Raw genomic sequence first — 72,089 nt, forward strand, 5'->3', positions numbered from 1 at the left:
ATCCAAGATCAAGGTTCTGACAAATTGGGTGCAAGAGGGCAGACTTCCTAATTGGTGACATATCCTCACCAATGTCATGTTGCAGAAGGTGAGAAATATCTCTCTAGAGCCTCTTTTACGAGGACAGTAGTCTCATTCATGAGATTCTGCTCATGACCTGATCACCTTGAAAAGGACCCACCTCCTAATCCCATCACCTTGGACACAAACATTCAGACCATAGCATTTACTTAATAGTAATGATGACTGTTTCTTTAAGACCATGAGTCTGATCTGTACTTTGGGAGATTGACAGGCACACATGTCCAAATCTTTACAGACCCACCTGATTGACTACCAATTTTCTTGGGGTGAAGCTGTCAGTGCCCTCCCATAGTAGGTCTCCTGGTGATATAGTCACCTCCACACTTTTAAACACACCCACAGTCGACATTTTTCTTGCTTTCATGAGGATGTTCTCTTTGCATACACCTTTAGTTGATGCAAAGCTGTGTATTTTTTCTCATCACTTCCTGGTAAAGTTTCTGAACCAATTCTGCTCTTTTGAAAAAGTTTTTCATTCCCAATACAAATATTTTGTGCTGATTTTGCAATATATCTGATCTGTTTGTTCTTAGAAGATATTCTGCCATCAGCCTACAAAAAAACTGATCAGATTATGGGATCAGTGGTCAGCCACTCCTCAAAATATTTTTCTCCTTGATGTCCAGTTAGAGAATACACTTGCATGAAATGTAGCCTTTGGAAAGTTGTTCTGGAAGCTGATTGATGACAAAGGTGAACACTTTGACTCTCACATCATCAGATTTTTCTACCACGTCCTTCTTTGCTGTTGTCCTCCACAAACCGACCCTCCTTCCATGGGAAGGTTAGTGCATCTGCTTCTGTCCTTCTCCAACCATCTTATCTGAACAGTTGGTGACTTGATGCTTACGGAGCCTCCCCTGGCCTTTCCTTCCTTCAAGGTTCACAATTATCTGGCCCTTCACTCACCTCCACTGTCCTCCTGGTGGTCATGTCTCACTTGGTGGCTTTGGGATTACCCCCAGCTGTGCCCTCCACCATCCTCAGTTTCCAACATTTCCAACAATACTGTTCGTAGCTCACTCCTCTGAACATGCTGTCTTCCCACCTCCCACTTGCCCTCTCTTCCCTCCTTGTCCAGGCTCAATTCCATGGACAATCTTAAGAAAACACCTTCCTGTGCTCTTAATGCTCTTGGTCACTGCTCTCTTCATCACACCCTCTTGGTACAACCTTAATACTGGTCAGAAACCATTTTTCACCCTCCCTGTTCCTGCATGCAGTGGTGCTGGAGAAAACACGCAACCCTGTTGGCCTTAGGCTCCTGACCGTTAACTTCACACGGGCCCTCCATGCTTCCTGCTTTCCCAAGTCCGTGGCTCTCTCTGTCTTTTAAAACTGCCTCCATCCTAATCCTGATTCTCAGCTTCCTATTTCCCTGAGAAATCCATAGGGAAGCCTCACAGAGAGTCCATGCAGACCTCGCATCGCTCCCCCTCCCACCTTCTGCACTCCTGTCCTCGGCGTCCCTCCTGAATGAACTCCCTGGTTCTTCTGGAAGCTCTCTCTCTCCTTCTGCTTCACAGTTTGTTCCCCGATTCCTACTCAAGGATTTAACTGCAGTGATCTCCGCTTTTGCAGCATCAGATTTTCTCTCCTTAATAATTTGTGGCTTCATACACACCTGCTATTACTTCCATTTGTTTTTGAAGTCTGATTTCTTGTGAGTGTGTGGCATCATGGCTTAAATATTATTTTAAGAGTAATAGAGGCAGACTGTACAAAATGCTGTAGTAACTCTGCTGCAAGCCCAGGACCTGGGCTCAGCTGCTCTAGGGGACACGGGTCACCTCTCAAATCATTCAAGAGCAGGCATGTCCTCCCTCCTACCCCTTCTGCCCCTTCTGCCTCTGTGGCCCTTTAAATCCTGTCCAGTTAGGCGGTTCCATTTATTCTTTTCCTTAGGTTGATGCCTCTAGGTCTTCTGAGAGTTCCCTGTGTTCTCAGTAAGCAGCTGCCAGCTAGGCTCAGCTTTCCAAGTCCATGTTCCTGTGCTTTATCCCTATTGTGTGCTGTCATCAGGGAGCCAACGCAGGACAAAGCAGGCCAGGAGAGCAGCGTCCTTCTGGGAAAGTTTCCTGGCTTCCCTGGGCTGCCCTTTTTCTGTCAGAACACGTGGTTCCAGAGCTCCAGGGAAAGGCAGTTTTGTGAGAAGCATGTATAGAAGGGGTAGATTTTCGACATTTCCATAAAGACAGAAAGGCCCATTTTGTTCAGAGTCAAGGTCAGAGGCGTGCCTTCCCCCCTCCCCAGTAGCTGATGGGTGAGAGCTGATGGACAGACGTGCATGAGGTCATCAGCGTGATGAAACCAGTACCATGCCGATGTCAGGCTGGGAGCTCAATCTGACGCCCTGCCAGTCACCCTCTGGCCCTGGCAATCCGCACTCAGTAAACACTGACCTGGCACAGCTCAAGGATTACAGGAATGCCCAGGGCATTGTCAGAATCTGCATGCCCCATCCAGGTAATATGGTGGCTGAAGCCTCCTGACCTCCTTCCATCACCTCCTCTACCACCATTCTACCTCCCTGGTCTCCCTTCAGCTGTGACCTAGAGGTGATGCTGATGGATGGTGTTGTGACCTCTGAGGGCTGGTTTCACATTTCTATGTCCTAATCCTTTAGTGGCCAACTGGAGCTTTTAGAATTTTTCTTCCTTAAAAAAATAAAAGTCCCCCCCCCAGTCACTAATTCATTGGGGGTGGGGGGCACAAAACAGAGTCAGAGGTGAGGCAATCTGAAGTTCTCTTTTTGATTGGTTTTGTGGCTTTAGCCAAGTGTGCTGTCTTTTCTTCTGCCAAATGGAGGTAAGAATAGCTCTCTCCCTGGAGATCTATTAGGACAACATAAAGCTCCTCCAGTCGGCTTTGTGTGTCAACTTGGCAAGCTACAGTATGCTGCTATCCAATGAAACACTCATCTCAGTGGGGGGCTGTGAGGGTGTTTTATAGATGTGCCTAAAGCGTCCCATCAATTGACTTTAAATTAAAGAGATTGCCCTGGATCGCATAGGTGGGACTCACCCAATTAGCTGAAGGCCCTAGACCAGAACTGCAAATTTTAGAAGAAATTGTGCCTGATGACTTCAGCATCAACCCCTGCCTGCTGGCCTTCCATACAGATCTGACTCACAGTCCCCATAGCTGTGAGAACCAGATCCTTTAAGAGAATCTGTTGGCCTCTCTACATAGTCTGCTGGTCTGTTTATGGGCAGAACCCTGAGCCAGACAGCATTGATGCAGAAAGGGAACAGGCAGGTACAGGAAGATACATGCCAGCTGTGGGAAGAGTCCTTGGAGGGGAGGAAAGGGAAATGAGTACCAGGTGATGGGGTTTATGCACAAAATACATCCTGGTCTGCACCCATCCCAATAAGGCCTGCAGGAGAGAGGGAGGGAAGCAGAGGGCTGTTGGGGCTGAGGACTGGGGCGGGGACATCACCCAGCTCATGGCTGTGAGAGAAGGGATACTCCACATTCTGCTAAGGTCCACCATGCCCAGGGGCCTCTGGCGCATTCTGTTTCAGGACTCCATCACAACCTTGGGCTAAACAAAGTCAGGGCTGGGCCTAGTTGTATGAGGTGGTCTGAAGGCCGACGGCACAGGCACCAGTGAAGACTCACTTCTTTTCCATGCACTCCCAGGAGGCTTGCTGAGTGGGTAGCTGACCTAAGAGCCGCCTGTCCTTTTTTTCCAAAGCAAGTTCAGACCACTTCTGAGCACAAAGGCCTGCTGAGGAGCTGCCTGGAAAGCCCCATGTGCCCGCCTCATTTTGTCATCTGTAAACTGAAGTGCAAGGCAAAGCTACACCCCTGCATATCCTCAGTAGGAGTCTCTGAAGGTCAGCTCATGCTTCACAGGATGGCACCTTAAGAGCTGGGCCCTGATGTCAGATAGGACAGAGCTGAGATCCTCAGACTTAACCTGCACGACAGCTCTCATGAGGAAATACAGCAGAAGCACTGGGAGGCCTTCTGTGGAGGGGAGTTGCTGTTATCAGGACTTATCAACCGTAGAGAGCCAGTGAAACCATTTCTCTGCACACCTAGTATGCTAGTCAGGGTGTGCCAGAGAAACAGAACCAATAGGATATACCACGGAAAGAGGAGGGAAAGTTATTTTAAGGAATGGGCCATGCTATGGTGGAGGTGTAAATGCCAAATCTGCAAGCTGGGCTGTCAGTAGGGAAGAGCCTCAGGTGATGCAGAGGTCTGCTAGCAGATTTCCCTCTTCTTCTGGGGAGGTTAGTCTTTTTCTATTAAGACCTTGTATTGGGTGAATTATGGAGGGTTATCAACTTTATTAAAAATCTACTGATCTAAATGTTAATCTCATCTTCAAGAAAATACCTGCACAGACTCAAAAATCTTAACACCAAAAAAGAAAAAGTTACCCAATCAATAAATGGGCCAAGGAACTGAACAGACACTTCTCAGAAGATGATATACAATCAATCATCAAATATATGAAAAAATGTTCAACATCTCTGGCAATTAGAGAAATGCAAACCAAAGGTACTCTAAGATTTTATTTCACTCCAGTCAGAATGGCAGCTATTATGAAGACAAACTACAATAAGTGTTGGTGAGGATTCGGGGGAAAGGCACACTCATACACTGCTGGTGGGACTGCAAATTGGTGCAGTCATTATGGAAAGCAGTATGGAGATTCCTTGGAAAACTGGAAGTGGAACCACCATTTGACTCAGCTATCCCTCTCCTTGATTTATACCCAAGGGACTTAAAAACAGTATACTACAGGGACACAGCCACATCAATGTTTATAGCAGCACAATTCACAATAGCTATATTGTGGAGGCAACCTAGATGCCCTTCAGTAGATGAATGGATAAAGAAAATGTGGTATATGTACACAGTGGAATATTACTCAGCATTAGAAGAGAATAAAATCATGGCATTTGCAGATAAATGGATAGAGTTAGAGAATATAATGCTAAGTGAAGTAAGCCTGTCACAAAGAACTAAATGCCAAATGTTTTCTCTGATATAAGGAGGCTAATTCATAATTGGGATAGGGGGTGGAGTATGAGAGGAATAGACAGACTTTGGATAGGGCAAAAGGGAGGGATGGGAAGGGAGGGGGTATGGGAGTAGGAAAGATGGACATCATTACCCTAAGTACATGTATGAAGTCAACCAGAGACATGAAAAATTGTGCTCTATATGTGTCCTATGAATTGAAATGCATTCTTCTGTCATATATAACAAATTACAATAAATTAAAAAAAATAAAAAACAAAACAAAAATACCTTCACAGAAACATCTAAAATAATGGTTTACCTTATGTATGGGTACCATGGCCTAATCAGTTTGACACAAAATTCACTCTTATCCTAAGTATATAAGCCCAGGGATGTTCATATATCCTCTGCCCAGGACTTTCACTAGAAAGTGTTCAGAACTCTGGAATTTCACTACAGCACCCATTCAGGTATACATTCTTGAAAAAGCAGATGTATCTGGGTCTACCTGATGTTGTATAGTACAGGGTTGAGGTTGAGGTGGGCACTGTTACTGGGTTCCAAGATCATGCAAGATGAATAGGTGGGCTCCAGAATTCCAGAACCCATCAGAGCAATGCCCTGAGTCCAGGGCCTGGTGCTATGCCACTCCCAGGGACAGATCTTGCCTGTTTTCTTTGTGAAAGCCCCAAGGACTGTACCTGGTACAGTCTGTACCTGGTACCTCCTGAGTAGGGACAGAGTGGATTGCCCTGGAGAAGACCAGCCCCTTATACCAAACAACCCCGAAAGACTAACACAAGGCCTTGCTTATCTTGTACTTTATACTAATCAGAAACTAAAACCATCAGAACGCTTCTGGGACAGTGCCCTCCAAAGAGCCATGGAAGTCCAAGGCAGGTATAACTGGATCATTCAAACTCAGAAATTCCCGCTCTCCTTCAGTCCCCTCCCCTTCCAGTCCTTCTGTATTACAAATCTTCATCGTCAAAAGTCTCCAGGCACCTCAACAGTATCATCTCATCGTCATTGGGAAGGGCTGGTTCCTGCGAAACAGGTGGAAGAGGTTGAAATTTTGATCTAAGAGTTCCAGGCAGATAGGAAGGTCCCATCATTTTGGGTGTGCCCAACTCTCCCAGTCTCCAGGCTATCACCTTCAGCCCCCAGCCAGGGAAGAAGGTGGGTGGTCTTACTTCCATTTCACTCAACTCACACACCTCCAGAAAGGAAGCGGAACTGGCTACTCTCCTATCCTGGGGATTTCCAGGATCCCATAAGAGAAATGGGAAAGCTGTAAATCTTTATCCACAGGCCCATCAATAGAAGACATGGGTTACATATGATGTGATCAGTTTTTAAGAATCAGTGCTATATGTTTTTATCAAGTTTCTCATTCCCTTTACAATGACCCAGCCAACATTTTGGGCCTGCCCATTACTTCTTCCACTAAAAGTATGTTCCCAGGTGTTTTCTCTTCCTGTGTCTCTCCACCCAGCTGAGAAATGACCCTTGTCATTTATTGTCCCTACAGATCAGGGTTGCTCTCCAGGGGTCCTGGGCAGTATCCACAGTCAGCCACCTAATGAAAGTAGGATGGTCCCAAGGTGGACACCTAGATGCGGGGATGACATCTGCTAGTTTCCCTTCCACATGCTCTCCTGGTGGGGGAAGGGAAAAGAACATCAAGAGGATCAGAGAGGCTGGGATGGCTCAGTATTGCCTAGCACATCCCAGGCCCAGGCTCTAGCTCCAGTATTGAAAATGAGAGAGAAAGAGAGAGAATCAGAGAAGTTGGATCTGGTAATCTCCAGGGGAATATCATGTGCCCCTTGTTCAGAATGAAGACAACTGCCAAACTTGAGATGAGCTAGTCAGAGAGCACAGGGGGTCCCAAGGGGCCAAGTGTCCTGGGAGGGAACAAAACAACTAAATGTCACACACAGTGCCCAAATGTTGTTCAAAATGTCCTATTTCCTTAAGGAAATAATGGAGTCTGAGTCACTTTTAAGCTGCATATTTTTAAGCTGACAGCAGCAGGTTGTGAGAGATATTTGCTGTTACTGGTTGCTGAAATTCTCCCCAAAATACATGGCCCCCTTGGAAATTCATTTGAAACAGGGTCTTGGCAGATGTAATTAGTTAAGGATCTCAAGATGAAGCCATCCTGAATTTAGTGTGGGCTCTAGATCCAAGTGACTGGTTTCCATAAACGATGAGAGGGGCAGAGGGACAGAGAAGAAGGACCTGTGAAAACAGAGGCAGTGCCTGGGGGCATGGAGCCATACAGGGCAAGAATGCTGAGGGGTACCAGAAGCCACTGGGAGCCAGGCAGTGGCCAAGAAGGACCCTTTCCTGAAGCCTTTGGAGGCAGTATGACTCTGCCAGCACCTTGATCTCAAGCTTCTGGCCTCCAAAACATTGAAATAAGCCTGTTGTTTCAAGCCACAGGTTTAGGGTCACTTGTTAAAGCAGCCCTAGGAACCCAGTTCAGGTGCTAAAGATGCCTGATCCAGCCACCTCCCATAAAACTGATAGGGGTAGCAGTGAGTTGGAGGTGAAAGTGAAGGAGAATGAAATTTCCCTTTTTGCACCAGAGTCTACCAAAATAAGGCCTCCTGCCTAGAACCCCTTGGACAGCTTGCTCAAAACCCAAATCCCAGCACCCCATTCTCATAACACTGAATGAGAACCTTGAGAATAAGCTCCTAAGGTGAGTCTAGGGAACACTGAAGTTCAAGAGCCTGTGCTTTTTGGGGACACTCTGACCTCTGCTCCTGGCTTTTCTGCCACATGTGAAGAAAGGAGGTCAGGAAGGCAAAGACTGTCCCCTTTATTTGTCCCCAAATCCGTGATGAAGTGGACTAATTTAACTGTGTTGGACAGAAAGCTGGGACAGTTGCTATGAGACAGTTACCCAAGCAATTGGTGGGAAGTGGAGACAACTACAGGAATGGGCTCTGGACTCCAAGTGGGGATTGGAAGTGGTGCCAGCATGGGGAAATGAATGAATGGGAAAGGGGCAAATTACACTTAGCCTATGGAAAAGGTGGCCTAATTATTTTTAGGCAAACGTGAGCCATTGTTAAGCTTTCCCTTTTAAATAAACAGTTGTATTTTTGCCAAATTAGCAGAGAAAAATCGATAGCTACGAATCTCAAAGGGCCTGTCTCCTGGTAGGTCAGACAGCCCTTCCCCTTGTGACAGCCTCATGAATGGACACCCTAACCAAGCCCCCCATGATTTATTGCTGAGAGCCATAGCCAAGTAGAAATGAGGCATGGCATTTTTGGTTGAAAGGTGACCCCAGCAAGCCATTGAGATGATAATGATTAAGTTAATATGTGCATTCAATTGGAGATTAGACCCCTGCTGTCTGCCTAGGCCTCCTACTTTGGAGCTCTCACGGGACTCCCGGAGAGTTCCCATTGGTTGGGGATGTGCGGTAGGAGGGAATTCTGGAGGAGGGATTTCCTGTTGGTGTAGTGTGTCCCATGAGAACGCCATGTGTGTGGTTCGCAGTAGAATTCCCAGGGAGCGTGTGGAGTGTGCTGTTGGAATTCAGAGATAAAGTTTGTTCCTGCTTCAGTGGCTCGTGATTTGTGCTCAGCCAGACTGTGGCATTTGGTGGCCCGTATGGGGAACGCCTGAAGCTTGGAGGTAAGTGAAATTGCTCGCCCTTGCGGGACGGCTAGAGAATGGATGACCATTTCAAAAAACAATGTGTTCTTGTTTTGATTTATTTTGTTTTTGTTTCAAATTGCCTATCCCTAGAACTTTCTCAGGCAAACTGGGAAAAATGGATGGCTCAAGGTTTGAAGTTGTTCGGCCCTGAGGAAGAGAAAATTGATACAAAGATTTTTTGTTCCGTTTTTGTTTCATTCTGTTTCAGTTTTGTTTTGTGTTATCTTATTGGGTTGCGTTATCTTTAAAGTAGATTAGAAATCAGTAAAAAACAAACCAAAAGAGTGTTAAGTAAATTGTTAGAGGTTCAGAAAGACATTTTAGATCAAGCAAAATAGAAGGTCTCTATAGCTAGTTAGACAGAGGAAGAAAATTTAAAGGAAAAGGGGCTATTAGGGAAAAAGCTACAACAAGAGGCTGCTACTAACACCGTTCTATCACCAGAGGGCATAATTCAACCAACAGCTCCAGAGACAGCTGAGTGGCCCTCAACCCTGTAGTTGATAGATGGGATCCTGAGACAGGACCTTAAAGATTAGCATGCCCTGTACTTGAGCAGGCAGGAGGGCAGCAAATTCACCGTGCTCTAGATTTCAACACAGTGAAGCAGTTAAAGGAGGCCATAACAACCTATGGTCCCCAAGCACCCTTCACTGTAAGCATGGTCAAATCCATTACCAACTTGGACGTGACACCAGCAGATTGGGCTAGACTGTGAAAATCTGTGCTAAATGGAGGACAATATTTGTTATGGAAGGTTGCCAATGAGGAATTTTGCATGGAGACCGCTAGGCGAAATGCAGCAACCTGTTACCCTCAAAGAAATCTAGATATGTTGTTAGGAAAAGGACCTTCTGAGGGTCAATGGCAACAAATTGAATATGATCCTGCTATATATGCACAAATTGCTGCAGATGCAGTTAGGGCATGGAAGACTTTACAAGGACATAGAGATTTACAAGGTCAACTATTTAAGGTAATACAGAGAGCTAATGAATCTTATGCTGAATTTGTAGATAGGCTTATTCAAAGAGCTGTCAGAGTTTTTGGGGATACAGAACAAGCAATGCCATTAATAAAACAACTGGCTTATGACCAAGCAAATTGTTGCTGCAGAGAGGTAATTAGACCATGGAAACATGAAGATTTAAGCACATATATTAAATTATGTAGAGATATTAATGAACAAGGGCAAGTCTTGGCAGCTACAGTACAACATGCTTTAGATGCCAGGCCCAAAACATGCTACAATTGTGGACAAACAAGACATTTTAAAAGGAATTGCCCCATAGGAGGAGGGTTTAAAAAAAATAGGTATCAAAGGAATAGAATACTGGCTATTTGCCCATGATGCTGTAGAGGGAGACATTGGGCTAATGAATGCAGTTCTCAAATCACCATAGAGTGTATTCTGTTATCAAAAAACGGAAAATGACCACGTGTTTACCCACGATATCATGGAGAAAGGCATCAGGCTCCATTGCCAAAAAACGTACTGGGGGGCCCAATGCTCCAGGGCCCACAAGCACAAATATACGGGGCAAATGAGGAACCCAGCAACCCCATCAGGGTAGTGCCCAGGACACATTGTCCATTAAATCCCTCACTAGACAAACCAGAGGGAGCACAGGATTGGACATCTGCGCCTCCACCAGAGCAGTACTGACTCCAGAGATGGGAGTTCAAATCATTCTCACAGGAGTAAAAGGACCTCTTCCCAAAGGAACAGTAGGCTTATTATTGGGACACAGTTCTTCTACACTAAAAGGACTTATGATAAGTCCTGGGGTAATTGATCCGGATTATGTAGGTGAAATAAAAATTATAGCTAGTACTCCAGGAGTTAGAATAGCACAGTTATTAATAATACCCAGCCTGTATGATAAATTTTCCAGTAGTACTATAGAAAGAGGTTCCAGGAGATTAGGCTCCACAGGTGTAGATTGGGCTATGATGTCTTTAAATTTAGATTCTCACCCAATGCTAAAACGAAATATTCAAGGACATGAATTTAATGGGCTACTGGACACAGGTGCAGACCTTAGCATCACATCTCGTCAAGAATGGCCAAAACATTGGCCATTACAACAAGCCACTCAAATGCTTCGAGGCCTAGGAGTGGCAACTAATCCCCATAGAAGTGGAATGGTATTAGAAAGGAAGGATCCTGAAGGATGTGAAGGAACTATATAGCCATATGTATTGGATAATCTTCTGATAAATTTATGGGGACGAGGTGTCCTAGATCAATTAGGTTTGACATTAACAAATTACATCAATCCTAATGCGCCCACTACTAGGGCTAGACAAGGTTTTAGGAAAGAAAAAAGATTAGGAGAACAAGAACAAGGTATAGCAGCACCAATTCAAATAGATGAAGGAATAAATAGACATGGATTGGGTTTTCAGAAGGGGCCACTGAGACAATCAAAATTACTTGGAAATCAGAAAGACCAGTATGGGTTCCTCAGTGGCCCCTGACTAAAGAAAAGATACAAATAGCCCATGACCTGGTCAAACAAAAATTAGCGGAGGTACATATACAACCTTTTGTATCTCCCCGTACGGGCCATCAATGCGCAGTCTGGCTGGGCACAAATCACGAGATACTGAAGCAGGAACAAACTTTATTTCTGAACTCCAACAGCACATTCCACACACGCTCCCTGGGAATTCTCCTGCGAACCACGCACGTGGCGTTCTCTTGGGACACACTACACCAACAGGAAATCCCTCCTCCGGAATTCCCTCCTTCCGCACTTCCCCAACCAATGGGAGCTCTCCGGGAGTCCCGTGAGAGCTCCAAAGTAGCAGGCTGAGACAGACAGCAGGGGTCTAATCTCCAATTGAATGCACATCTTAACATAATTACATAATCTCAATGGCTTGCTGGGGTCACCTTTCAACCAAAAATGCCATGCCTCATTCCTACTTGGCTATGGCTCTCAGCAATTTATGTCACCATAAGCTGCAGAGAAAATTTTTTAGGAGTAGAAATTATCCCTTGAACACTGTGAGATTTCAGAGGATGAAATGGTTTAGCCTTTTGTAAAGATGTTGCATAACATGTAAAAAGGCCTGCTAAGAGCTGCCCTGGGATCTGTTCCCTGCTTCCAGGGGTTGGTCACCAGTACAGATCTGCCCAGAGGACACTCTGCTGCTCTTTTCTCAGTTTCCCTGATGTCTTCCATTTCATAGGAGGCTTTAGGCTGAAGTTGACCATCCATGGAATAGGCTGGAGACATTGAAAGAATGTCTGCCGATTGCCTTCTTGGGGTAACCAGGGTGAAGGTGGGCCAGGCCCCCTCAAGAGCTCTTTTTGCGAACCTAACAAGGATGGGTAAGTATCTAGCTGTCCTACCTGTTTTAACTGAGTGTTAATGCAGAAAAGGCCTTTAAAAAAGTCAATGATCTGCATATAGAGCTGAAACTTCCCCTCTGGGTTTTCTGGGTTGCCGATGGCAAACAATGAACTGTCAACAGAAAGAAAGAAGAAACAGCAGATGTTTAGAATCCTGATTTTTCACCTCTGCTTGACTACCCTTCCCCCTGCCAAGCATTTGGATTGTGGTGTAAATGCAACACTTTCATACACCCAGTCGAATTCTTGGACAGCCCACAGCTTTTCTTGAAAGGTTTGTATTAATTTTGTTAAGTTTCATGTCTGAAATCCTCCAGAAAAACAAGACTCTGATAGGACTGGATCTTGCGCCCTAATTTAATGTTTTGAGCTGTGGCCTTTAGAATGAAGGAGCAAGGTTTCTTTTACCTCTGAGTCAACCTGCTGGAGCAAAGCCCAGGGTTTGGGTCCCACCTGTGGTTGCTAAGGCACATTTTGAGTTCAGTCCCAGGAAATACCCCCTCTCAGTGTGTCTAGCCTGGAGCTCAGGCCCTGCAGAAAGGAGGCTGGTCTTCCAGCTCTCCTTTCTTCCAAGGGGAGCAGCCCGGTGCAACTGGAGCCTTGAGGTACATGGCTGTGCGTCCTGTAAGCCAGATGATATTTTCCCTTCACTCTTCCTCCTGGGATGAGGACCCACAGCCAGGCTAGGAACCCCACTGGCAGTAATCCCTGCCTTTTCTAGAGAAAGCAGGGAAAGCCTTTTTAATGGGTTGGTTTTTGTTCCATTAGAATGTCAGATACTGCTTGGCAAGTGTGCTTTGGCGGCTTTTCGACCAAGTTGTCTTTGCAGCCTGAGCCCAGTGCGGAAATAGGAATGTCAGCTTCCGGCCAGCTGCAGCAGTATGACACTCGGCACACAGCAGAGGAGAGCTCATGTCACCACATGAAGTGGCTTTGGAGAGGGAAGAGTCTCCTCCATCAATCCCTGTCTCCTCGGATCTGAATGGGCCTGCAGGGGCAGGTGGGGTGGTGGAACCATACCTCAGATCTGGACTGGGGTTCTACTTGAAGCTGTCCTGGACCCTTGCACAGCTCTCGTGCCTGACCAAAGGCCTGAGCGGGAGGCCAGGTTTCCACTGAGAGGACAATGAAGACACTCATTCGGATCCCCAGGTGTAGATGGCCCTCATTCCCAAGGTAGAAAAGCTCAAGGTCCAAGATTCTTTTGAGCCTTGGCACTAGCTCTGTCCCTGCAGGCCATAGGCCCAGCCTTACACGCAGCAGCCAGGGAATTTCAGTGCCAGACTGACTTCCTCTGAGAAAATTCCCTTGCTACAGACTGAGTCCAAGTCCTCCTTGTTTTAAATATTCCCAGACCCCGTTTTATGTCCTCTTGCTCCTTGGGTGAGCCACACCCTTCTCTGCTTCTTCCATAGCTGTTCTCATCAGCACTGTGAAACGCAGCTCAGAGAAGCCCCTAAGGTCAGGGCACAGGGCTGCCTCCATGTTGGCCCAGGTCCTCTGTGCCCCAGACCCCCTGCCCACTCTCTTTCCCATGGGCTGCCTGACCCTGGGTGCTATGGACTGAAGGTCTGTGTCTCACGCCCAATTCATATGCTGAAACCTAACCCCCAAGGCAATGGTATTAGGAAGTGGGACCCTTGGCAGGTGATTAGGACCTTTATAGGAGAGGCCTGGGAGACATCCTGGGCATTGAGCCCAGGAGAGCTTTACCACTGATAACACTGAGCTACATATCCCCATCCCGGCCCTTTTTATTTTTTATTTCACTAATTTGCTTAAGGCCTCCCTGATTTGCTGAGGCTGGCCTTAAACTTGCAATCCTCAGTGCCTCAGCCTCCAAAGTCACTGAGATTACCAGCATGCATCACCTTGCCCACCAAGATACGGTGACATTGAGAAGATGCCTCCTACGAGAAATGGCCTTCACTAGACTGAATCTGCTAGCATCTTGACTTTGGACTTCCGGCTCCCTATAACTGTGAGCAATAAATGCTGTTGTTTATAAACCAGCTGGTTTTTGGTATTTTGTATAACAATGATCTTTTAGCAAGGCGAGATCAGCCTGAAGCGGGACTAAGACATACTGGGAAACCCACCAAAGGAAACAGGTGCATTTACACAACCTGGGGCTGATAACCTGGTGTGTTCTAGCCCTGGGCCAGGACAGAAGATTCTCTCCTCTGAGGATGCCCCAGACAATGTCATCCCCAAAGCAACAGGACAAACCTAGGATCAGTCCACTTCAATCACAAGGAAAAAGTGGGTCCCTGAGAACTTGCACCCATCTGGGAGCTGCAGGGGAAAGGCAGGGAACACCCAGCAGAGGTGCACGTGCACAGACATACACACATGCGTGCACACTCATTCATATAACACACACACACACACACCCACATGCTCCACAATCTCATACTCACTCACACAGTTGCCCACCGACTCACACTTGCTCATGCTGTCTCACACCATCTTCTCACCTAGGGCTGGAGGTACTGGGAGCCTCACTTTTGTCCAGGAAGCTTGCCACATCAAAGGCATCTTCAAAAGGATCTGAAAGAAAACACAGAATTCCTTAAGTCAGAAATAACTTCGCAGCTTGACATTGGCGAGGCTGTTGGGCGGAGAGTAGAAAGGCTTTCTTTGTATACTCATCCCCAAAATGCACAAGTGTCAAAGCTGGGGTCCAAACTCAGGGTCTCTGCTTCATAATCTTCCCCAGAGCTGAACATTAAGCTCTTGACTGCCGAGGACAAACTGCCAGCCCTGGAGATGGCTGAGAGAGAGGAAGTACTGGGATTGTCTCATCTTTCTAAGGAAGAGAGTGGCTCAGGCACGGGAGGTGACAGCAGAGCTGATCCTGTTTACAGGCTGGAAAGTCTCATCTGAACCTCCCAAGGTGGAGATTCTGTTTAAGCCATGATGCATAATCCAGCACTTTCACATCAGGGCAGCTGAAGGCAGGGTTCGCCTTCAGGAGGGACAGCTCCAGCCTTGCCAGCACTAGCTGTGACCTCCGGCAAGTTACTTCATCTCCCCATCAGTCCTCAAGAAAACAGGAGTCACAGCTGCTATGGTTTGAATGCTGCGGTTCCCTCCAAAACTCTCGTAGAAATTTAAACTGCCAAATTAATGCCACTGGGAGGGGAGGCCTTGAAGAGGAGGTGAGGAAGTGAAGACTCTGACCTTGTAAGTGGATTTAATGCCTTTACAAAAGGGCTTTCTGGAATGGGCTCTCTCTCTCTCTCCCTCTCTGTCTCTCCCCACCTCCCTTATCCAGTATGTGTGGTGCAGTAGGCTGGTCCTTGCTAGATGTCGGCACACTGATACTAGATTGCTGGCCTCCAGAACTATAAGCCAACAAATTTCTGGTCATTATATATTACCCAGTCTAAACGGATTCTGCTACAGTAGCGCAAAATAGACTGAGCTAACAATGTGGCCTACTCAGGTTTGTTGCAAGAATTCAGATCATACACGGGACACATAATAATGGCTCAATTTGTTGGCTGTATTGAATATTATCTGCTTTATAAACAAAACAGTGTTGTTGAAATTATAGAAAATATAAACAGATATGGAAAATAAGAATCACTAAGAATCCATCAGAGATACTTGTTGTTGCTATATCAATCCACTTCTCTTCAGTTATTTCCCCAGGCATATTATATAATGATAATGAGAAGGACTGCTTGTAGCAATATAAGAATAACGACAATATGCTTCCAAATTTAGAATTTGGTTATTTAGAGAGTTTTTGGTCCTTTAATCTGTAAATATTCTGTAAAAACATGATTTACACTTAAGATTGATGAATGTAGCAAATAGAAATGCAAGACGCCTAGTTAAATTTGATTTTCAGATAAAGAAGTATTTTTTTTTTGTCATAAGAATGTCCCCCCAAATTGCACAGGATATTTATTGAAAACAAATATTTTAAAATTTAGCTGGACATGTTTCATTTTCTTTGGCACCTTATTTACTCTGGTGATCACCCTGTGGGGAGCAGGGGGTGTCCTCTGGCCCTCTGTGGGCAGGTACCTGCAGGTCCTGCCAGAGTCCCTCCTCACTCCTGCCCGGGACACTGCTCTTGCCCAGCTCTTCATGTCTTCACTCAATTCACTTCCCTGTAACTGAATCCCTTGGAATTCTGGTTATGTGGGTGGTCTCTTCCAGTTGTCTGAATATTTTCTGGTGTCCTACTTATATTTCTTTTGTTACTTCAAAGAAGCTCTGAAGAGGCCATAGAAAGGCCTGTGCTCTCTCCTCCCCACAGGTCTGAGACAGGGACCCAAGCCCTAAATTCCTCTCCATAACCAATCAGCCCACAGAGTTGCAGGCCACACGTTGTCTCCATATATGCAAAGCCCCCTCATGATCCAACCTGGAAAGGACTCAGATCAGGCTACATTTCGAGTTCCCACCACACTTAGGGACCACATGTCTCAGACCTGAAGCAGAATGTTCTAGGGCCTCCTGGATGCAGAGAACCCTGAGAACAGGGGCTGGCAGCAACCCAATTGTTAAACCTTTCCAGAAGGACCAGGAGCTGCAGTAAAGCTGAAGTAGCAGAGCACAGAGCTGACCTAGAAGCCACAGGAGCATCTGTGGTTGGCCCTGTCTTGAGCATGAGTGTGCTCTGTTCCACTCACCTTCTTACCTGCCTGGCTTGACCAAACCCTGGGCAGGAAGCTCCTATTCTTGGGCATGGCTGGGGGAATCTGCTGCCTGTTTCCCTCAGCACCAATAAAGCACCTGCCTTCTCTGAGAAAGGCCAGGCAAATCATTCCCATGATTTGGGACATTAGAGTCTGGTTTCTGTTTGGAGCTGTTCTTCCTTGAGGAAATGTTCATGTTGGCAAATGCACAGGTGCTTGTATACACCACACACATACACACACACACACACACACACACACACGCACACACACACACACACATAAACGTTCAGTTACTCAGGATGTTGATATATTCTGTGTGTGTGTGTGTGTGTGTGTATGCAAGACTCAAGGGCTAGGTACCTTAGGGTTACAAAGACATCTACCCTGGCTCCCCTCTCCTGTGTGCCTCAGGTATGAAATCTTGGGCTGCTGGTTGCCTTGGTTCTCCTTAAACCATTATAGAGGACTCACATCCTCTCATGGTGGACCCAACATTAGGGGAAAAACAGATGGGAAGCTGGCGTATTTGAGATTGGGGGTGGTCTAAGGCAGTAGCCACGGACACTTGCACATGTGCTATATTATTATGCCAATAATGCCTGGTGCATCAATCACCTGGAGTGCTTGTTTAAAATGTGGATCCCAGAACCCTACCCTCAGGAATTCTGATTCAGTGGATCTGGGGTGGGAGCCAGGAACCTGCCTGCTTACTGTGCTCCATGGGTGATTCAGGAAGATAATGAAAGGCTGACTATCCACACATAGGCCAAGGACAGAGAGATTTGAGCAAATGAAAGGAATACAATCCCTGAAGTAGGAGGTGCATGTTTGGACAAATCACACCTCCAAGTAGGACTGCCAAATGGAGGGTAGGACTAGGTGACAGCTCTGTTGTTCTCTAGACTTGGACATGACTGTGGAAGTTTCCAGAAGGATTGGGGTATTACATGGCTCTAACTGTAGGGTCAGAAGCACATAGAAATTCTCTGATTCTAAGACTCCCCAGAGGGAGAGACAGGAGACGAGTATGGGGGTCTCCTCAAAGGGACCACCCACCGAGGGGCATTTGGATAGTCAACGCAAGGGGGAAGGGGGTCATAGCCATGGATGTTAAATGTCCTACAAAGCACTGGACAGGTGCAGGGAGCAAAGAACTTCCTGTCCCTGGGCTAACAGATTGAGGGCAGCCTGGGCCCATGTGGGAGCAGCAGGCTTTTGAAGAGCTCCTAACTCTGGAGGAGCTGCTGTTGGCCTGCTTTTATCTCAGCACAGGATGACGGCTAACACCACCTGGTGCCCGCTCTGTGGACTGTGGCACCCTAACTACTGGAAAGCCGAGAAAGGCATTTAGAGTGGAAGCCGTGGCTGCCCCTTTTCACCCAGTGGTTGCAGTGTTCTCTGGGAACTGGTCACCTCTCTGGGTCTGTGCCTGATGGGTGCTTGTGTCATCCTTTATCATCGGCTCAGTAAGCTGGACAATTTGGACCAATGAGAGGGGAGGAGAGGTATGGTAGAAGGTTCTGGAAAAGTTCCTCCTTAACTAAGAGCTTTCACAGGGATTCTTTCTCTACCTGGTGTACAGGAGGAAGAATGACCACTGGGGGTGAGAGAAGTGGAGAGGGGAGGGAAGGATGAGAAGCCAGAGAGTGTTGAAAACCACGGCTGGAGGGGCCCCAGCAAACTTCCAGCTGCCAGCAACCAGCTGCCAGCAGATGATTGGCTCACAGCAGCCCCAGCAAACTTCTAGCTGCCAACTGATTGGCTCCTCTGCGGTGATGCTCATTGGGCTGTTTCCCCACCCTTTCAGACCATGGGGCTGCTCACTGGGGGACATTTTTTTTGCTCTGCCCTTGCAACCCTGCGGATCGGCCTCAAGAGTTGGAGGAGTGGGGGAGGTTGAGAGGCTTGTGGGAAGCCTGTGGTGGCAGTTGGACTCTGAGGGAATTCTTGAAGAGCTGTTGTGCAGTGTGTGTGTTCTAAAAATAAAGTTCATTTCTTTTGACAAGAGGCTCCTGAATTGTGCCAGCTAGACTGCGGCATTTGGTGGCCTGTACAGGGAATGACTGAGGGTAAGTGATAAGGTAAACTGCTCGCCCCTGAGGGCAGGGCGAGAGGATGTGTAGTCATTTTAAGATTCTTCTTTTGTTTTGCTTCACATTTGTTTTAAGTTGCCTGTCCCTGGAGATGTGTAAGGTGGAAGAAAAACAGCTCACATCTGAGGAACAGATAGGGAGGAAGGACGGATGGACATTTCAGGAGGCTAGTATAATGATTTTTTGTTGTTCTAATTTTGTTTTACTCTGTTTCAGTTTTGTTTGGCATTATCTTATTGGGTTGTATTATAGTTATAGTAGAAATATTCAAGTAAAAGAGAAGGTCTCTCGAGCTAGTCAGAGAAAAAAATTCAAGTAAAAAAGAAGGTCTCTCAAACTAGTCAGAGAGAGGAAAAAATTCAAGTAATAAAGAAGGTCTCTCAAACTAGTCAGACAGAGGAAGAAAGTTTAGAGCAGAAAAAGCCATCAGGGGAAAGTTACAACAGGAGACTGCTACTAACACCTTTCTATCACCAGAGGGCATAAGTGTCCAACCAACAGCGCCACCTCTATATGCTGCGTGGTCCCCAACCCCCTCAGTTGATAGATGGGATCCTGAGACAAGACCTCAAATATTAACATGCCCTGTATTTGAGCTGGCAGGAGCGCAGCGAATTCACCATGCTTTAGATTTCAAAACAGTGAAGCAGCTAAAAGAGGATGTAACAACCTATGGTCCTCAAGCACCCTTCACTGTAAGCATAGTCGAATCCATTACCAACTTGAACATGATGCCAGCAGATTGGACTAGTATGTGTAAAGCTGTGCTAAATGGAGGACAATACCTGTTATGGAAGGTTCCCAATGAAGAATTTTGCAAGGAGACCACTAGGCAAAATGCAGCAGCTGGTTATCCTCAGAGAAATCTAGATATGTTGTTAGGAAAGGGACCTTATGAGGATCAGCAGCAACAAATTTCATATGATCCTGGTGTATATGCACAAATTGCTGCAGAGGTGGTTAGGGCATGGAAGAATTTACAAGGACATGGAGGTTTACAAGGTCAAGTATCTAAGGTAATACAAGGAGCTAAATTTGTAGATAGGCTTATTCAAACAGCTACCAGAGTTTTTGGGAATACAGAACAAGCAATGCCATTAATAACACAACTGGCTTATGAGCAAGCGAATCATTGGTGCAGGGAAGTCATTAGACCATGGAAACATGAAGATTTAAACACATATGTTAAATTATGTAGAGACATTAATGAACAAGGGCAAGTCTTGGCAGCTGCAGTACAACAGGTTTTAGATCCCAGGCCAAAAACATGGTACAATTGTGAACAAACAGGACATTTTATAAGGAATTGCCCCATAGGAGGAGGGTTTCACAAAACTAAGTATCAAAGGAGTAGAATACCGGGTATTTGCCCATGATGCCATAGAGGGAGACTTTGGGCTAATGAATGCCATTCTCAAACCACCATAGAGGGTACTCCATTATCAAAAAACAAACAAGGACCAGGTGTTTATCCATGATATCGTGGAGAAAGGCATCAGGCTCCATTGCCAAAAAATGGACAGGGGGGTCCAATGCTCCAGGGCCCATGACCACAAATAAATGGGGCACTGGAAGAAATCCCATCAGGGTAGTGCCCAGGATACATTGTCCATTAGATCCCTCACTAGACAAACCAGAGGAAGCACAGGACTGGACATTTGCGCCTCTGCCAGAACAGTACTAACTCCAGAGATGGGAGTTCAAATCATTCCCACAGGGGTAAAAGGACCTCTTTTCAAAGGAAAAGTAGGCTTATTATTGGGATGCATTTCTTCTACTCTAAAAGGACTTATGATAAGTCCTGGGGTAATTGATCCCAATTATGAAGGTAAAATAAAAATTATAGCCAGTTCTCCAAAGGGTATATCAGTAATTTCACAAAGAGATAGAATAGCATAGTTACTAATATTACCTAGCCTACATGATAAATTTTTACAGTCATACTATAGAAAGAGGGTCCAGGGGATTAGACTCCAAGGTGTAGATTGAGCTATGCTGTCTTTAAATTTAGATTCTCGCCCCATTCTAAAACTAAATATTCAAGGACATGAATTTAATGGGCTACTGGATACAGGTGCAGACCTTAGCAACATCTCTCTTCAACAATAGCCAAAAATTGGCCATTACAACAAGCCACTCAAACACTTCGAGGCATAGGAGTGGTGACTATTCCCCACAGAAGTGCAATGGTATTAGATTGGAAGGATCCTGAAGGATGTGAAGGAACTATACAGCCATATGTATTGGATCATCGTCCCGTAAATTTATGGGGACGAGATGTCCTAGATCAATTAGGTTTGACATTAACAAATAACATCAATCCAAATGTGCCCACTATTATGGCTAGACAAGGTTTCAGGAAAGAAAAAAGATTAGGAGAACAAGAACAATGTAATAGCACCACCAATACAAATAAATCAAGGAACAGACAGATATGGATTCGATATTCAGGAGGGGTCACTGAGACAATAAAAATAACTTGGAAATCAGAAAGACCAGTATGGGTTCCTCAGTGACCCCTGGCTAAAGAAAAGATACAAATAGCCCATGACGTGGTCAAACAACAATTAGCGGAAGGACATATACAACCTTCTGTATCTCCCCATAATACTCCCATTTTTGTCATCAAAAAGAAATCTGGTAAATGGAGATTATTGCAAGATTTATGAGCCATTAATAATGAGATAGTTATTATGGGACCTGCTCAATCGGGGATTCCTCAATTGTCTGCTTTGCCAAAAATCTTGTATATTTTAGTTATAGATATTAAAGTTTGTTTTTTTTTCAATTCCAATTCATCCTGAGGATAGTCCACGTTTTGCATTTACTATCCCTGCACTGAATCATGAATGTCCTGATCAGAGATATGAATGGAAAGTACTCCTTCAAGGGATGGCTAACAGCCCAAGTATGTGTCAAATTTATGTTAACAAAGTAATCCAGCCACTTAGAAATCAAAATACTGAACTACAAATATTTCACTATATGGATGATGTATTATTAGCACACAAAGTTAAAGCCACATTGCTAGAATGTTATGCCACACTTACAAACTCATTAAAAATTATAATATCAACAGATAAAGTACAATTAAATTTTCCAATTAATTATTTAGGAGTTCTATTATCCTCAACCATGGTCCATCCACCAACAATTCAAATACGAGTAGATCAACTCAAATTACTTAATGACTTTCAAAAGTTATTAGGACACATTGATTGGATAAGGCCTTATATAGGTATACCAACAGGAGAGTTGGGCCCTTTATTTGATATCCTAAAAGGTCCATCAGATCCAAACTCACCCCAAATGTTAATGCCTAAAGCAAGAAAGGCATTAAAAATCATTGAAACATATATGGAAAATATGCATTTGGATAGAATTGATATAAGTTTGCCTTTATTAATTATTGTACTACCAACAAAAATATTCATACAGGAGTATTTTGGCAAGAAGGTCCATTATTATGGATAGATTTATCTTATTCTCCTAACACTATTCTTACTAGATATCCTGAAGCTGTAGGACAATTAATACTCAAAGGAGGCCCCACGTGCCTACAAGGTAGGTGGACCTGCGACCCACCAGCAAAACAGGCCTAGGGGCCTGCTGAGGGGCAGAGCTGCCCCCTCCCCCCGTGCCAGCAAGGGAGGCAGAACTGTGACCACCAACATAACAGGCTCAGTGGCCTGCGGAGGGGCAGAGCTGCCAACCACACCTGCAAATAGGTGGACCTGCGACCCACCATCAGAGTAGGCCCAGCAACCTGCGGAGTGGCAGAGCTGCCTCCCGCGCCTGCAAGGTAGGCGCACCTGCTACCAACCGGCAGAACAGGCCCAGCGGCCTGCCGGTGTGGTAGGCACATTGCCCCAATTGGAGGAGGAGCAGAGCCAATGCCCGCAACTTTACAACTATACAAGAGTAATACAAATATATAGGGGGAAAATTCAATAACAAAACAGTTTCAGCAAGCAGAAAGAAACACGAACAGTATGAAGAGACAAGTAAAGAAAGGACCACAAGCAATGCAGGTCAACTCAACATTAGAAGAGGTAATATCTGCAGCAGATGGTATGTCAGATAAAGAATTCAGGATATACATGCTTCAGATGATCTGGAGTCTCAAGGAAGACATTAGACAGCAAAATCAGACAATGAAAGATCACTTCAACAATGAATTACATAAACAAATCCAGGAAGCAAAAGATCAACTATACAGGGCGATAGAGGTTATAAAAAACAAACAAACAGAAATCCTAGAAATGCAGGAAGCAATAAACCAACTTAAAACCTCAATTGAGAATACTACCAGCAGAGTAGATCACTTAGAAGATAGAACATCAGAAAATGAAGACAAAGTATTTCAACTTGAAAAGAACATAGACAGCTCAGCAAGACTGTTAAGAAACCATGAGCAGAACATCCAAGAATTATGGGATAACATAAAGAGACCAAACTTAAGAGTCATTGGGATACAGGAAGGCATAGAGCTCCAAACCAAAGTAATAAACAATCTATTCAATGAAATAATTTGAAAAAACTTCCCAGACTTGAAGAACGAGACAGAATCCCAAATCCTAGAAGCCTACAGGACTCCGAATGTGCAAAATCATAAGAGATCCACACCTAGACACATTATAATGAAGATGCCCAACATTCAGAATAAGGAGAGAATTTGAAAAGCTAAAAGAGAAAGGAAGCAGATTACATTTAGGGGTAAACCAATCAGGATAAAAGCTGATCTCTCAACACAGACTTTGAAAGTTAGAAGATCCTGGAATGACATATTTCAAACACTGAAAGAAAATGCGTTCCAACCAAGAATTGTGTATCCAGCAAAATTAAGCTTCAGGATGGAAGATGAAATTAAAACCTTCCATGATAAACAAAAGTTAAAAGAATTTGCAGCTAGAAAACCATCTCTTCAAAACATCCTCAGCAAATAATTACAGGAAGAGGAAATGGAAAATAACAATGAAAACCAACAGTGGGAGGTAGGACAGTAAAGGGGGGAAAATAATCAAAGAGGAAAATAAACCATGTTCAGTAACATAAATAAACAAATATGGCTGGAAGAACAACCCATATCTCAATAATAACCCTAAATGATAATGGCTTAAACTCACCAATTAAGAGACACAGGCTAGTAGAATGGATCACAAAACATGACCCAACAATATGCTGCCTAGAGGAGACGCATTTGATAGGAAAAGATATACATAGACTGAAGGTGAAAGGTTGGGAAAAATCATATCACTCATATGGACTGTGGAAACAAGCAGAAGTGTCTATACTCATATCAAATAAAATATATTTCAAGCCAAAATTAATCAAAAGGGATAAAGAGGGACACTACATACTGCTCAAGGGAACCATACACCAACAAGAAATAACAATCATAAATATATATGCCCCAAACAATGGTGTAGCTATGTTCATCAAGCAAACTCTTCTCAAGTTTAAGAGTCTAATAGACCACCATACAATAATCACGGGAGAGTTCAATACACCTCTCTGACCACTGGACAGATCTTCCAAACAAAAGTTGAATAAGGAAACTATAGAAGTCAATAACATAATTAATAACCTAGACTTAATTGACATATATAGAATATACCACCCAACATCAAGCAGTTACACTTTTTTCTCATCAGCACATGGATCCTTCTCAAAAATAGATCATATATTATGTCACAGGGCAACTCTTAGACAATATAAAGGAGTAGAGATAATACCATGCATCTTATCTGATCATAATGGAATGAAACTGAAAATCAACGATAAAAGAAGGAAGGAAAAATCATGCATCACTTGGAGAATGAACAATAGGTTACTGAATGATCAATGGGTTATAGAAGACATCAAGGAGGAAATTAAAAAAATCTTAGAGATAAATGAAAACACAGACACAACATATAGGAATCTATGGGACACATTGAAAGCAGTTCTAAGAGGAAAATTCATTGCTTGGAGTTCATTCCTTAAAAAAAGAAAAAGCCAACAAATATATGATCTCATACTTCATCTCAAAATCCTAGAAAAAGAAGAGCAAAACAACAGCAAAAGAAGTAGAAGGCAAGAAATAATTAAAATCAGAGCTGAAATTAATGAAATCGAAACAAAAGAAACAATTGAAAAAATTGATAAAACTAAAAGTTGGTTCTTGAAAAAAAAATAAGATCAACAGACCCTTAGCCATGCTAACGAAGAGGAGAGATAACTCAAATTACTAGCATACAGGATGAAAAAGGCAATATCACAACAGACACTTCAGAAATACAGAATATAATCAGAAATTATTTTGAATCCCTATACTCCAATGAAATAGAAGATAGTGAAGGCATCCATAAATTTCTTAAGTCATATATATGATCTGCCCAGATTGAGTCAGGAGGATATAGACAACCTAAACAGACCAATATCAATGGAGGAAACAGAAGAAACCATCAAAAGATTACCAACTAAGAAAAGCCCAGGACCGGATGGGTATACAGCAGAGTTTTACAAAACCTTTAAAGAGGAACTAATACCAATACTTTTCAAGCTATTTCAGGAAATAGAAAAAGAGGGAGAACTTCCAAATTCGTTCTACGAGGCCAACCTCACCCTGATTCCTAAACTAGACAAAGACACTTCAAAGAAAGAAAACTACAGACCTATATCTCTAATGAACCTAGATGCAAAAATCCTCAATAAAATTCTGGCGAATCGGATACAAAAACATATCAAAAAAATTGTGCACCATGATCAAGTAGGATTCATCGCTGGGATGCAAGGCTGGTTCAATATACGGAAATCAATAAATGTTATTCACCACATTAATAGACTTAAAAATAAGAACCATATGATCATCTCGATAGATGTGGAAAAAGAATTCGAAAAAGTACAGCATCCCTTTATGTTCAAAACTCTCGAAGAACTAGGGATAACAGGAACATACCTCAACATTGTAAAAGCAATCTATGCTAAGCCTCAGGCTAGCATCATTCTGAATGGAGAAAAACTGAAGGCATTCCCTCTAAAATCTGGAACAAGGCAGGGATGCCCTCTCTCACCACTTCTGTTCAACATAGTTCTCGAAACACTGGCCAGAGCAATTAGACACACGAAAGAAATTAAAGGCATAAAAATAGGAAAAGAAGAACTTAAATTATCACTATTTGCAGATGACATGATTCTATACCTAGCAGACCCAAAAGGGTCTACAAAGAAACTATTAGAGCTAATAAATGAGTTCAGTAAAGTGGCAGAATATAAAATCAACACGCATAAATCAAAGGCATTCCTGTATATCAGCGACAAATCCTCTGAAATGGAAATGAGGACAACCACTCCATTCACAATATCCTCCAAAATAATAAAATACTTGGGAATCAACCTAACAAAAGAGGTGAAAGACTTATACAATGAAAACTACAGAACCCTAAAGAGAGAAATTGAAGAAGATCTTAGAAGATGGAAAAATATACCCTGTTCATGGATAGGCAGAATTAACAGCATCAAAATGGCGATATTACCAAAAGTTCTCTATAGATTTAATGCAATGCCAATCAAAATCCCAACGGCATTTCTTGTAGAAATAGAGAAAGCAATCATGAAATTCATATGGAAAAATAAAAGACCCAGAATAGCAAAAACAATGCTAAGCAGGAAGTGTGAATCAGGCGGTATAGCGATACCATACTTCAAACTATACTACAGAGCAATAGTAACAAAACCAACATGGTACTGGTATCAAAACAGGCAGGTGGACCAATGGTACAGAATAGAGGACACAGAAACCAACACACAAAACTAGAACTTTCTTATATTTGATAAAGGGGCTAAAAGCATGCAATGGAGGAAGGATAGCATCTTCAACAAATGGTGCTGGGAAAACTGGAAATCCATATGCAACAAAATGAAACTGAATCCCTTTCTCTCGCCATGCACAAAAGTTAACTCAAAATGGATCAAGGAGCTTGATATCAAATCAGAGACTCTGTGTCTGATAGAAGAAAAAGTTGGCTATGATCTACATACTGTGGGGTCAGGCTCCAAATTCCTCAATAGGACACCCATAGCACAAGAGTTAATATCTAGAATCAACAAATGTGACTTACTCAAACTAAATTTTTTTTTCTCAGCAACAGAAACAATAAGGGAGGTAAATAGGGAGCCTACATCATGGGTACAAATCTTTACTCCTCAGACTTCAGATAGAGCCCTAATATCCAGAGTATATAAAGAACTCAAAAAATTAGACAATAAGATAAAAAATAACCCAATTACAAATGGGCCAAAGATCTGAACAGACACTTCTCAGAGGAGGACATACAATCAATCAATAAGTACATGAAAAAATGCTCACCATCTCTAGCAGTCAGAGAAATGCAAATCAAAACCACACTAAGATACCATCTCACTCCAGTAAGATTGGCAGGCATTATGAAGTCAAACAACAACAAGTGCTGGCGAGGATGTGGGGATAAGGGTACACTTGTACATTGTTGGTGGGACTGCAAATTGGTGCAGCCTATTTGGAAAGCAGTATGGAGATTTCTTGGAAAGCTGGGAATGGAACCATCATTTGATCCAGCTATTCCCCTTCTGGGTGTATTCCCTAAAGACCTAAAAAGAGCATGCTACAGGGACAGTGCTATATCGATGTTCATAGCAGCACAATTCACAATAGCAAGACTGTGGAAGCAACCTAGATGCCCTTCAATAGATGAATGGATAAAAAAATGTGGCATTTATACACAATGGAGTATTACTCTGCATTAAAAAATGACAAAATCATAGAATTTGGAGGGAAATGGATGGCATTAGAGCACTTTATGCTAAGTGAAGCTAGCCAATCCCTAAAAAACAAATGCCAAATGTCTTCTTTGATATAAGGAGAGTAACTAAGAACAGAGTAGGGAAGAAGAGCATGAGAAGAAGACTAACATTAAACAGGGATGAGAGGTGGGAGGGAAAGGGAGAAAGAAGGGAAATTGCATGGAAATGGAAGGAGACCCTCAGGGTTATACAAAATTACATACAAGAGGAAGTGAGGGGAAAGGGAAAAATAATACAAGGGGGAGAAATGAATTACAGTAGAGGGGGTAGAGAGAGAAGAGGGGAGGGGACGGGAGGGGAGGGGGGATAGTAGAGGATAGGAAAGGCAGCAGAATACAACAGACATGAGTATTCAATATGTAAATCAATGGAAGTATAACTGATGTGATTCTGCAATCTGTATACTGGGTAAAAATGGGAGTTCATAACCCACTTGAACCAAAGTGTGAAATATGATATATTAAGAACTATGTAATGTTTTGAACAACCAATAAAAAAATAAAATATTAAATTAAAAAAAAATACTCAAAGGAATAAAAGCAACAAAGGGAGTGTTTGGAAATTCTCCCAATAAAATTATTACTCCATATACTATGGATCAAATTGATGAGTTAGCTAATGAGTTAAATACTTGGGCAATAATCATGTGCAAATCTAATGTTTCATTTGATAATCACTTACCATCTAATCCTTTGTTGTCTTTTTGGTCTTCACATCCTGTAGTTTTTCCAAAAATGACAAGAAAAACACCTATCATGAATGCTCCAAAAATATTCACTGATGGGTCAAATAATGGTACAGCAGCAATAGTTACTCCTGATCAAACTTTTACATTTTTATTACCCAAACAATCAGCTCAAAAGGTAGAGCTTAATGCAGTATTACAAGCTTCTGTGATGATTAAAGATTCTGTATTTAATTTATTTTCTGATAGTCAGTATAAAGTTAATGATATAGTATCCCTTGAAGATGCTGGTAGGATTTCCCATTCCTCTACTGTTTTCTCTTTGTTTTCCACTATACAAAGTCTAATCTGGACAGAAAAGATCCATTCTTTACAGGATATATCAGGGCACATACAGGATTGCCTGGAGCCCTTAGTTTGGGCAATGATTTAGCAGATAAAACTATACGTGACATACATATTTTCTCTACACTAGAAGAAGCTACAAATTTTCATAAAAAGTTCCATGTCAATGCTAATACTTTACAAAAGCATTTTAAAATAACTAAGGAACAAGCTAGACAAATAATAAAACAATGTCAAGATTGTGTGATCGTTTTACCTCAAGTTAATCTTGGAGTCAATCCTAGAGGACTGATACCTAACCATATTTGGCAGATGGACATCACACACTTGCCAGAATTTGGAAAATTAAAATATTTGCATGTTACAGATGATACTTCTTCCGGATTTTTGATGGGTTCCCTTCATGCCGGAGAAAAAACTAAAGATATTATAGCTCATTGCTTACAAAATTTTGCCACTGTGGGTGTTCCTAAACAGTTAAAAACTGATTATGCCTCTGGTTATACTTCTACCTCTTTTAAACAATTTTGCTCAACATTTGGCATTACTCACATAACAGGAATCCCATACAATCCACAGGGACAAGGCATAGTTGAAAGAGCTCATCAAACTATTAAAATGTACTTATTAAAGCAAAAAGAGGGAATTGGGCAGGGGTATATATTCCCCAAAGATAAACTTAAAATAACCCTTTTTACTCTAAATTTTTAAAATTTGGATTCATCAGGACTTAGTGCTGTGGAAAGGCATATGTGTCCAAAAAATGTACATAAGCCCAAGGTATAATGGAAGGATATTCTAACAGGACAATGGAAAGGTCCTGACCCAGTAATTTTCTGGATTTGGTGGTCTGTTTGTGTGTTTCCACATGGAGAAGAGTGTTAGGAGCCACAGCAAAAATATTAATACAGGCACCTTTGGATTTAATGACTGCCAGCCAGCAATTCACATTCATATGGTAATCGGACTCATGCTGTTTAGCTGGGCCCATTTCAGGACTCAGGTTACTCATGTCACTCTTGTATTGGGAGAGTTCCCATTGGTTGGGAAAGGATGGTAGGAGGGTGTTCCGGGGGAAAGGGAGCCCCCCCGGCTCAGGTAGAACACTCACGTGGTGGACCCACTTGTTAGGGGACGCACACGGCCTCTCTCTAAATAAAACTTTGTCTCAGTTTGACTGGCTTGTGTTTTTGTGCCCAACCGGGTTGCAAGATTGCAAGCCCGCGTGCACTGACAGCTTAGCAGGGAATCGCTCAGCAGGGGTGCGGCAGGCAGTGCTCAGCGATAGCGGCGGCAGGAGCGGAACTCAGCCGGCCCGGGGCCGGGCAGCCTGCGGCATTTTGGTGGCCCTGTACTGGGAACACCCAAAATTTAAAGGTGAGTAATATCGCTCGCCCCTAAGGAAAGGCGACAGAATGGGTATTTCTGTTTTGATTTATTCTGCTTTTATTTCAGGCTCTCTAGCCTTACAATTTTTTCAGGCGAATTGGGAAAAATGGTTGACTCAAGGTTTGAAGTTATTCGGCCCTGAGAGAGAGAAAATTGACATAATCATTTTCCTCCTCTCCGTTTCTGTTTCATTCTGTTTTGGCTTTCTTCTATCCTATCTTATTGGGTTACGTTACCTTTATAGTAGATTAGAATCTAGTAAAAAACAAACCGAAAAACTGTTAAGTAAATTGTTAGAGGTCCAGGCCATGGCAGAAAACATATTAGGTCAAGCAAAACAAAAGGTCTCTCAAGCTAGTCAGATAGAAGAAAATTTGAACAAGGCAAGCTCAGGGAAAAAACGGTCGTCAGATAGGGAGGCTGCTACTAACTCCGTTCCACCACCAGAGGGCATAATTCAACCAACAGCTTTACCTGCCTCCATAGATGATGAACGGAATCCTGAGGCGGGACCCCAAAATTAGCATGCCCTGTAGTTGAGCGGGGAGAAGAAAGAGAACGAGTTTACCGTGCCTTAGATTTCAAAATAGTAAAGCAATTAAAGGAAGCTGTAGCAACCTACGGCCCGGCCGCTCCCTTCACAGTCAGTATGGTCGAATCTATTACCAGCTGGAATTTAACACCAACAGATTGGGCTAACGTGTGTAATTCTGTGCTAAATAGAGGACAATATTTATTATGGAAAATTGCCAATGAGGAATTTTGCAAGGAGACAGCTAGGCGAAATGCAGAAGCAGGTTACCCTGAACGAGACCTGAAAATGTTACTGGGGAAAGAAGAGTTTGAAGGGCAGATGCAACAGGTCAGATATGATCCTGGCGTATACGCTCAGTTCGCTATAAATGCAATTAAGGCATGGAAAACTTTGAAGGGACAAGGGGATTTTCAAGGTCAACTATCTAAGATAATACAAGGAGTTAATGAGCCCTACGCTGACTTTGTAGCTAGACTTATTGAAGCAGCCTCTGAGACATTTGAAAATACAGAACAGGCAATGCCATTTATAAAACAACTGGCTTATGATCAAGCAAATCGTTGCTGCAAAGAGGTCATTAGACCGTGGAAACAGGAAGATTTAAACACATATATTAAATTATGTAGAGACATTAATGAACAAGGACAAGTCATGGCAGCTGAAGTAAAACAGGCTTTAAGTACCAAGCCAAAAACATGCTATAATTGCAATCAAGAAGGGCATTTTAAAAGAAATTGCCCCATAGGAGGAGGGTTTAACAAAGCTAAGTATCAAAAGAGTATAATCCCGGGTATTTGCCCACGATGCCATAGAGGGAGACATTGGGCTAATGAATGCCGTTCTCAAACCACCATAGAGGGTATTCCGTTATCAAAAAATGGACAAAGACCAAGTGTCTACCCACGATATCGTGGAGAAAGGTATCAGGCCCCATTGTCAAAAAACGAATTGGAGGGCCCAATGCCCCGGGGCCCAAAACCACAAATATACGGGGCAATGGAGGAACCCAACAGCATCATCAAGGTGGTGCCCAGGACGCATTATCCATTAGATCCCTCATCAGACAGACTAGAGGGAGCGCAGGGTTGGACATCTGTGCCTCTGCCAGAGCAGTATTAACTCCAGAGATGGGAGTTCAAATCATTCCCACAGGAGTAAAAGGACCTCTTCCCCAGGGAACAGTAGGCTTATTATGAGGACGCAGTTCTTCTACACTTAAAGGACTTATGATAAGTCCTGGGGTAATTGATCCCGATTATGAGGGTGAAATAAAAATTATAGCTAGTTCTCCAAGAGGTATATCAGTAATTTCATCAGGAGATAATTATTAATAATACCAAGCCTACATGATAAATTTTCCAGTTCTAATGTAGAAAGAGGTTCCAAGGGATTAGGCTCCACAGGTGTAGATTGGGCTATGCTATCTTTAAATTTAGATTCTCGCCCTATGCTAAAATTAAATATTCAAGGGCATGATTTTAATGGACTGCTGGACACAGGCGCTGACCTCAGCATCATATCTCGCCAGGAATGGCCTAAACATTGGCCATTACAGCAAGCCACACAAACGCTTAGAGGCCTAGGAGTGGCGACTAATCCCCATAGAAGTGCAATGGTATTAGATTGGAAGGATCCTGAAGGATGTGAAGGAACTATACAGCCCTATGTATTGGACCATCTCCCCATAAATTTATGGGGACGAGACGTCCTAGATCAATTAGGATTGACATTAACAAATAACGTCAATCCTAACGCGCCCACTACTAGGGCAAAACAAGGCTTTAGAAAAGAAAAGAGATTGAGAGATCAAGAACAAGATATAACAGCACCAATTCAAATAGATCAAGAGATAAATAAACATGGATTGGGTTTTCAAAAAGGGCCACTGAGACAATCAAAATTACTTGGAAATCAGAAAGACCAGTGTGGGTTCCTCAGTGGCCCCTAACTAAAGAAAAAATACAAGTAGCCCATGATCTGGTCAAACAGCAATTAGCGGAAGGACATATACAACCTTCCGTATCTCCCCATAATACTCCCATTTTTGTTATTAAAAAGAAATCTGGTAAATGGAGATTATTATAAGATTTGAGAGCCATTAATAATGAGATGGTTATTATGGGACCTGCTCAATCAAGGATTCCCCAATTGTCTGCTCTACCAAAAACCTGGCATGTTCTAGCTATAGATATTAAAGATTGTTTCTTCTCAATTCCAATTCATCCCGAGGATAGTCCACATTTTGCATTTACTATCCCTGCACTGAATCATGAAGGTCCTGATCAGAGATATGAATGGAAAGTACTCCCTCAAGGGATGGCTAACAGCCCAACTTTGTGCCAAATTTATGTTGATAAAGCAATCCAGCCACTTAGAAATCAAAACCCTGAACTACAGATATTTCACTATATGGATGATGTGTTAATGGCACATAAAGATAAAAACACATTGCTAGAATGTTATGCCACGCTTACAAACTTATTAAAAAATTATAATCTAGAGATAGCAATAGATAAAGTACAATTAAATCATCCAATTAATTATTTAGGAGTTCTATTATCCTCAACCATGGTCCGTCCACCAAAAATTCAAATACGAGTAGATCAACTCAAATCACTTAATGACTTTCAAAAGTTATTGGGAGATATAAATTGGATAAGGCCTTATCTAGGCATACCAACAGGAGAATTAGGACCTTTATTTGATATTCTAAAGGGTCCATCAGATCCAAATTCACCCTGCATGTTAACGCCTGAAGCTAGAAAGGCATTAAAAATCATTGAAACATATATAGAAAATATGCATTTGGATAGAATTGATATAAGTTTGCCTTTATTATTTATTGTACTACCGACAAAAAATATTCCTACAGGGGTATTTTGGCAAGAAGGTCCATTATTATGGATACATTTATCTTATGCTCCTAATACTATTCTTACTAGATATCCTGAGGCTGGAGGGCAATTAATACTCAAAGGAATAAAAGTAGCAGAAGGAGTGTTTGGGATTTCTCCCAATAAAATTATTACTCCATATACTATGGATCAAATTGATGAGTTAGCTAATGAGTTAAATACTTGGGCAATAATCATGTGTAAATCTAGTGTTGCATTTGATAATCACTTGCCATCTAATCCTTTGTTGTCTTTTTGGTCTAAGCATCCTGTAGTTTTTCCAAAAATGACAAGAAAAACCCCTATCATAAATGCTCCAAATATATTCACTGATGGGTCAAATAATGGTACAGCAGCAGTAGTTACTCCTGATCAAACTTTTACATTTTTAGTACCCAAACTATCAGCTCAAAAGGTAGAGCTCAATGCAGTATTGCAAGCTTTTATGATGTTCAAAGATTCTACATTTAATTTATTTTCTGATAGTCAGTATGTAGTTAATGCTATTGTATCTCTTGAAGATGCCGGTAGGATTTCTCCTTCCTCTACTGTTTTCTCTTTGTTTTCTGCTATACAAAGTCTAATCTGGGATAGAAAGGATCCATTCTTTATAGGACATATCAGAGCACATACAGGATTGCCTGGAGCCCTTAGTTTGGGTAATGAACTAGCAGATAAATCTACACATGACATACATATTTTCTCCACAATAGAAGAAGCTATAAATTTTCATAAAAGGTTCCATGTCAATGCTAATACTTTACAAAAACGTTTTAAAATAACTAAAGAACAAGCCAGACATATAATAAAACAATGTCAAAATTGTGTGACATTTTTGCCACAAGTTAATCTTGGAGTCAATCCTAGAGGACTGATACCTAACCATATTTGGCAGATGGATGTCACACACTTGCCAGAATTTGGAAAATTAAAATATTTACATGTTACAGTTGATACTTCTTCTGGATTTTTGATGGGCTCCCTTCATCCCGGAGAAAAAACTAAAGATGTTATAGCTCATTGCTTACAAAATTTTGCCACTGTGGGTGTTCCTAAACAGTTAAAAACTGATAACGGCCCTGGTTACACCTCCAAGTCTTTTAAACAATTTTGCTCATCATTTGGCATTACTCATGTAACAGGAATCCCATACAATCCACAGGGACAAGGCATAGTTGAAAGAGCTCATCAAACTATAAAAATGTACTTATTAAAGCAAAAGGAGGGAATTAGTAAGGGGTATATATCCCCCAAAGATAAACTTAAAATAACCCTTTTTACTCTAAACTTTCTAAATTTGGATTCATCAGGACTTAGTGCTGCGGAAAGACATATGTATCCGAAAAATGTGCATAAGCCTAAGGTACTTTGGAAAGATATTCTAACAGGACAATGGAAAGGTCCAGACCCAGTAATAGTCTGGAGTTGGGGCTCCGTCTGTGTTTTTCCACAGGAGGAACAGCAACCAATTTGGATTCCAGAGAGATTAACTAAAACAATTTCTACAGAAAAAGAAGATGATTTGACTCAAATCCATAACAGCTGATATCCAGAGTTCCAGCCTGGCTATTCTTACATCTGCGACAGTGATTTACCACGGTGCCTTTTTCAATATCTATTTTATTATTTGCATTTTTCCCACATCATAAAGTTCTATTTTATTTTATTTTATTTTATTTTACCTTATTTTTTAAGCTCATACAAACCTAGGTTAATGTTTTTCTGATCAGTTTTATTTTTTGACTGTGTTTTATTTTTTTTAACTGTAAAGTTTTTAAACATTGCAATGGAGATTTCACCTAGCTATAGCTACAAGGCCTTTATTTACTATTGTCTTATATGTTCTATGTTATGTATGCACTGTTTTGTGTTGTATGTCTGTATGTGTGTATGTCCATATTTCATTTATAAGGAGCGCTCATATATAAATAGATACAAATATCAAAAAAAAAAAAAGAAAATTTAGTCACGTGACTTATATGGTTTAATTTACTTTAGGTAAACAGCTGTTATTTAATTTTGCTTTTAAAGGTGGTTAACAGATCTGTTTGTTTACTTTCACCTTTCCTTTTCATTATATTTCATAATTCTGTTCAGGATAATGTCTCTTTAGCAACATGGCCATAATTCCCATCTCCATCCCAGTGCCGGTGAAGACTAAGACCAAACTACAACTTTTATGATAGCTATCACTATAAACTGTATAAACTGATACATCAATCAAAATAACTCAATAAGACTGCTCAATCAAGGACTTAATTTACTTTGGGAGGAAATGGACATATTGATAGACTCCTCCACTTTGAACTGCTCAATCAAGGACTTAATTTACTTTGGGAGGAAATGGACATATTGATAGACTCCTCCACTTTGAACTGCTTACACAACTTGCCTGGATTATGTATCACCTGTATGCATTGTGCTCTATTTGTTGATACAGCGAACTGGTAGTGCTAAATATCTTAGCTGATGTGTCACCAGTGATTCCAAAGGAGCCGTCAATTGGCTTGGTGTCGTGGTAATTCTGCGTCTTTCTCCCTTCTGCTAGTGATGGTCTGAATTTGGGGGCCAACAGAGGTGAGGCAAGAACCTCACCCCCCCACTGGCACCAAGGTTAAATTTGGGGGCCAACAGAGGTGAGGCAAGAACCTCACCCCCCCACTGGTGCATAGGCCTATTCCACAGGTATGGCTATATACTGGACCGGTAGTCAGTGACGGGTATGATTCGGTTACAGTGGTATCAACCTAAGCCAGGAGACTGACGCAATAAGGTCAGTTTTCCCATGACGGGTAAGAACCATATGTGAATTGGACATACCTAACAGGCACGGTCCCTAGCCACATTTACCTGTTGTTTAATTAAACAGAAGGGGGCAGATGTTAGGAGCCACAGCAAAAATATTAATACAGGCACCTTTGGATTTAATGACTGCCAGCCAGCAATTCACATTCATATGGTAATCGGACTCATGCTGTTTAGCTGGGCCCATTTCAGGACTCAGGTTACTCATGTCACTCTTGTATTGGGAGAGTTCCCATTGGTTGGGAAAGGATGGTAGGAGGGTGTTCCGGGGGAAAGGGAGCCCCCCCCGGCTCAGGTAGAACACACACGTGGTGGACCCACTTGTTAGGGGACGCACACGGCCTCTCTCTAAATAAAACTTTGTCTCAGTTTGACTGGCTTGTGTTTTTGTGCCCAACCGGGTTGCAAGATTGCAAGCCCGTGTGCACTGACAGCTTAGCAGGGAATCGCTCAGCAGGGGTGCGGCAGGTTTGCTCAACGATAGCGGCGGCAGGAGCGGAACTCAGCCGGCCCGGGGCCGGGCAGCCTGCGGCAGAAGAGCAGCCGATTTGGATTCCAGAGAGATTAACTAAAGCGATTTCTACAGACCAAAAAGAAAATGATTTGGCTCATATCCATAACAGCTGATATCCAGAACTCCAGTTTGGCTATCCTTACATCTGCGACAGAACCAGGATGTTTTTTTTCAATATCTATTTTATTATTATCCTTTCCCACATCATGAAGTTGTATTTTGTTTTTTGAGCTCATACAGACCTAGGTTAATGTTTTGCTGATCAGTTCTATTTTTTGACTATAGAGTTTTTAAACATTGCAATGGAGATTTCACCTGTAAAAAGTTATAAGGGCCATTACTATTATGTTATGTGTTGTATGTATTATATTATGTGTGCACACTTGTGTTTTATGTTGTATGTTTGTATGTACTTATGTCCATATATCATATATGATGAGCGCTCATGAAAAAATGGATCCAAATTTTTTTTTTAATTTTTATTCAAGTGATTTAAATGGTTTAATTTAAATTGGGTAAATAGCTGTTGAGGATTGTTTTAATATGTGAACAAAAAAGAAGGTTAACAGATCTGTTTGTTTACTTTCACCTTTCCTTTTCATTATATTTAATAATTCTGTTCAAAATAAGGTAATTTGTTCAGAAAATTGTTTTCTTTTAGTGCCTTCTGGAATGTTACGTAATTTTTCTTTAGCCATTATTGCCAGAATTCCTATCTTCATCCCAGTGCTCGTGAAGACAAAGATAGAACCAATCTACAGCTTCTGCAATAGCTATCACTGAACTGCTTGCAGAACTTGCCTGGACTATGTATCACTTGTATGCAATGTGAACTCACTTGTATGCATTGTGAACTATCTGTTGGTACAGTGACTTGTGGTAGTGTTGGGGTATTTTTGCTGATGGTGTCATTGGTGGTACAATTTTTCCAAAAGGAGCCGGTCAATTGGCTTGGTGTATCTTCCTCCCTTCTGCTTGAGATGGTTGTTCAGCTGAAATTTGGGGGCCAAGAGAGGTGAGGCAAAGAACCTCACCCCCTCCCCCGCTGGTACAAAGACCTATGCACAGGTGTGGCTGTATGGTGGACAAGTAGAAGTGACAGGTAAGATCCAATTGCAATTGTACCAACCTAAGACAGGATCCTGATGCCTTGAGGTCAGCTCATCTGATGACGGGTAAAAACCATATGTAGTATTGGACAACCTAAGGCAGGCAGGGTCCCTAAGCCACATGCTTTTTGTCTAAACAGAGAGGGGGAGATGTTGAGAACCACTGCCAAAGGGGCCCCAGCAAACTTCCAGCTGCCAGCAACCAGCTGCCAGCTGATGATTGGCTCACAGCGGCCCCAGCAAACTTCTAGCTGCCAACTGATTGGCTCCTCTGCGGTGATGCTCATTGGGCTGTTTCCCTGCCCTTTCAGACCACGGAGCTGCTCATTGGGGAACTTTTTTTTGGCTCTGCCAACCCGACCCAGCCAATCAGCCTCAAGAACAGGAGGAGTGGGGAGGTTGAGAGGCTTGTGAGAAGCCGGTGGTGGCAGTTGGGCTCTGAGGGAATTCCTGAAGAGCTCTGTGGTGCAGTGTGTGTGTTCTAAAAATAAAGTTCATTTATTTTGACAAGTGGTTCCTTTATTGTGCCCAGCCAGACTGTAGCACGAGAGATAAAAGGGGACACCACTGAGCAGCTCAACTAACACTGACCTCCCTGACGTGAGTTGTGCATTTCTTCATGTTTTTGTTGTTGTTGTTGGTTGGTTGGTTTTTTGCACTGGGGATTAAACTCAGGGGCACTTTACCACTGAGCCCTTTTTATTTTATTTTATTTTTGAGACTGGAGCTCCCTATGTTGCTCAGCGCCTCACTAAATGTCTGAGGCTGGCTTTGAACTTGGGATCCTCCTGACTCAGTCTCCAAGCCACTGGGATTACAGGCCCCCTGCCGGCTTTTCATAGTTTAATAATCAAGTCCTTGGCAGCTGAAAGATTCCCACAGGATCTAACCTTCCCCTCTGCAATCTTATGGAAAGGCCAGGACACTAACAAGAAACACTGTTTGGTGATTGTGGAGATTATGCTAAGAAAATTAGAAGCCTGTGGTGCCACCTGCAATAGAAAAGGCACCTCAAGCTTGCAAAATGACCAAGCAAACCCTGGGTGGAGGGTGACAGTGGTTCCTCTGTGTCCTCCGCTATCCCACAGGTTGCTCACCTCCTCCGGGGTGGAGACGAGCTAGCAGCTGGCCCCCTGGCTGTCTACTCTGCTGTCCTTCACACTGCCCTCGGCACCCACAGGCTCCTGGCAGGCCACCCGGAGGTCTGGGAGGCCCCCGTGCTTCTGTGCCCAGGTCTGCAGGAGGATGGCCTTCCTCTCCTCGGAGAGCGTCTGCCACAGGTGGGAGATGGCCGCAGTGTTAGAGTCTGTAAACAAGTCTACATGGCGCCTGGCATTTTGCCAGAGGGAGTGGTTTATGAAGTAATGACATGGAGCCATTAAGTGTGGAGATTCCTTATTGCTTGACTGCTGTTATCTATTTTATGTTAATTAAGATAAGCTGTGTGGAATGTATATATACCACTCTTGTCCTACAATAAATGGCTCCCACTCATGCTGTATCAATGTACACAAGTTGTTCATCACCCCCGCTATTTTGGTGCAGCACAGGTGGGAGATGGCTGCAGAGACAATGGGGAGCGTCACCTCCTGCGAGGAGACAATGCCATTCCCTGTCAGGAGGTCCATCGTCTGCTTGTAAATGTTGAGATACCTGGAAGAGGAGAGGTGCTGCCTCTCAGGAGTCTGTCCCTGCAGAGGCTAAGGCACTGTGTCCGGGCCATGCTGGGGGTGCACGGCGCTTGGCCTCAAGCCTCTACCCCCAGCCCTGCAGGGCAGAAGCGGCTGTCGGGGAGCAGAAGGCACCTTGGGGACCAAGGACAGAGATTTTTGCTCGGGAGGCTGCCCCAGGTCCTCCCAGGGCCCCGCCCCTAAAGCTGTGCTCAATATTAGGTGAGAGGTGTGGCTGCTCAATTCGCATCCCCCCCCCAAATTCTAATTAGGAGGCCATCAATGTGCAGGCTTCATAGACTGCTGCTTTAATCTGGGGTCTGTAAGTCAGGCTCAGCTGTGGACTGAGTCTCCATCTCTTGTGCCTCTGGAGGCCAATAAGGCTACTGAGGGGTCTTGGGTCTGTGGAGGAGGCTGTGTCAAAGGAAATCTGAACCAGCCAGCCTCCACCTTTATCTCTGTTAAGACCAGATATGAGGTTGAAAGGGGACATGTAGAGTGTTGTGGGGTACAGGGAGGGGGAACTTATCCCTCATAATCACCATCAACAAGCCCCCCTTGTGCCCCAAATAAACACCCAGTCTAAGTAAAAAACATTGTATTTGCTCTTCAGTTATAGCTTCCAGACTATGTGTCTAGCCCCTCAGACCAAGCCCAACCCCAGCCCCTCCTACATGGTTATTGTCCTCTTGACACATTTTTGAATATTTTCATATCATTTACAATGTGAATTTTACTTCATTTTTAATAATCGTTTCTCCTGATTATTTACCATCAGAAATAATACACATTCACTGTTGAAAAATTTGGAAAACACAAAAAAGTACTGAGAAGAAAGCCCCTCCCATAATTCAGGCTGATTTGAGCATGCATTGAGGCTACAGCATACTCCACTTGGAGTTTCTGTCCCCTTCCCCACAGGAGCTCTGTGTGTGTCCAAACATCACCCCACCCAGTTGTTCACACCGTTAAAACTCCAGGAGGTCTGGCAACATAGTTGCAGAGGAAGGTAAGAGATCAATTTTTTCTCCTCTTCCTCTTCTTCCTCTTCCTTCTCCTCTTCTTGGTCTTCCTCTTCCTCATTTTCTTCTTACTCAGCATCCTTTCTGACTGATTCAACTGGGCACCAGGTGGAGGAGCCATTCTGAGGAAAACTATTTGAGACCAGACTGGGGAAGAAAACAGACACAAGTTAGTAATACTGTAGACCTGTAGACAAATATTCTCAGCAGACATGAAACTCAAAATCTTAGCAATATTTAGTATATAAATAGCAATATTTTGTATATAAAAACTCTCTTTTTATATGTGTGTCTACACACACACAAACACACACACATATTCAAAAATTATATTAGTGATACTAGCTATCTAATAAGGCAGGAAAAAAGTAAAAGGTCTACATATGGGAAAGGAAGAAATAAAAATATCTTTATTTTCAGACAATGTGAGAATGTGGAAAATCCCAAGAATCCACAAACATATGACTGAATTCAGAAGGGAACTTAGCAAGGTTGCATGTTGAGACCAAAAAGAAGATGATTTGGCTCATATCCATAACAGCTGATATGCAGAACTCCAGTTTGGCTACCCTTACATCTGTGACAGAACCAGGATGCTTTTTTCAATATTTATTTTATTATTGCCCTTTCCCACATCATGAAGTTCTATTTTGTTTTTTGAGCTCATACAGACCTAGGTTAATGTTTTGCTGATCAGTTCTATTTTTTGACTATAGAGTTTTTAAACATTGCAATGGAGATTTCAGCTTTAAAATGTTATAAGGCCTTTACTATTATGTATGTGTTGTATGTATTATGTGTTCACACTTGTGTTTTGTGTTATATGTTTGAACGTACATATGTCCATATATCATATATGATGAGCGCTCATGAAAAAATGGATCCAAATATTTTTTTTATTCACGTGATTTAAATGGTTTAATTTAAATTGAGTAAACAACTGTTGAGGATTGTTTTAATATGTGAACATAAAAGGAGGTTAACAGATCTGTTTGTTTACTTTCACCTTTCCTTTTCATTATATTTAATAATTGTCTTCAAGATAATGTAAATTGTTAAGAAAATTGTTTTCTTTTAGTGCCTTCTGGAATGTTACATAATTTTTTCTTTAGCCATTATTGCCAGAATTCCTATCTTCATCCCAGTGCCAGTGAAGACAAAGATAAAACCAATCTACAGCTTCTGCAATAGCCATCACTGAACTGCTTGCAGAACTTGCCTGGACTATGTATCACTTGTATGCATTGTGAACTCACTTGTATGCATTGTGAACTCACCTGTATGCATTGTGAACTATCTGTTGGTGCAGTGACTTGTGGTAGTGTTGGGGTATTTTTGCTGATGATGTCATCAGTGGTACAATTTTTCCAAAAGGAGCCGTCAATTGGCTTGGTGTATCTTCCTCCCTTCTGCTTGAGATGGTTGTTCAACTAAAATTTGGGGGCCAACAGAAGTGAGGCAAAGAACCTCCCCCCCCCCGCCTGGTACAGAGACCTATCCACAGGTGTGGCTGTATACTTGACCGGTAGTTAGTGATGGGTAAGATCCAATTGCAATCGTACCAACCTAAGACAGGAGGCTGATGCCTTGAGGTCAGCTCATCTGATAATGGGTAAAAACCATATGTATAATTGGACAACCTAAGCCAGGCAGAGTCCCTAAGCCACATGCTTGTTGTTTAAACAGAGAGGGGGAGATGTTGAGAGCCACAGTCGAAGGGGCCCCAGCAAACTCTCAGACTGCCAGCTGATGATTGGCTCACAGCAGCCCCAGCAACTTCTAGCTGATTGGCTCCTCTGTGGTGATGCTCATTGAGCTGTTTCCCCGCCCTTTCAGACAGCCAGCTGATGATTGGCTCACAGCGGCCCTAGCAACTTCTAGCTGATTGGCTCCTCTGCGGTGATGCTCATTGGGCTGTTTCCCTGCCCTTTCAGACCACGAAGCTGCTCATTGGGGGACATTTTGGCTCCGCCCACACCACCCAGTCAATCAGCCTCAAGAGCAGGAGGAGTGGGGGAGGTGGAGAGGCTTGTGGGAAGCTAGTGGTGGCAGTTGGGCTCTGAAGGTTTTTCCTGAGGAGCTGTTTTGTTTGGTGTGTGTGGTTCTAAAAATAAAGTTCATTTCTTTTGACAAGTGGCTCCTGAATTGTGCCCAGCCAGACTGCGGCAGTTGCAGAACCAAGATCAATACTCAAAAATCAATACTATTTCTAGAATAAAGGTTACCAGAGCCTGGAAAGGGTGTGGGAAGTGGGAGATAGAGAAAGGATGGTTATCGGGTATAGGGCTCCAGGAGAGGAGGTAGATTTTCTAATGTTCTATAGAGATAACTATGGCTAACAAGAATTAATTTTTTCAGAATAGTTAATAAAGAAGATTTGGAATATTCCCAGCTCAAAGAAATGATAAATGTTTAAAGTGATAGAAATGTCAATTACCTTGGTCTGATAATTAAACATTATATACATGTATTGAAGTATCCCACTAACACACAAATATGTACAACTACTATGTGCCAATTAATATATATGTTAAAAACATTTATATATATATATACACACACACATATATCTGTATACTAGGAATGAACAATTGAATATTACCATTTTTTAAATTATTATTTATAGTAGTACCAAAATCATGAAATATTTAAGTTAAAATCAAAGGTTCAAAGTATGAGAAAAGAATAAGATGGACTCATCAACATTATAGAATTTTGCTCTTCAAAATACATTTTTAATAGCATGGAACACAATTTAGAAAGTCAGAACTTAAAACCAGCTTCTCTTCATACTGATAGGAATACTCCCAAATCAACCAAGTTCTGTTAAAAAGCAAACTTGCCAGAAAAAACAAACAACAACAACAACAAACACAACTTTTTAATCTCAGAATAGAGAAAGACAGAATCTAAGTATTCTCTACAACCCAGGTTGTCATAACAGATTGATAGAACAGACTTCATTTTTTTGCATGGCAAATACAAAAAGCAAAAAACAATAGGAAAAATAATAGAACAAATGACCAAAAGAAAAAAACTGGCAAGTCTTATCATAGAGAGCTAATTCCTCTGTATATATAAAGAACTTCTATAATTAAATAAGAAAAAGATCCACGGTGCAGCAGGAAAACAGACAAAACAAAAGGTACAAACAATTCCCAGGAATGGAAATAAAAATTATCTTGAACAAAGTCACTCAATTAGCTAATTAATTACTAAACTATAATAATTACAAAATAAAATTAATCTTTTCTATGCTGGCACTACAGTTTTAATTATTATAGCAAAAAATTCCTCCCTAATTATTATAATTTAGCTATTCTTTTATGAGCAGGTGATAAAAGGACTTATAAGATTTTAAATATATGACAAATTTCATATTTTATTCCAGTAAAGAAAAAACAACTTACAATAAATGGGGATGGGATCACTGTTAGTCATTTGTGAATAGCCGATGTAGAATTCTGCCTGACTGAAACCATCTCTGACTGGGCCCCACCTTACCATCAGCCCAGTGTGATTTTTAAAACAAGGCTCCTAACTTCCACCTTCATGCACACATACACACCACACCTGCCTCCCATCTGGGAACAAAATGGTGATCAAGTTGTCTATGAAATAAGATTAAGTGTAGGCAGTTATTTTCCTTTTGACAGATTTTTGTATATCTTCACATCATTTATAATGTGAATTTAATTTCATTTTTGATAATTGTTTCCCCTGATTATTTGACATAAGAAATAATACACATTCACTGTTTAAAAATTTGGAAAACACCAAAAAGTACTGAGAAGACAGTGAAAGTCATGCGTGATCACACCATCAAACACTAGAAGCCACATGGCTTCATCCAGGAGGACTTTTTACTGTGAATAGCAAGTAGTTTGCAGCCCCCTTCTGGGAGGGGGAAAAGATGGCTTGAGCTCTGTTTTGTTAGAGGCCAACTTGGATGTACACCATGCCATTAGAGCTGGACATGCCCAGAGCCACCAGAGATGACAGGGGCTGAGCCATTGCCCCTAAAGTCCAGGCTGTAGTCAAAGCAGCTTTGCAAGCTGCAGGTGAACGCAAGGGTTAGGTCATCCTTTGAGTGCTGAGAATATATCCACACAGAATTCATGAAAAGCCCAGAAACAGCATGAGTTAAATATAAAAAAGTACAAGAAAGACATTTCTCAAATCAGTCTTTCACAATTTAAATGTGACATTATTAATAACATTCCCCGTTCAGCATCTGTGACACCTATGTATACTAGGTTATTTTCCTCTTTCAAGTATAATGTGCTTTTTCCTAGGTTCCTATGAGACTTGTAAAATAGGCCAAGATTTGCATTTTCCTTATTTTCATAATACTTTCCAATAATTCTATTAACTGAGGACTTTAAGAAATATATATAAGATATGAGAAGTAGTAATATACTATATAAGATACACATTATGATGTCATCACTCTAAAAATAACGTGCAAAATTTGAAAAATAGGTGGATGGATATTCCTCAAAATCAACATTTTCTCTGAAAGGTGAGATGGTTCATATTTTCAGGCCTTTCTGTATTTTCTACATTTTCTGTAATAATCACTTTCTATAGTAATCATTTTCTGTAATAATCATTTTTATAATTATAAAAATAAATTGATGCATGCACTTAACATAAAGGAGAACCTAGGACAGACAGCTGTGAGTGAGCAGCAGCCCTGACCATCTTGCACGTAGAGGGAGGGTGGACTACTGGGAGGCAGCCTCCAAGGCCAAAGGGGCAAGACAGTAGGTTCTCATTCTTCTGTGGTTGCTGGATCTTACCTGTCATTTCTAGAGAACATTCTGACATATTCTTCCTTGACTTCCTCTAAGCTGCTTGCATTCTCATCCTCCAGATTAAAGGATTCTATTAGGAAGTTGAGGCAAGAGTCACAAAGGAGAAAGTCAGACCTGCATTAAGTCTCTCCTGCCTTTCTGCTCCATGATGGAGCTCTGAACCCTCCCAGGCTCAGTACTAGGGAGTCCAGAGGCCACTTTCCACCTCCCTTTCTGGGTGCAAGAGGGCAGCTCAGTAAAAGTACTGACCAATTCTCTGGCCTCTCAAGGTGAGGTCAGGTGCTCTCAACAGCACCCCATTAGGAGTGTCATCAAACCCCCAGAGTCTGGTGACCCCTGCCTGTCCGGCCGCACTTCAAGTTCCCTAGGGTCAGGGACATCAACATTAGTGATAACCAAGCACAGTGCCTGGCATACAGTGACCCTCAATAAATACCTATTGACTCAATGTGACCCAATCTCTCTGTTTTCAATAGAAAAATGGAGCCAGCCTTCTCCAGGGAGGTATTTGTTACCTTTCAGTTTCAGCAAGTTGTCCAGGGTTGGTTCCAGTTCCTGAATGTGATTCTTTGTCTTATTCAGAACCTGCCACTGAGGACAGAGACAGTGCTGGAAATATATCCTTTCAATGCAGAGACTGCTTTTGTGGACCCAGGAACCCCCTCCCTAGCCTGACGCCACATTCATTATCTCAGATGCAAAGTTACATCTTTGGCCTTGATGGTGAAAAGATTGGAAAGTTTATTTCAGTGCACAGAAGGCATGAAATCTCCTTTGTATCCTAGAAATGAGTTCTCACTGAAATACCAAAGTATTTGGAAATGAGCTGCATTCAGCAAACTGAGGAAAGCAAGTGACTATATAGGCTACCAGAAGGTGGGATAAGGTGCCAGAGGAGGCACCACCAAATGAATAGATTTCTGCTTAGTTTTGACCATGTGCAACTGGCTGGTTAATATTACATTACTAATCTCACAATATGTGTTCACTAAATGCATACACTCCAGATGATCTAAAAACTTATCAAATGATCTATAAACTTGAACTTTGCATTTCCCCTTCCCCTTCATTCTTTTGCTCCATAATTTCTTTCCTTCATCCCTCTCTCCATCCAGCCCCTCCTCCCTCCTTATTTCCTTCCTTCCTTCCTTCCTTCCTTCCTTCCTTCCTTCCTTCCTTCCTTCCTTCCTCCCTTTCCTTACTTCCTACTTTCCTGCTTTCCTTCCTTCTTTCCTGTGTGTCAAAATGGAAACTGCAAGACCATTCAAAAGCAAGAAACCCTAAGTGTCGTTTGTGAGGCTGAGCACCCACATCTGCCATGGGTCATGGCCTCCCTCAGGTATGCATAAGCCCAAAGCTGTGTGCTGGGCCCCAGGAATACAGGGTCAACAAGATGGTCCTGTCATCAAGGTGCTGATATTCTAACAGGGAAGGCAAGCATGGCAACAGCTCTCCTTAACACAAGATGAAATTAAGAGCTAACCAGGGGTAGAAGCAAAAGGCTGTGGAAATACATAGGAAGGAGAGAATATTCTGACTGCAGGGGGAAACTTCCATGGAACAAGGCAGCAGAGTGAGCCAGACAGAGCTCTGGAGAGAACACAGTCTCAAAGGCACAAATAACTGTGTGCGTAAAGACAGAGGCAGGCCAGGCCAGCCTTGCTCCGGGCACTGCCACAGTGAGATGTGGCCAGAGTTGGGGTGGGCAGAGGGAGAGGAAGCTACAGAAGCTAGGGGGTGGCAGCCTGGGTTTTTCATTCTAGATTCTTGGGGATTCTGATGGTGCATAAAAAGAGACTTAAGGGGAGCTGGAAGCACGATGCTTTGCTGACCCAAATACCAGGTGACAGGAACAAAACCTATGTGAGAGTACAGTTAATTGCAAAACCTCTGAACACCTCTTGAGCAAGGCCCACCCCTTCTTCCTATCCACTGTTGTCCTAGTCTGACATGGCTATGGTGTCAAAGCAGCAAGGACTCAGAACGAGGGGCCAGAATCTTGGGTTTGTTCTTAGGATGAGAAGGTGATTCCCCAGCTTCTATGGTTTAAATGTTTATGTTCCCCCGAACACATATGTTGGAAACCTGCCCACCCCATGTGAGGGTAATAGGAGATGGGGTCTTCAGGAAGGTGCTTTCTTTCTTTTCTTTTCTGTCTTTCGTTCTTTTTCCTATTTTTATTGGTGTGTTATAATTATACATAATGGTAGGATTAACTGATAATGTATTTGTTCATGCACATAATACATTAATATAATTTGGCCAATATCACTCCCCGGTATTTTGCCTTTCCCTACAGTCCTTCCTTGGGGAGGTGCTTTATAGTAGAGGCCCTATTTGGATTAGTGCCCTAATAAAAGAGGCCTCAGAGAGTTTACTTGCTGTTTTTACTATATGAACAAGGTGCCACCTGTGAGCCAGAGAGCTGGCCCTCTTTAGACACTGAATCTGTTGGTGTCTGGATTGTGGAAATTCCAATCTCCAGAACTGTGAGCAGTAAATTTCTGTTAATAAATTATTCAGTCTAAGGTATTTTTCTATAGCAGCCTGAATGGACTCCCACTCTATTCCTCTGGTCCAGGATGAGTTGCCCACACTGGCTCAGCAGGACAACTTGCACCCTTACTGCATCAAACCAATCCAGGGAAACCAGGTGCCATTCATAGAAATTCTGTTTCTAGAATGTTTTGGAAGTGCTAATTTTTGTAGAACCTTTGTTTGGGGGGGATTTATGTCCCCCCACCCCACGAAAGATGTTGAAGTCCTAATTTCTGAAACTTATGCCTGTGACCTTATTTGGAAACAGAGACTTTATAGAGTAACCAAGTTAAAATGAAGTCTTTAGATTGGGTCCCAATTCTGTATGACCCATGTCCTTACAAAAAGGAAAAATGTGGACAAAGAGATAAACACACACAGAGGGATGATGGTGTGAAGTTACTGGGGGAATGTGGCCATGTGGTCAGAATGATGCACCTGCAAGCCAAGCACTGCTGTCAAGTGCCAGAGGCTAGCGAAGGTAAAAAGGTTCTCCCTTAGAGCCTTCAGAGGGAGCATGGGCATGTGAAACCTTGACCTTGGACTTCCAGCATTGAGAGCCATAAGTCAATAAATTTCTGTTGTTTTAAGCTGCTCAGTTTCTGGTTATGGCAGCCTAGAGGACTCATGAGACCTTGTTACACCATTAGTCTTATAGAACAACAACTCCTTTATTCATGCACAATCCTGGGCCTTCCCTCAAGTAAGTTAAAGAAGAATAAGAGAACATTGAGTTCCAGATATTTTCCTGGCTGCATCATTTAGGCCAGTAATTTAATCTTCTGAAGTCTCAGTGTCCTGACCTGTACAATGAGAATGATAGGAATAGAGCTGTGGGGGATAAATAAGATAATATATTAGGGAATAATGATTCTAACATTTTAAGGCTCTAAGAACAATGTTGTGTTGGAGTATCCCATTAAACCCTATTCTAGGCCTATGAGGCAGCCATTACTATCCTCCCTATTTAATGGACATGTTGACTGAAGGCCAGAAGTCACCTGCCTCCCATCACTGTGGCCAGTTAATAGCCATGCTCTCACATGCTAAGTCAAGTGGCACAAATTTTAGGGGTATGGATGTGGTTTTCCTCTGGATTTACTTGACTTCTTACTGTGAGTTCTGAAGGTCTATTTTTTTCTTTGTTCCTGCTGCCTACCTATGTGCACACCTCCATGGGCCTATGTCAGGAACTTAGGTTTTCATGCACCTCTGGAAGCACACAGCAAATGTCTCTTCATCCAATGGACATGAAGCACAGCTATGCTGGTCAGGTTCTTGACAGAAAGGCCCAGATATGCCATCTTCCTTCTGGATCCTGAGCCCAACTTAGCAGAGAGGGGAAGAATGATTCTCCCTCCATCCCTCACCAGACCCCTATACCACTCTACAAGAGCACGTGGGTCTGTGTTGGGATTCTTTAAGCTAAATATAATAAAGTCTGCACCAAGGTGCTCAGGGCACCTTTTTATTTTTATTTATTTATTTTAATTTTTTTTTAATTAGTTGCTCAAAACATTACAATGATCTTGACATTTCATATATTTGATTCAAATGGGGCACGTAATCTTATGTTTCTACGTGTACAGATTGCATGATCACATTGGTTATACAGCCACATTTATACATAGGGCCATACTAGTGTCTATTGTATTGTGCTGCCCTTCTATCCCCCCTCCCCTCCCCTCCCCTCCCCTCCCATCACCTCTTTCTACCCAATCTACTGTGACACGTTTCTCTCTCTTTTTTCTTTCCCCTCACACCATCTTATATGTAATTTTGCATAGTGCGGAGTAATATTCCATTGTGTATAAATGCCACATATTTTTATCCATTCATCTATTGAAGGGCGTCTGGGTTGGTTCCACAGTCTAGCTATTGTGAATTGTGCTGCTATGAACATTGATGTAGCTGTGTCCCTGTTGTATGCTATTTTTAGGTCTTTTGGGTATAGTAGGAGAAGGGGAATAGCTGGGTCAAATGGTGGTTCCAATCCCAGCTTTCCCAGGAATCTCCATACTGCTTTCCAAATTGGCTGAACCAATTTGCAGTCCCACCAGCAATGTACAAGTGTACCCTTTTCCCCACATCCTCAGCAGCACTTGTTATTGTTTGATTTCATAATCGCTGCCAATCTAACTGGAGTGAGATGGTATCTTAGGGTGGGTTTAATTTTCATTTCTCTGATTGCTAGAGATGGTGAGCATTTTTTCATGTATTTGTTGATTGATTGTATATCCTCCTCTGAGAAGTGTCTGTTCAGATTCTTGGCCCAATTGTTGATTGGGTTATTTGTTTTCTTGTTGTTTAATTTTGTGAGTTCTTTGTATACTCTGGAGATTAGAGCTCTACCTGAAGTGTGAGGGGTAAATATTTGTTACCAGGATGCAGGCTTCAGGACACCTTTTTAAATTTCCACCAAGCCCTGGCTTGTGCCTGCTCAGGAGCTCTTCATATGCACTGAGAAGCCTCTGCCAGTGCCATGAACAGAAAACATGAAGCTTGTGAATGTTGCTTTGCAGAAGGCATCAGCCAAAAGGGACCCCCCCCCAGGGTTGGGAACAGACACCAGACAACAGGATAGTCCAGAGAGGTAGAGGGTGGGGAGAGGGCCAGTCCTGGAGTAGGAACAGAGACTCTTTCTGACCTAATGTCAACCAGCTAGTAAGTCCTTGCTCAACTCCTTTACTAAAAGGATTCCTCCTTTACTATAAGGAGGTGGGGAACTGCACCTCTTGAGGGACTCCTCCACTCTGACCTTCTGTAATGCTTCCACCATTATGACTACTCCATTCCTTTCACCACCCCAATATACTTGGACCTCTGTACTCTGCTAGAAAATTAATTTATTGATTGCTAATTAGCAATTAAAAAGTTGTATGAGGACAAAAGCAGAATTAAGAACAGGAAAAGATAAATACTTGCTTGGAGAGCCCTGTTGCCTGGGGGTGTGCGCACATGTGTGGCGTGTCTGGCCACGTGTATGTGTGTGATAGTGGTATGATGCATGCATGCGTGTATGTCTATGGTGTGTGCACATGTGTGGTGTCATGTGTGCACACAGGTGTGTGTGTTTGGGTAGATATACAGGGTGCCTGAGCGTGTGCTAAAGGCCACTGCCTGTTGAGTGGACAGGCACAGAAGTGGCTGGCAAACTAGGCCCCTCCTCAGGCCCATAATTGCTTTACTTATGCCAGGCTGGTTTGCTGCAGGTAGAAAAGGCCCATCTCTCACAGCAGGTATAGCCCCAGAGGCATCCACTGAAGATCACCCACCACAGGGAGGTCCAGCCATAAGCCTTGTGCAGCAAGGGTGGCAGGGCCAGGCCCCACACTGAGGTCCCCGTACCTTCCAGGCTGTGAGCTCAGACTGGGGGTAAACAGTCTTCCTTAGGTTGGTGAAGAGCCCTGCCAGGGTGGCCCTATGGCGGGCCTGGGACAGGCGTCTGCGGGCTACCCGCGGTTCGAGCTCCTGCAGCTGTGCCAGTTGCCTGGGTGTCACTGTGCCACTGGGGTGGCTGCCTTCTCCAGAGGTCGCCATTATAAGCTGTAACATAATATTATGCTTCTTTTTACCTGCAGTAATAATGATACAACATCAAGTTCTGAGAGCCATAGCCAAGTAGGAATGATGCATGGCATTTTTGGTTGAAAGGTGACCCCAGCAAGCCATTGAGATGATAATGATTATGTTAAGATGTGCATTCAATTGGAGATTAGACCCCTGCTGTCCGCCTCAGCCTGCTACTTTGGAGCTCTCTCAGGACTCCCAGAGAGTTCCCATTGGTTGGGGAAGTGCGGTAGGAGGGAATTCTGGAGGAGGGATTTCCTGTTGGTGTAGTGTGTCCCCTGAGAAGGCCGCATGCATGGCATTCACAGGAGTTTTGGAAATAAAGTTTGTTCCTGCTTGAGTGGCTCGTGATTTTGTGCCCAGCCAGACTGCGGCAATCAAGGAAAAAGGGAAGGCAGACTGGCAGAAAGAGGTATCTCTCAAGTAAAAGTCCCCAAGTGTTATGTCATAATATAATCAATAACAGACACAAAATAAATTAAGATGACACAAAATATGTTACTGATTCTCGGCTCCCCAAGCCACCTATGTTGGATTTCCAGGTGAGAGGCGATGGAGATTACACCATGAAGGTTCTAGCACACTGCAGGTACTCACTAGCCATTTGTTCATCTCCATTGTCAAGGACCACAGGCAGGCCTTGAGATACTGTGTCTCACAGTCTGTTCAAAGCTGAATGGGTGCATTTCCTACCCTGTGAGATCCTTGCAAACTTAAGAATGGCCCCTTTGATCTGGGTAGGGTTGCACTGGTGTACACACACTCACACACACACACACACACACACATCCAATAAGGATCCATTCTAGATTCATGAGCCTTTCCATAGATATACTATACCTCAAAAAGAAGGAAAAGAAGAGAACACACTGATCTCCCAGAAAAGCAAAAAGTTACCTGTTACTTTATGGGGAGGTGGAAGTGGAAGCCTTGTCTTGCTTCTTATGGGGTCGGAAGATGATCATTACGTTGGCTTGTGTCACTTCTGAGCTTGCAAACCAGGAGCCCTTCCCTAAATGAGGTGATTGTGGGACTGATCCAGAATCAGTCTGGATTAGACAGATTGTTCTAATGTCTGAATAATGTCGGTTTTAATGACAGGCAGAGATGAGGGCGTCTTGCCTGAGCCTGGCCCCTTTTATCAGAGAAGGGTATACCCCACATACACTCAGAGGAGAGTTGCTTCCCACACCCCATGGTTCTTTGAGCAGAGAGCCCGCATCTTTACATCTGTACCCCCAGTGCCTGGTACCCACCCAGCTCCCAACAGGTGCTCAGAGTTCAGTTCTGAGTGAATTAGAATGGGAGGTTTCTGCTGGGTCCATTCTCCCCTGAGCTCATTCCTGCAATATAGGGACATCGAATGACTTTGGCCAGGCTTTTGCCAGTTTTCGAGTACGTCAGTCACTTGGGAAGACTGTTGAAAATATAAGAATGCTGTGATTTGAATGTCCTCTCTAAGACTCAGGTTGAAGTTTGTCATTATGACAGTATTAAGAGGTGGGACCTTTTAGAAGTGAGTGGGCCATGAGGGATCTCCCCTCACGAATGGAATAATTTTATCTCTGGAGTGGGTTATCATAGGAATGGGCTCCTGATGAAAAGATGAGTTCTGTCCCCTACTATCCTCTCTTCCTCACTTTCATGCTCCTGTACTCTCGTGCTTCCTCACCACAAGACAATCTTTTGCCATAAGACACATTTTGCCATGTCATGCTTCAGGAAGAAGTCCTTTACTACATATGGCTTCCTGATTCTGAATTTCCCAGCCTCCAGAACGCTGAGAAGAATAAACTTCTATTGTTTGTAATTCACTCACTCTGGTGTTTTGTTACAGCAGCAGAACACGGACTAAGAAAACACACAAAATGGGAAGGTGGTGGGAAACCCTACTCTAGGTAAATGAAAGTATAAAATTAACAGAATCCTCCTGGGACCTAAAATTCTCTAACAGTCATCAAATATTAATATCAAAGCCCTCTGGGATATGGGGAGTCTGGAACTCTCTCCATGTCACTGATTTGAGTTTCCTTTAAGACATCTTCTAAAACACACTCTGATATCTAGATGGCTATGGGTACAGTCACTGGATATGAGTACATTCTTCAGCCCCCAGCCCCATAAAGAGGGGGCTTGCTTCTGGGGACCTTCACTGCCAACTTCAAGGGGTGGGAACAGTGCCAGCACATCTTGGCCACCTGCCTGGAGCTGAGGCAGTCACCTCCCTCCACCTAGTCAGGAGCCTGGAAAAATTTTCCCTTTGGGTTGGGGAGCCGTGGCACTTTAGGAAAGCTAGGAACAGAACCTCCCCTATGCTTGAAGGGGAGAGTGAAGCCCAACAGATATTAAACTTAAGTGGAACGTGTGTAATTTTCAATATCCTTCCCTTAAATGTTGCTCCTCCTGCTCACCACGCAGTGATGTTGCTATGATTCCAAAAGGCATTCTTTCCCAGTTATCTTTATTGGCTTGGAATTTGGTTTTCTGTGGCCCCAATAGGGGCATTGGTTAATAGTTTTCAGAACAAGCTTTTTGTTGCAATAATACATTTAGATCTGTTTGGTTTGCACCTAAGATTGGTGCAAAGGGCTGGCTGGCCTGGGACAAGTGCCACAGAAGTCATTGTCTCGAATGGGGGAGGGGAGACAGGAGTCTCCTCTGCCTTATTCTAAATTTAGGGATTTTTATTCTTTTTCTTTTGTGGTACTAGGGATTTAATCCAGAGGCACTCTGAGAGTCACATTCCTAGCCTTATTTTTTAATTTTATTTTGAAGCAGGGTCTCACAAAATTTTGCTGATGCTGGTCTCAAACTCACAATCTTCCTGCTTAGCTTTCTGAGTCTCTGGGATTACAGGTGCCACAGTCTGGCTGGGCACAAAATCACGAGCCACCACAACCTTGTAGATTCAAACAGCAATTCTTTATTCCCAAACTCACACCGGCATTCTACACACGTTCTGGGGAAATTCACGTTCTGCCGCAAAATTCATGTACTCCACCAGGCTTTGAATCCCAAATACTTTCTGAATCCCATGAGAACTCAAGGGGAACTCAAGGATCCGGCATGCCTGAGGCAGCAGGATATGCCCTATTCCTGGCAGGGTACACCTTAAACCTGGAACCGCCCTAAACCCAAGGAGCTGGATACTCCCTAAAACCTGATCCACCCTAAACCTGGATCTGCCCTGGTCCTTGAGCAAGGTCACCTTACTCAAGCATACATGCAATGTCACAGCGAATGTCCAAGGCAAGTCCATTTCCACGAGTCCTTCCTCTAAGCAACATGGGGTACGCTGGCAAGGAAATTTCGATGCATCATTCCTACTTGGCAATGGCTCTCAGCAACAGGTATGTACCACTTCACAGAGCCAAAGTTAGCTCTTTTCCTTAGGAAGGGGGATGGAACATCTTGTGAAACGGGGCCCATGTGTAGTGTAAAATGAGATCAAGAAGTGATCTTTTTTAATTATTATTTTAAATTTTTGTTTTATTTATTTATTATTATGTGGTGCTGAGGATCAAACCCAGGGCCTCACACATGTTAGGAGAGTGCTCTTCTGCTGAGCCACAACCCCAGCCCAAGAAGTGATCTTTTATTTAAAATAAAACACCTTTTTTTTTTTTTTTAAATCAAAACCCTCTGTGGACAAAAGTGTATTAAGAAAACGGCTCCCAGAAGTGCAAGCAATTAGAACAATGTAGATTGTACCACCTGCAGCTCCACTTCCAGGGCCACTAGTCCGCATTTTAATATCCTTGAAAACTCAGAATCTCCCAAGTTTCCTTTCCTCTCACTTTGTTTTTTAACAAGATACACTTTTGGTCTTCTGTCTGTTAACCTCCATACAGTTCCCACTGCTCTTCCTGTTATCTATAGTGCCACCTTCTCTGCCCCTACCCCTAGTTTCTTCCTATCTAGAGCTAATGTGTTTCTAAAGTTCCCCTGGAACTTAAAGAAGCATCTCATCCCCAGGCCACACTAGTTTCTAACCTAATCTTGTTTTCCCACAGGTCAGTAAAATCCTTGGTCAGGACTCATGTACCAAGTGATGATGGTGTCCTTCCCTTGATACAGAATGGTTCATCACACACTCCCTTTCCTGGTTGCTTCTCCCAGACTTAACCCGCTAAGAGTTCTATTGCTTGGCCCATGAGGACAAACTCTTCCAGGCATGGGAAGGAGCAGAGATGCTGAGTTGGAATAAGCTGAAGGAAATGAAGATTAAGAGAAAAAATTGATAGAGGGGAAATAACATTTTAATTCTACCCTAACTCTGAAGACCTCTCTGGATCCCAGGTGTTCACTGTCACATGAATTCAGTTCTTGGCAAGATTCACAGTGTGAGCCAACCCATTTGAAAAGCTTTAAAATCCCCTTTCAAGGTGGCATTGGCAAATTCCTTTGTAAGAAAGGTGGAGAGGTTATACAGGGGCAAGAACCTAGATATCACATTCTTAATCAGCAAAGTGGGATTGTTGGATGTTGAGAGCCACAGCTGAAGGGGCCCCAGTAAACTTCCAGCTGCCAGCAAACTTCCAGCTTCCAGCTGATGATTGGCTCACAGCTTCCCCAGCAAACTTCTAGCTGCCATCTGATTGGCTCTCTGTGGTGATGCTCATTGGGCTGTTTCCCCGCCCTTTCAGACCATGAAGCTGCTCACTGGGGGACTCTTTTTGGCTCCGCCCATGAGACCCAGCCAATCAGCCTCAAGAGCAGGAGGAGTGGGGCGGGAGAGGCTTGTGGGAAGTCGGTGGTGGCAGTTGGGCTCTGAGGGAATTCCTGAAGAGCTCATGTGGTGTGGTGTGTGTGTTCTAAAAATAAAGTTCGTTTCTGCTTGATAAGTGGCTCCTGAGTTGTGCCCAGCCAGACTTTGGCATTTGGTGGCCCGCACAGGGAATGACTGAGGGTAAGTGATAAGGTAAACTGCTCGCCCCTGAGGGCAGGACTAGAGGTTGGGAAGCCATTTTAAGATTCTTCTTTTGTTTTGTTTCATTTTGTTTTAAGTTGCCTGTCCTGGAGATGTGTAAGATGGAAGAAAAACCACTCACATCTGAGGAACAGATAGGGAGAAAGGATGGATGGACATTTCAGGAGGATAGGAAGGCTATTATAATGATTTTTTGTTGTTCCAATTTTGTTTCATTCTGTTTCAGTTTTGTTTGTCATTATCTTATTGAGTTCTATTATAGTTATAGTAGAAATATGGGATCATAAATTAGTAAAAAACAAACCAAAAGAGTGTTAAATAAATTGTTAGAGGAAGGAGGCATCTCAGTAAAATCAAGAACAGTCAGGGCATACTTTGATACAATACAAAAATGTAGCCCATGGCTTTTTAAGGAGGAGTTGTTAAATATATCACAGTGGAACCATCATGGTGAAGATTTAAAAAGAATAGAAAAGAAAAGCCCAGAGACTCTGCCAGTTGGCACATTGCCATTGTGGACGTTCGTATCTTGTTTGCTTAGTCCAAAGCCTTCAGTTCAGACAATGGTAGAGGAAGGAGAAGACATATTGATTCAAGTAAAAGAGAAGGTCTCTCAAGTTAGTCAGACAGAGGAAAAAATTCATGTTAAAGAGAAGGTCTTGTTATAGTTAAATGTTGTCCCAGGTTTTATAAACTGACTTCCAGACCACTCACGTATAATCAAATCAAGCCTTTATTGAAGCACACCGGTGGCGGCTGACCAGAACATAAAGCTGTTCCCCTGATCAGCCCTGAACAATTGCAAGGGCACTCCTTATAAGCCTGAAAACCGCAAAAGGGATGTTCAGGGGGTCTAGCCAATGCAAGCAAACCAGGTTACAGAAGCGGGACAGTGCAGTCAAGTGAAGGAAAGCCTACCCAATCACAGTTAGCCCAGTCACTCCAGTTACAGAAACAGAGCCCTGTTACCCTAGTTACAGAAATAATACCCCATTAGGTAGTTCTGTGTTCTTAAAGGTTTCTATAGCAAAAGGAAAAGAACATCTTGCTCCAGTCATGACTCTTTCACTTGGCATGGTTGTTTTACAGGATGAAGTCATAAAACAAAATGGAGTCACATTTGCTCCTACTATCACATTTCCCACTGGTTTTAGTAGGTTTGATGTCAATCTTGTACATCATTAGGTCTCAGTTTTTGTTTCAACCTTCTGTGTCTAAGGGACTATACTGGGCTCGCAAGACCAAAAGTCTGACCCCATCTACATTCTTTTGTGTATATGGTTTAGGAGGGTTTTTAAGAGGCAGGGTCCTACAGTAATACCAATCATGTGAAGGACTAGGGGCCCAATTATGGCTGAAATGATGGTAGTCAACCGAGGGGACCATGAGAATAGGTTTTGGAACCAATTGCCTGAAGTTTTTAGTGCTTCATCTTTTTTTTTTCTTTAACCTGTTTCTTACAAGCGCCAAACTGTTTTTTATTATCCCAGAATGGTTTGCAGAGAAACAAGTTTCTACTGGAGCCATACAGAGTCCTCCTTGTTTCAGAAAGAGACCATCTAGACCTCATCTGTTTTGTAAGACTATTTCTGTCATAGAGTCTAGTGAAACTTCTAGTTTGGAGATTGATGTTTCTAGTTTTCCTAAATCTATATTTATTTGATGGCTGAGGGACTTAAAATTTTTAGAGCTTGTGATAAGAGCTGTAGTTCCCAAAGCAGTAGATACCAGGCAGGAGGGGAATTAAAATGGGGGTAGCCAGTCTATGTTGTTAAATCAGTGGGGCCTGGCCTTTTAATAAGTCCAGGTGTTCTTTTCCTTTTACTCCATCAAAATAGTAGGTTACATAGTTAAGAGTTATTGACAGTTTGGAGATTTAGTCAAGGAGTTCAAAGTGGGACCCAGGAAGCACAATTTTGGTGAACGGGAAGTTGTCCCACTTATAAGTTGGGTTGTTGAAGCAAGTGTCTCTTTCTGGGAGATCACCCAGGGTGATCTTGGGAATAGTTTCCCAGGTACATCTTCCTCAGGTAGACATATTGGCGAACATCTATGTTGACCGTAATTTTTTTCTCTAATATTAGGGACCTCCAACTGCTGTAAGGGAAAAGGGCGATGACCATTCTTGCTACTTACAGCTGAAAGGGGGGCAATGTGCAGTGGGCAAGCAGTTTGGAGTCCCTTTTTAGAAACTGAGTGGGTCAAGGAGTCCATGGTAAAAATCTGGCTCAGGAAGAACAGGTTGTAAATTCACCTGGGGTGGGCACTTCTATGGGAGAAACAAAAAGACATGAGTGATGAAGTAAGATTAATACAAAGTAGCAGTTGTAGCATCTGAAACCTGTTCATGAATATCATGAAACTGACAGAAATTAATAATTGTTTACCAGGAGGCAGAAGACCTGAGAAAATGTCCCCATAACAAGGCCTAACAAATCCTAATAAGGCACTTTTTTTAGGGAACATAAATCTTTAACATTGTCAGAATTATCAGGAATGTAGACACAACATTTATTTAATGTCATCTGATTTTTGTAAAAATACCTTTTTGGCATGACCTTGTGTTACTTAGGGCTATATAATTATATTAATAAACACTGATTACATCTACCTGTATAGGAAGTTAGGAAGATCTATAGGCCTTAAACTGACTAAAAACTTCTGGCAGGTTTTTTTTATTGATAGTTATCAGGCATTTTTGCCTAAGAATTTTTCTTTTGTTGCCTCCAGTCTTACTTATTTTGGGGGATGTTAACACTAGTGTACATTTTAAGTTACATTAAAATAACTGTTGTTTCTTTTTAAATGTCCAGGAATGGCTGTGCTTTGGTTTTAACTGTTTTTGCTAGGTGTTTAAGACCAAACTGGTCAAACTGACCTTGTTCCTATCTATTGGTAAGAGTCAGCTGAGTTTCCTTGGAGGACATTCTTGAGGAACCTGTGAGCAGCATTTTAGCTCTGTTAGTGTCATCTGCATTAGGATGGGTCAAGGTTTTGCTGACCATATGGATTCCCTTGGAAGCATCAGGCATGTCTCCTTTTTAAATGACCCTCCTGTTTTGCAGCATGTACACTCATTGGCTTTCTGTTCTCCATTGGTCTCATTAATCTCCCTTATCAGGAGGTTATGTGGCCCGGAGTTGCAAAGCTTTTTCCCCTGTCCTGGGTTCAGGCTGACTTAGAGGGCAAGAGCCAAATATTGGTTTCTTTGGTCCCTTTATTTTAACCTTAATATTTAAATTTGGCCTTAAACATCCAACAAGTTAGTTTTACCAGTTTTAAAGTAATAATGCTGGCCTTTAACTTAATGTTTATAACTTTACAGTTAATTTTTACATAACACAATATCCTTATTTTATTTATTAATTTACATAATGCTGGAGATCTGCCTGAAGGCAGAAGATGACACCTTAGCATCTACTGTATGATCCAATCACTGTACACCAACAAGGCAGCTTGCAGACCCAGAGAGCCCATTAGATTTTGGCTATAAAAATTCTCTCTTGCCAGGTCCTCCTCTCTTGCTCTCTCCTTTTTCTCTCACTTTCTCTGTCTCTCATTCACTTTTTTCTCTCTCTTTTTCCTCTTCTCTCTCTCTCTCTCTCTCTCTCTCTCTCTCTCTCTCTCTCTTGCATTTGTGTTAATCAGACACTGTCACAGTAAAGGTCTCTTGGTTGCTCTGAGTGTAGTGGTCACATTTTTTTAGATATAATGAAAAAAAGTAAAATTATCAATAATAAAAACATATTTAGCTTGTATATAATTTTGAACCTTGGCTGAGTTATACATTGTATTTTTTATTTGAGATCACAGTAATCTTTTCAATAAATTAATCTTTGAATATAACTTTAAATTAACTGAAATCTGGCCTACTTTGAAGTTATTTTGACATGCTGTAAGGTGGGAGGCAGAGCCTTATCTCAGGTAAGGCAGGGCCTTTTACAAATCTTAGGTAAAGTGTTTTAGTTTTAAAGCTGATCTTTGTCTCTCTTTTTAGATATCATTTTATAAAGTTTACATATATTGTTTTTGACTCTGTATGAATGTTAGTAGCACAATATGATATACATCTGAAACATTAATTAAGGAAAGCCTGAGAGCCCTTAACATTTTTTTTTAATGTGGAAAAGTGGCAGAATGTTTTATAATATTTAACTTTTAAATAGATTAGGCTCTCCTTACTTTTTAAATTTAGGGTAAAAGGTAACATAAGATTTGGTTACAAAACATCAATTGATATAAATAAATCTCTTATAAAATCTATTATCTCTGTAAGTTTAAATTACCTTTACAGACAATTTTAGTTTGAAGAATACCACCTTGATAAAATGTTTCTTTAAACCTTTTACCTTAAAGACTTGTATACCTGAAAGATATGGACACATTTAATCTGTAAAGAAGAGTAATGTACCACACTTTTATTGATGTTTTTATATTAACCAAGGTTAGTTTTTAAAGGAAAATCTAGACATTGTAATGTAGGACAATACTTTAAAATAACAGTTGCTGTTTAGCCACAGATGTAAAAACCTTAATTTCTCCAAGATTACTTGTTCTAGAGAATAAAACTTAAGAGACATAATGTAATTAATATTTTTAGAAGTTTTTGTCATTTTTACATATAAATATATCAGTACATTATTATTTGTCCCTACGGAACAACATTGAATAGTTTTAACTATTTGTGTTACATATATAACCAACTGAGTTACATATAAATATTTTAATATTTGTCTTTTATTTATACACCTTTTTATTGCTTAATTAGACCTTTTTGTTGTTTACTTAGATTATGATAATTATACTTTATCACATAAAGACTTTTTACCTGGAAATGTTTTTCTATTAAATATATTTTTATATTTAGAACTTTTTAATAATTTTTAATCTATTAACCCTTTTTTGTTTGTATCTTGAAATAACCCTTATAAATTTTTGAATTTAGATAAATTAATCCATATTAATAAGATGAAATATTTGTTATTTACAGTACTTTAATTGAAATACAGTTGAAACCTCTTAACTCCTTGTATGTAGGATTATATCTGTTGGGACTTTGTAATTTAGACTAACCTTGTTTTTATAATAACACAAAATAATTACAAATTTTCTTTTTAGTTTACCAATTTATAAAAACACCAACATTTTTTAAGTATTTTACCTTATGGAATTTAAGGAGTTAAGAGTACTTGATATTATATTTAACAGTCAGCATTTTAACTTTGTAAACCAATTAGATGTCTCTAACAAACACATCCATGATTAATTCTATATACATTTAGATAATTTATGTATCTTTAAAAAAAAACAAGGTATCAGACAAGTGCATTGAATAGTATTAGTAATCTTTTTTCCCTGTTAAATAAAAATCCTAGAGACAATGGATATTAGACACTTTATAGACACTAACATTTTAACAGCTATTTAACAATCTAGAAACAAAACTGTGCACTAGTAACTTTAAAGACATTTGTGATTTTATCTATTTTCCCAATTTGAATTGAACCTTTTAGATCATATTAACCAAAGTATTAGGATCCATTTTATAAAATTTTGATTTATGAGCTCACATGTCAATTTTTTGTACCAAATATGTGTAGACATGAAAATACATGTAGATTGACAGTACACTGGTGTACCCACACAAAGCAAACAGATAAACAAAAACCTTGTAGCTTATTTTTAAAAACCTATTATATTGAGAGTTAACCCTTGTAAATTGGCCTTAGAATAAAGCAGAGTGTATCAGAAAAACATATTAACCTAAGCATATTGGATCAAAATTATCAGTTTAACAAATGTATAATTTTAAAAGTTTTCTGACCTTTTTCCTGAAGTGGTCCTGTTCATGAAAGCTGAAAAGGGTTGAGGGAACATAGACCAATGAAGGGGGTTTATTTTTCCCTGGAGGAACTTCCAAAAGATGCAGCTTCATTGGTCTCTTTGGGAGAGTCCCCCAGGTTGGGGTCCCTTTCTAAACTGGTTTTTCTGGTTTCTTGGATAGCAGCCACCAACTTTTAGCCTGACATTGAAAAATCTTTAGACCATTTTTTAGTACTTGGGAATTATTCATGCTTATAAATACTGAGAGACAAAAGTCAAATTTCCTAGACAAAATTATGCTTTTTGTTATACACTTTAGGAATAATAATTTTATAAAACACTTTAGTTTTAATCTGTCCTCTATAGGAACTGACATGATTTACCCAGTTGGCCATCTGGCCCAGCTCTTAAATGAAGGCAATCTCTAGAATGCCTTTTTCTTTTTACCTTTAGCTTTTACTTTTGACAATTTTTTAGTCCTGTTGGCAGCACTTTACATTTTAATGCAAGCTGTAGTGAGCACAATTAAAACCGTTTTAACCATTTTTTTTCATTAGAAACAAACTGAGGTAGAAATTAACACAGAACCCAAAGTGAACAGACAAAAACAAACCAACAGACAAAGTCCTGAAAATTGTTAAGAAAACAAGTTAAAGAGGTCCAGGTAGAGATCTCTGTAGTGCTTCCTTGTCTCTGATGTTGGTGGAGCGAAGGAGTCCTGGTGAAAGAAGAGTGGTTATGAGAACAAGAAAAGGGCCCATGTCCAACACTCGGACAGATACACACAAGACAAACGGCTGGCGAACAGACACAGGACAAATGACAAACAGCAAGAAGATGCTAGAGAAATTACAAACAGCAGAACAGACACAGGACAAGCAACAATCGCTGAGATCACCCAAGGAGACCTCTAATGGGGCAGAGACCCCGAAAACAGAACAAACGGCTGGCGAACTGACACTGGACAAATGACAAACAGCAAGAAGATGCTAGAGAAATGACAAAGAGCAGACAGACTCAGGACAAGCAACAATCGCTGAGATCACACAGGGAGACCTCTAATGTGGCAGAGACCACGTCTCGTCCTGCCCCCAGACAGATGAGTCCTCCCAGGGAGGCCTCCAGTGGGCCCCAGATACAGACAGATGAGGTCTCACAGGGAGACCTCCAGGGAGACAGTGACAACGTTTCTTCCTGTCCCGGGGAAGGTGTAAGCAACTGCATCCAATCTGACCTTTTCCCCCAGAGAACAGTCGACTCACCAGAACTGACAGCTGGCAGGAGGCTTTTCAGAGTGTTCTAGGACGGATTGGAGTCATCCTCGGAGTGAGGCTGAGGAACATCTCTCAAGATCTCCCCTCTACTCCAGGGCTGAGGTCCAAAGGCCCATTATTGGAGGCAAATTTGGCGTGAGGGTAGGGAAGAAATGGATCCTGGGCGAGCCCCCAAATGTTATAATTAAACTTTGTGTCAGGGTTTCATAAACTGACTTCCAGACCACTCACGTATAATCAAATCAAGCCTTTATTGAAGCACACCGGTGGCAGCTGAACAGAACATGAAGCTGTTCCCCTGATCAGTCCTGAACAATTGCAAGGGCACTGCTTATAAGCCTGAAAACTGCAAAAGGGATGTTCAGGGGGTCTAGCCAATGCAAGCAAGACAGGTTACAGAAGCGGGACACTGCAGTCAAGTGGAGGGAAGCCTAACCAATCATAGTTAGCCCAGTCACCCCAGTTACAGAAACAGAGCCCTGTTACCCTAGTTACAGAAACAATACCCCATTAGGTAGTTCTATGCTCTTAAAGGTTTCCATAGCAAAAGGAAAAGAACTTCTTGCTCCAGTCATGACTCTTTTACTTGGCATGGTTTTTTTTACAGGATGAAGTCATTAAACAAAATGGAGTCACATTTGCTCCATCTATCACAGTCTCTTGAGCTAATCAGACAGAGGAAGAAAGTTTAGAGCAGAAAAAGCCATCAGGGGAAAAGTTACAACAGGAGACTGCTACTAACACCTTTCTATCACCAGAGGGCATAAGTGTCCAACCAACAGCACAACCTCCATATGCTGGGAGGTCCCCAACCCCCGCAGTTGATAGATAGGATCCTGAGACAGGACCTCAAATATTAACATGCCCCGTATTTGAGCAGGCAGGAGGGCAGCGTATTCACCATGCTTTAGATTTCAAAAGAGTGAAGCAGCTAAAAGAGGGTGTAACAACCTATGGTCCTCAAGCTCCCTTCACTGTAAGCATGGTCGAATCCATTACCAACTTGAACAAGATGCCAGCAGATTGGACTAGTATGTGTAAAGCTGTGCTAAATGGAGGACAATACCTGTTATGGAAGGTTGCCAATGAGGAATTTTGCAAGGAGACCACTAGGCGAAATGCAACAGCTGGTTATCCTCAGAGAAATCTAGATATGTTGTTAGGAAAGGGACCTTATGAGGATCAGCAGCAACAAATTGCATGATCCTGGCGTATACTCACAAATTGCTTCAGAAGCAGTTAGGGCATGGAAGACTTTACAAGGACATGGAGGTTATAAGGTCAATTATCTAAGGTAATACAAGGAGTTAATGAATCTTACGCTGAATTTGTAGATAGGCTTATTCACACAGCTACCAGAGTTTTTGGGAATACAGAACAAGCAATGCCATTAATAACACAACTGGCTTATGAGCAAGCGAATCTTTGGTGCAGAGAAGTCATTAGACCATGGAAACATGAAGATTTAAACACATATATTAAATTATGTAAAGACATTAATGAACAAGAGCAAGTCTTGGCAGCTGCAGTACAACAGGTTTTAGATGTCAGGCAAAAAACATGGTACAATTGTGAACAAACAGGACATTTTAAAAGGAATTGCCCCATAGGAGGAGGGTTTAACAAAACTAGGTATCAAAGGAGTAGAATACCGGGTATTTGCCCATGATGCCATAGAGGGAGACATTGGTCTAATGAATGCCGTTCTCAAACCCCCATAGAGGGTACTCCATTATATAAAAAAAAAGAACAAGGACCAGGTGTTTATCCACGATATCATGGAGAAAGGCATTGGGCTCCATTGCCAAACAATGAAAATGGGGGCCCAATGCTCTGGGGCCCAAGACCACAAATATAGGGAGCATTGGAGGAACCCAGCAACCCCATCAGAGTAGTGCCCAGGACACATTGTCCATTAAATCCCTCACTAGACAAACCAGAGGAAGCGCAGGATTGGAAATCTTCGCCTCCACAAGAACAGTACTAACTCCAGAGATGGGAGTTCAAATCATTCCCACAGGGGTAAAAGGACCTCTTCCCAAAGGAACAGTAGGCTTATTATTGGGATGCAGTTCTTCTACTCTAAAAGGACATACAATAAGTCCTGGCGTAATTGATCCCGATTATGAAGGTGAAATAAAAATTATACCCAGTTCTCCAAGAGGTATATTAGTAATTTCACCAGGAGATAGAATAGCACAGTCACTAATAATACCCAGCCTACATGATAAATTTCCAATTGTACTATAGAAAGAGGTTCCAGGGGATTAGGCTCCACAGGTATAGATTGGGCTATGCTTTCTTTAAATTTAGATTCTCGCCCCATGCTAAAACTAAATATTTAAGGACATGAATTTAAAGAGCTACTGGACACAGGTGCAGACCTTAGCATCATTTCTGGTCAATAATGGCCAAAACATTGGCCATTACAACAAGCCACTCAAACGTTTTGAGGCCTAGGAATGGTGACTAATCAAAATAGAAGCGCAATGATATTAGATTGGAAGGATTGTGAAGGATGTGAAGGAACTATACAGCCATATGTATTGGATCATCATCCCATAAATTTATGGGGACGAGATGTCCTAGATCAATAGGGACTAACATAACAAATAACATCAATCCAAATGTGCCCATTATTATGGCTAGACAAGGTTTTAGGAAAGGAAAAAGATTAGGAGAACAAGAACAAGGTATAGCAGCACCAATACAAATAGATCAAGAAACAGACAGACATGGATTGGATTTTCAGGAGGGGGTCACTGAGACAATAAAAATTACTTGGAAATCAGAAAGACCAGTATGGGTTCCTCAGTGGCCCCTGACTAAAGAAAAGATACAAGCAGCCCATGACCTGGTCAAACAACAATTAGCGGAAGGACATATACAACCTTCTGTATCTCCCCATAATACTCCCATTTTTGTCATCAAAAAGAAATCTGGTAAATGGAGATTACTGCAAGATTTAAGAGTCATTAATAATGAGATGGTTATTATGGGACCTGTTCAATTGGGGATTCCTCAATTGTCTGCTTTGCCAAAAACCTGGTATGTTTTAGTTATAGACATTAAAGATTGTTTTATTTTTTTCAAATCCAATTCATCCTGAGGATAGTCCACCTTTTGCATTTACTATCCTTGCACTGAATCATGAAGGTCCTGATCAGAGATATGAATGGAAAGTACTCCTTCAAGGGATGGCTAATAGCCCAGCTATGTGTCAAATTTATGTTAAGAAAGTAATCCAGCCACTTAGAAATCAAAATCCTGAACTACAAATATTTCACTATATTGATGATGTATTATTAGCACACAAAGTTAAAAACAGATTGCTAGAATGTTATTCCACACTTACAAATTTATTAAAAAATTATAATCTAGAGATAGGAATAGATAAAGTACAATTAAATTTTCCAATTAATTATTTAGGAGTTCTATTATCCTCAACTATGGTCCGTACACCAAAAATTCAAATACGAGAAGATCAACTCAAATCACTTAACAACTTTCAAAAATTATTAGTTGAAATAATTGGATAAGGCCTTATCTAGGTATACCAACAGGAGAGTAGGAACCTTTATTTGATATCCTAAATGTTCCATCAGATACAAATTCACCCTGAATATTAACTCCTGAAGCAATAAAGACATTCAAAATCATTGAAACATATATGGAAAATATGCATTTGGATAGAATTGATATGAGTTTGCCCTTATTAATTATTGTACTACCAACAAAAAATATTCCTATAGGAGTATTTTGGCAAGAAGGTCCATTATTATGGATACTTTTATCTTATTCTCCTAACAATATCCTTACTCTGTATCCTGAGGTTGTAGAACAATTATACTCAAAGGAATAAAAGCAGCAAAGAGAGTGTTTGGAATTTCTCCCAATAAAATTATTACTCCATATACTATGAATCAAATTGAACAGTTAGCTAATAGGTTAAATACTTGGGCAATAATCATGTGCAAATGTAATGTTTCATTTGATAACCACTTACCATCTAATCCTTCATTGTCTTTTTGGTCATCGCATCCTGTAATTTTTCCAAAAATGATAAGAAAAACACCTATCATGAATGCTCCAAATATATTCACTGATGGGTCAAATAATGGTACAGCAGCAGTAGTTACACCTGATCAAACTTTTACATTTTTAGTACCCAAACAATCAGCTCAAAAGGTAGAGCTTAATGCAGTATTACAAGCTTTTGTGATGTTTTAAAATTCTGTATTTAATTTATTTTCCAATAGTCAGTATATAGTTAATGCTATAGTATCCCTTGAAGATGCTGGTAGGATTTCCCCTTCCTCTACTGTTTTCTCTTTGCTTTCCACTATACAAAGTCTAATCTGGGACAGAAAAGATCCATTCATTATAGGACATATCAGGGCACATACAGGATTGCCTGGAGCCCTTGGTTTGGGCAATGATTTAGCAGATAAAACTACACATGACATACATATTTTCTCTACACTTTCATAAAAGGTTCCATGTCAATGCTAATACTTTACAAAAGTATTTTTAAAATAACTAAGGAACAAGCTAGACAAATAATAAAACAATGTCAAAACTGTGTGACCTTTTTACCACAAGTTAATCTTGGAGTCAATCCTAGAGGACAGATACCTAACCATATTTGGCAGATGGACGTCACACACTTGCCAGAATTTGGAAAATTAAAATATTGACATATTACAGTTGATACTTCTTCTGGATTTTTGATGGGCTCCGTTCATGCCAGAGAAAAAACTAAAGATATTATAGCTCATTGCTTACAAAATTTTGCCACTGTGGGTGTTCCAAAACAGTTAAAAACAGATAATGACCCTGGTTATACTTCTACCTCTTTTAAACAATTTTGCTCAACAATTGGCATTACTCATATAACAGAAATCCCATACAATCCACAGGGACAAGGCATAGTTGAAAGAGATCATCAAACTATTAAAATGTACTTATTAAAGCAAAAAGAGGGAATTGGGCAGGGGTATGTATCCCCCAAAGATAAACTTAAAATAACCCTTTTTACTCTAAACTTTTTAAATTTGGATTCATCAGGGCTTAGTGCTGCGGAAAGGCATATGTGTCCAAAAAATGTACATAAGCCCAAGGTACATTGGAAGGATATTCTAACAGGACAGTGGAAAGGTCCTGACCCAGTAATTGTCTGGAGTCGGGGGTCTGTTTGTGTGTTTCTACAGGGAAAACAGCAGCCGATTTGGATTCCAGAGAGATTAACTAAATGGATTTCTACAGACCAAAAAGAAGATGATTTGGCTCAAATTCATAACAGCTGATATCCAGAACTCCAGTTTGGCTACCCTTACATCTGTGACAGAACCAGGATGCTTTTTTCAATATCTATTTTATTATTGCCCTTTCCCACATAATGAAGTTGTATTTTGTTTTTTGAGCTCATACAGACCTAGGTTAATGTTTTGCTGATCAGTTCTATTTTTTGACTATAGAGTTTTTAAACATTGCAATGGAGATTTCACCTGTAAAAAGTTATAAGGCCTTTACTATTATATTATGTGTTGTATGTATTATATTATGTGTGAACACTTGTGTTTTATGTTGTATGTTTTTTATGTACTTTTGTCCATATATCATATATGATTAGCACTCATGAATAAATGGATCCAAATATATTTTTTAAATTTTTTTTCACATGATTTAAATGGTTTAATTTAAATTGGGTAAACAGCTGTTGAGGATTGTTTTAATATGTGATTAAAAAATGAGGTTAGCAGATCTGTTTGTTTACTTTCACCTTTCCTTTTCATTATATTTAATAATTCTGTTCAAGATAAGGTAAATTGTTCAGAAAATTGTTTTCTTTTAGTGCCTTCTGGAATGTTACATAATTTTTTCCTTAGCCATTATTTCCAGAATTCCTATCTTCATCCCAGTGCCGGTGAAGATAAAGATAAAACCAATCTACAGCTTCTGCAATAGCTATCACTGAACTGCTTGCAGAACTTGCCTGGACTATGTATCACTTGTATGCATTGTGAACTCACTTGTATGCATTGTGAACTATCTGTTGCTGCAGTGAATTGTGGTAGTGTTGGGGTATTTTTGTTGATGTTGTCATCGGTGGTACAATTTTTCCAAAAGGAGCCATCAATTGGCTTCTTGTATCCTCCTCCCTTCTTCTTGTGATGGTTTTTCAGCTAAAATTTGGGGGCTTACAGAGGTGAGGCAAAGAACCTCACCCCCCTGCTGGTATAAAGACCTATCCACAGGTGTGGCTGTATGCTGGACCGGTAGTCAGTGATGGGTAAGATCCAATTGCAATGATACCAACCTAAGACAGGAGGCTGGCGCCTTGAGGTCAGCTCATCTGATGACGGGTAAGAACCATATGTAGTATTGGACAGCCTAAGGCAGGCAGGGTTCCTAAGCCACATGCTTGTCTTTTCAACAGAGAGGGGGAAATGTTGAGAGCCACAGCTGAAGAGGCCCCAACAAACTTCCAGCTGACAGCAAACTTCCAGCTGCCAGTAGATGATTGGCTCACAGAGGCCCCAGCCAACTTCTAGCTGCCAGCTGATTGGCTCCTGTGTGGTGATGCTCATTGGGCTGTTTCCCCGCCCTTTCAGAGCACGCAGCTGTTCATTGGGGGACTTTTTTTGGCTCTGCCCACATTAAAAAAAAATCAGTAACAGTCGCTTCCTTTCCCTTCAAAGTAAATTTAAAATGTTCATTTCTCTCTAAAATTCTGACTAGGTCAGGGCCCTGTCCCTGCTGGCTCTCAGGCAGCTTTGACCCAGGAGCTTCGAGGGTCCTGAGGAGTGTCTCCCTGCCGGGCTCCAGGTTCTGTCTTCTGGATCCACCCAACCTCCATCACCAGCCACATCTACAGCCTCTGGGGCCTGGTGGGAGCAGAGGGTGCCGAGTACTTGAAGCTCTGTCTTGGAAACTGACCTCCAACCTGCCCCAGCCTTTCATCTAGTCACTCCCCCTTCCCAACACAGGCATTTGTCTCCATGAAAGCATTGCTCTGGGGAGGACATCTGAACCCAGAGGAAATACTGTACTGGGTGGAGTAGGATGTTACTTAGAAGCCTAGTTACCTGAATCAGCTTGTTTTCTTTATTGAAAGTGAGGATCTGGCTAACTTTAATCAACTCTCCATAACTGAGAATTCCCTTCATGAACCCTGGGGATTTCCTGTGCTTTTTACAGTTCTGGCTACACTCAGAATTCTCCCTAGCACTATCCTATCCATATAATCTATCCCAGTAACCCAGATAGAATCCTCCCATGCACACCATCACCCTCTGACTCTTACCTCTTCCTCCCAGGAGCATAGCTTCTGCCCTAGAATGTAACCCCCCTCTCCCATGAAACACACAAAACACAGACAGAGACACACACACAGACTGACACGGACACAAACACACACAACACACACACACACATATACAGCAACACCCTAATACTCTCTCTTCCTCAGTAACTAGATCCTGCCTTGAAATACCCCCTCCCCAGTAGCATAGGTCCTGCCTTGAAATACCCCCTCCCCAGTAGCATAGGTCCTGCCTGGAAATACCCCCTCCCCAGTAGCATAGGTCCTGCCTTGAAATACCGATCCCCCTCCCCAGTAGAATTAGATTCTGCCCTGAAATACTCTCCTCCCTCCTCTAGTGTGAGAGCATCCAATCCTCCTAGATCCCTTTCAGCACCATATTTGTGTGGCCTTGTAGATCCCATAAACCATGTTGGAACATTGCAATTGTCCTTTACAGAACTTTATTCCACAGTTTTTCCTGTTAAGTTTTTTTTTTTTTTTTGACCAGCTTCTTGTAGACCCCAACTGGTAGCACTGCTTATTAAACAATTGTTGATGATTGTTTTTAACAAATTCTCTCAGGACAAGTTGTTCCTACAGATCAAGTTCTGAGTCAGGTCAAATAAAGACAACCCTGAGACAGGAGCCCTTTATGAAGCTGCTAGACAGGTTAAATAGTGATAATTATCTGGGGGAGGGCTTTTGGAAGCTCTGATCCCAATCCTATTCTATTCCCTCCAGAAACTCCTTAGATGCTAGTTTTCATGGTTGCAATCATTCCAGGGTTTAAGTGACTGATGGGTGCCCAGTTTTCCTCCAAAAGCTAGTGAAATCAAAGATCATCAGGAGTAAATGACTTACTTCACTGGGGGGTTGGGGATCCCAGATGAGCTTCCAAGAAGTTACCGGCAGGAGTCAGGGTTCATGTTACAGAGAGTTGAAGAATGAATACTGCAAATGCCAAGGTAAACAAATAAGTAGGAATTTTATTAACAAGAGAAATGAAAGAAGCACTCAGAACCCCTGGTGCAGTGTACCTGGAAGGGGCTAGAATTCTCTTAAAAAAAAAATGAATGCCCTTTAAGTCTTAGAGCATTCCTGTGTCTGTCTATTGATCCATCTATTTATTTATTTTAGTACCAGGGATTGAACCCTGGAGTACTTATCCACTGAGTCACCT

The 72,089-nt window shown here is 41.9% G+C and overlaps 1 pseudogene; it reads right to left on the minus strand.

Moving 5' to 3' along the window:
• Positions 1-6,038: 6,038 nt before the first annotated feature.
• LOC113178311 (stimulated by retinoic acid gene 8 protein homolog) lies at positions 6,039-51,546 on the minus strand (annotated as a pseudogene).
• Positions 51,547-72,089: the final 20,543 nt, after the last annotated feature.

Source organism: Urocitellus parryii, chromosome 3, assembly GCF_045843805.1.
Source record: "Urocitellus parryii isolate mUroPar1 chromosome 3, mUroPar1.hap1, whole genome shotgun sequence".
NCBI lineage: Eukaryota > Metazoa > Chordata > Mammalia > Rodentia > Sciuridae > Urocitellus > Urocitellus parryii.